We start from the raw sequence: 67,631 nt of genomic DNA on the forward strand, positions 1-67,631 counted from the left end.
GATAAAACTAAACTAACATCACATAATATCATACTATTATAAAGACCGTTATTCCAATTAAGTTAAATTATTTACGGATAAAAACAAAGTTAAACTCACACCAAAAAAAAGTATATAAACACATTAGACGTGCACATGGTCAGCCCATCACGGCCACGAGTGCCAATTTCACCCTATGGATGACACCCCTTTCTACTTCAAGACAAACCTTCCACATGAGAGAGATCACTTTTTTGCTTTGTAGGGTTGTTATTCCAAATTCAATCTCCTTAATATTTTAAATACGTTGCTTGGCCTCTAATTTATTAAAATATATCTTTTTAGTCTATTGATTTTTTAAACATTTAAAACGTCATTTAAATAATTTAAAAATTCTCAATGACTAAATCTATCTATTATTTCTAACTCGATAGGTATAATTTTAAATTATTGAGATCATATTAAAAACACTTATTCTTTAAACTATTAGATTAAAAAAATAATATTTTTTATTTAAAACCTAATAAATTTTAATGTTTTGTCTTTTCAATAAACCTCAAATTTAGTCCCTCCAACCTTATAAATATAACTATGCGGATCACAAAAATTTGTTAATCTCAGTAGTAATAATTTCTAGGTAAGAAAATACACTGCATGCTTTTTTTATTTATATATATATATATAATTTATAGTGCATGCAAAGACCCATGGATAAGAAAAAAGAAAAAAAAAAACTAAATTTAATACTTTTTTAAAATACAATTGCTAATATAATAGATAGCATAAAATGACTAAAATAATAATATAACTAAAAGTAAAGAAAACTTATTATTTAAGTTTTGTGTTTTCACATCTGATGAGCACAGCACACCATATTGTGAGCTCTACATGCATATATATTATCTGAGTATTTAAATTAAAATAATGAGAACGAATGAGCACTTGTTGTGGTCTCTCTTGAGATCTATAAAACCGGCGTTAACCAGCCTGTTTCCACCTCCCCTACTCTCACTCTCATTTACATAACTTATAACTTAGAGCTACATCTCAATTCTCAAGTTTTCTTTTTCTCCTTTATTTCTTGGGTAATTTATTTTTATCATCGATGCTCTAAATTGCCTGTCCATGTCTCCTGTTGTGACCGAAGTTCTTCTTTCTGGGTTTATTGTAAACTCAACTCTTCGCCGTAGAACCCATTTAGTTCAATCTTTCTCCGTTGTCTTCCTTTACTGGTTCTATGTCTTCTCGTAAACACATAATTGATAATCTTCACTACTATTACTTTAATTAATCTCCATCCTCTTCTTATTGTTTATTTTATATCATTATTAATTATCTATCTGTAAACTATTATTATTTGTCCTATATCTTCGAAATGGCATCTTCAAGTGGAGTTTCGTCTGGGTCGACCAATGGCGGCATCCGACCCTCAATAGGGTCGGAAGATGACCTAGAGGTGGAGAGGAAACGTCGGAGGATGCAATCTAATCGAGAAGCGGCTCGACGATCTCGAATCCGCAAGCAAAAACATTTAGATGATCTTACTGATCAGGTAATTTTTATTTGTGCAGCGTTAAATAATTGTAACATTTCAAGTGAGTAAAAAGGCCGTAGTACCTAACAAATAAATAATTGCCCACGTATGAGGTCATTCCATACGTGAGATCTTCAAAGGGATACTAGTTTGTATTTCTTTGCCATACATATTATATATAAAGATGCCTTTTTTTTTCAAACAAAAATTAAAATATTAACAATAATGATGGATTATAGAATGAGAATTTGATGAGTTGCACAAATATAGTTGTATACTTAGATGTCTTTTAGTTATAGTAAAAATGTTTAATTCAATTGTTACAGATTAGTCAACTCAAGAACCACAACAATGAGATGGCAACGAATATGACTCTGATGATGAGTCTATGCATTAGTTTGGAGGCTGAAAACTCGATCCTCCTAGCCCAAACGGCGGAACTGACAAACAGATTAAAGTCTTTAAATAGTATCATAAAATTTATAGAATCTATGGAAGTTTTAGAGAAAACATTTTCGTATGAGATTGAGGATTTCAATAATGGTTTTGAGGAGGAAGATTATTGCAACCCTTGGAGATATCCATTTGCAAATTAGAAATACCAATCGATCATGGGAGACGAATGGGGAACACATATATGAATCATTGTTGATAAAGATTGATGTGAGTGTATGTGACGTGTGTTTGGGAGCCTTAATAACATGCCTCCAAAGTCGAACCAACAAAACAAGTGTTTATTTTCTTTCTTCTTTTTTGGTTCGTAATATCCCTCATTTATATGTATATCAATCTGCAAAAGATCATTACTGTGTTATTTGTTTCAATCCGTTGAGATCAATTATACCTTGAAAAATCTTAAAAACTGCACACTCTTTATAAATAGTAATTGGTGCCTTTTACTAATTAATTAATTTTGAAATGGAAGATGATGTGTATCTAATATAACATGTTTAATTAATTATAATATGTTTAATGCATATTTATGAATGATAAAAGGTATTTTAGATTAATTTTAGAATAATAAAAAATGACTTTTAACTCTTTTTCGAATGACCTCAGACATGTCGTTATTATGGAAAAATAATTAGGTTTTGTTTTATGTACCCTAATTGTATCCATTTTTTGAATGATGACTAATTGGAGAATATAGCAATAATTTTAAAGCTAAACTTATTATAGCCCTAGAAAAGAAATGTAAGAAAATTGGAATTATAAGTCTTTTGGTTACTTAGCCCATGGAATTATGTATTATTTTGGAGTTTTGATGAAGTAAAGTTTCTAAATTATATATATCTACACATTGCTTTAAATTATATATATAAAATTGTTAGAAACTCATTGGTGTACCTCTCACGAAACTGTTATATAATTATTTTCCTATCATCTAATTAATTTGGTATACTTAAAAAAATTCAACACGACGTTCATTGATTTATTTGCACAAATCAAATTAGACACAACCAATGATAATGAATTGCACCACTTTAACCTAAAATATTCATAATTAAGTTAGCGAACAATCTTAGATTTCTTTTAAAGAAATTACACATCCACACTCACCACAAACCATTTATATATACATACTATGGTGGGCTGTCATGCTCTAAGTTTAAAATATTGTTGATATAAAGTAAAGTTTTTTAGAAAAAATAAATATATGTTTAATGAAATTTCTAAAGTTGATAGTGTATTATGAATTGAGAAAGATAATGCTCTTTCTCATTGATAATAATCATAGGTTTTATAGGAGTATATAAGGATCACCATTCACCAATACAACTAATTTAAAAACAACCTAACCACTGAGTTAATAGCTTGAGTAAATTAGAAAATTGTTTCTAATACTATATATATATATATATATATATATATATATATATAGTACAAATACTGTGTTAATTGAATCAGTAGAGGTTGCTTCTTAAGTAAGATTGGAATTAAATATACTTTTAAGCACACATTGGTACATATGTAACAACTTCAAATTGATCACAATCATCTTTAATGTATAGTTTATTAAAGGTAATTAGAGTACCATTGTTTTGGTCCTTAATACTCTAAATTTTATTCCCTATGTATGTTAAATTATCCAAATTTAGTCTATGTACTTTTAACAAAATTTTAAATCTAGTCTTTCAAAATTAACTTTTAGAAAAAAATAAATTTCAAACAAAAATAAAATAAGTTAATCGTGTTTCTAAATTTTATAGAAGAAATAGTATAGATAACAAAAAAAAAAATAAAAAATAAATATAAAGATATTTATTAAATATACACATCTTAAAATTGAAGAATTGAATTTATAAATTAAAATTGAACGAACGAACTTCATAAAACCAGAATAATGTTGAAATATTTAATAAATGTATAAGATTGATATTACATTATAAAAAATGCATTTATAATGCAATCTTTTGCCTCAATACTAAAATCTCTAACAACAACTAAAATATGAGTGCACGTGTTTTTGTATGGATGGGGAGGCCATCACTTACAACGTAATATCTTTGTTTTATGCATATTCACAGATGGGCAAGAAGAATCTTTTATTTTATGAAAAAATAGTGGGCTACATACTACATCAATAATGCATATTAAAATTTGTCATGGGTCGTTTAAAGTTTTAAAGGATTAGTTGTACTAATTGGGTCCTAAAATATTTTAAATATATACACTACAACAACACATTTTTCAAATATCTCTATAATGATAAGCATACACTTTCATGATTTTACTTTTAGTATCATCCTAAAAGGAATCATATCAATGAAGATAGTTGTTTCCACTCATAATCTCTTATCTAACCGAAACTTTAGTCGCATTATAATATATATTTCTTTATCGTATTAAATAAAATATTTTAAAGGATTGGTTGTACTAAAAATTGTTTTAAAGGATTAATTGGGTCCTAAAATATTTTAAGCAAATATATATTTGTTTGTCGTTGATCATTGCTAAGAGTTTAAATATAAAAATAAGGTGGGATGATATCATCAATCAAATAACAAAAAATTTTGTCTTGCTTTCTTAAAAAAAGAAAAATAAATATTATTTTTTAGTATAATAATTGCAAGTAAATATTAAACTTACTTATACAAGTCATATCAATCGCGGTTAAATTAATTTTACCTAAAAACAATTTCTTCTAACCTAGGGTGATACTAAAAAATAAAAATCCGGTAGATTATTTTTTCTTCATTTTCGTTCCAATCTTGTAACCAATATATAAATCATCTGTCATGGGAGTTTTTGGGTTAAAATGACATTTCTTCTTTTATATGTGTTTTATATTTTCCCAAAGTTCAAAGTTACTTGGGAACTTTTTAAGTTTTTTAATTGAATTTAATAAAAAAAATATTCCTTTTTTTTTTCTCTGAATAATTATAAAAATTTGATCTTCTATCCATATGCATGATGTAATCATATATCAACGTGATAATAATAGTACATTTTAGTTTAAATATGCTCCAATACAATTCAAAATAAATTATCACTTATAAATTATATTTCCAACAGTTTTGTCATTTAAAATAATTTTCTAATGTCAAATGATCTATTAGATCGACAAATTGAAAGCTCAACAACTTATTGAAATACTTGAATCAACTTCTCATTTATTGACATTTAAAATAATTCTCTCATGTCAAATGCTCTATCGTGGTTCTTGAACGAATGTTGAATAAGGAAAGGTAATTTCATTTTTATCATCTTGCATGTCAATTAAAAATTTATTCAAACAAGGAGAGATATTGATATGAAAAAGTGGAACACTCACTTTAGAATCAAGAAATGATCTTAAATTGATTGTTTTATTTGAAACGAGAAATATTCTAAATGAATATATTTAAAATTTCATGTACTATAATATAAAAGAAAAAGAAAGTTTGATTTTACTAATACAACATGTTATAGTGTGTTAATTGAAAATTAGAAAATGTCGAAGTCAATTATGTAATTTATTTTAGGCTTTACGAGATTCGAGAGTGTTTTAGTCTAAAAAGTTTTTAAATAAAAACACGATGATAATAAATTTAAATTTAAAAATCATTCACTTTCATATGAAACAAGCAACAAAATTTATTTGGTTTTCAATCCTGAGTAATTATGTCGGGCGAATTCGTTAAAACAAACGGAATTTTCGTAGACGTACAAAGAACAACCGATAAATTTGGTAAATATTTTCAATATTTTATTATTTTTTAAAATGTTATGTTGGTGTTAACTTAATATATTTTGCTGTATTTTAATAAAAATAATTATTAGTACGTTTGTAAAAATAATAAAAAAATTTATAATATTTTTTTAAATTACAAAAGTAGTAAATTTAAAATAGGAAATCTCTGGTTTCATACATCTAATCGTTAGTATGAGTTATTTTTCTCGAAATTTTTTCATTTGCAAATTCTCTTAATTATTTTGTAAATAGGGTTTAGGGATTGAAAAAAGAGGAGGTTTTGTACTAAAGAAACGAAAGAAAGAGAAGGAGACGTTTTCAGTTCGCATGGGCTCTCATCAGCGCGCGATTTCTCTGTATTCAGCTCTAAACGGTGGAGTCTTCGCTGTAATGCGAAAACGAATCAAGAATGTCATCCGAATTCAATACAGTCGAAAACCCTAGTAAATGGCGCTTCACATGGGAAGCGCAATCCCATATACCAATTCTACGTTTATTGCTCTTCGATTCATATACCAATCCTTCTCTTCGATGTCGGAATCTCACGGTTCATCTCAATCTCCAGCAGTCCGTCGTTTGTGTGGCTTGGTTTCAAGACCTCCATATGTCGATTCGAGTTCCCATGCCTCCCGTTTTGGTTGATGCTGAGTCGCCTCTGAGTTTTAGAGCTTTCCAAGATCATATTGAGGTCAAGCTCGTCTTGCTTCTTCCGGTTGATCACCCAATTATTCTCAACTTCGACAATGTGCTGGATTTCTCCCAAGAGCAAGGAAATAGTCACTCCAAGGCTTCGAAGCCACTTTCCATGGACTCTGGTGCGCTCAACTTTTTTAGAAATTTGCTCCATCTCTTTTAATACTCACTGCGTTTTCTCTTATGTTTTCTAAGAAATTTTGGTGAAGTATGATGTTACAGTGGAGACTCTTAACAGTTATGCATTATCATTAGCATTTGCGGAAGGTGCTAAATTTTGGAAGTTCTAGGTTTATGTTTTCTGTCTATTTCTGAAGTATCTGATCATTATCAAGTTTTTAGGAGAATTAATTACGGTGCTAAAATGCCACAAACGTTGGAGTTCTTTATGTTAAAGCTTTACCATCCACTATTTGTACATTAAGTTGTATATGTTTCGCCCTTCTGAAATGCTTGTGTTTCTTAGATCAAATCAGTTTATCCCGCAGTGGTGGCGTCCATTTTTATTGCAGAAACTGTTCTTTCAGGCTGAGTAAATCCCCTCTCAGGTAGCTCATTATTTGGTAGTCCTATTTACAGGATTTAATTTACTAAACTAGTTGATTTGCATTTGACACTAGTTCATACATTTTGGATTTTGTCTCACATTTTTTAATATCTATGCGTGTAGAGATTTTGTTGAAATGCCATCAGTCAACTGGCGAGAGGTGGCTGATAACTGGTTTGGGTCTTGCTGCTGCTCCTTCGGGGGGATAAGCGAGAAGCTGGTTACTAGGTACACAAATTCCTATAGATGTGAAAAGGGTGTCTGCCTACTCACTTTAACGACTATTACTCTTTCCAAGGACGACCTTATTGGCCATGTGTTCCCGGATAATGAAGGAACCCAAGAATTCAAGGATGAATCAGATTTCGCTGATGGTGATTGTTTAACTGAAGCTAAGGAGGAATCACCATGTAATCATACGTCTACAGAAAAGGTAAAATCTAAGCAGATCAACAATAAAAACCTTGTTGCAAACATGGAGGGCAGTGCTGCTAAGAAGGCTAGTGATGAAGTTGATTCACCTTTAGTGACTCCAATTCCTGACTGTTGTCGTCATGAGGAGAGTAATGTACTTCATCATCTTGATACGGATTGCATGCATCACACATGTGGCACAATTAAGTTAGACCCAAAGCCTATTAATGCTGTAGATATTTCGGACGATCAGAGATCCTTTCTTAATGGTTTTCTTGGAAATATTTTTATGGCTAGACTGTCAAATCTTTCAGCAGATTTTGAGTGGGCTGAGTTCTTTTGCCCCCAGTGCTCAACTCTGATTGGAGCTTACCCTTGGAGAAATGGCTGTGGACCTACAGATGGCGGAGTTCGGTTTTTTAAATGTTATGTCTCAACATGTTTAGCAGCTGAATCTGGAAATTTGTTGAGGTTAGCATATTGTTGTGCCTTGCCTTTCTTTGTTGTGATGTCACTTTGAAATATGTATATATATATTTTTTATTTCATTGGGTGCTCAAGATTAGCTGGCTGACTTGTTCACGCAGGGAGTACACGTTGGAAAGAATGTTTGCAAATCAGCTACTGGAAAGTGCACGTGAAGAATCATCATTTCGTACTGTGGTTAAGGAGTTGAAAACCAAGTCTCCCATGCTGCACATTGTTCTCATCAACTCAAATTCTTGGTCTTGTAGTGGTTATTGTTTGGGCATGGAGGATACTGCCGAATTTGTTCCAAAAGTGGACTTGAATCCAATCATCAAGGTGCTATTTTCAGATTGCAACAAGAGTGCAGAATCTCACTTGAGGTTGTATGAAAATTAGTCTCACTTTTCCCTTCTTATTTGAGGACAATGTGATTTAGTATCCTTACATATACAGCTATTTGCCTATTTACTACCGTAGATCACAGGTGTTCTCATATTCTGTAATTAATCTGTTTCCAGCACTTCCTTTCTTATGTGTACATGGTTTTTTTATTTATAGATATTTCTCATAGCTGCATTATATACTCTGTTTTTATATATAAATTGATCCAACTGATGATTGAATTGAAATGCAGGAAACTTGAAGAGTGGGTGACGAAAGATATAGCAGATGAAGTTTTTATGTTAGCCCATCAAGTGGAGAAATTAGTTGAAATTCTAGTTTCAAGAAATGATACACTTCCATCTTCATGTTCTTCCCTTGATGGTTTAACTTTGACATCTATCCTGAGGTAATGTTTATTTCATCTTCTCTGGATTTCGACATGGATAAGTCAAGTTTTTCTAAGATACAACTTTATAAAGATTCTAGCAACATTGAAGAACTATTAATTATATAATGTGCTTCTGTTATTTGGAGGAGCCACCAACTAAATTTGTAAAGCCTGAGATCTGTTTGATTCAAGCCATATTGTGTCACGAGAAACTTCTTAAACGTGCTAGCTTAGTGGAGAGTTTTATTTTACATTTGGAGTTATCCACGTCTTGGAACCTGCTTGGTTACGGCATTCATCGTCAATCAAGATGATCAACTGTAAGATACTTGATAGTTCATGTTAGCATTTTAGTCTGATTAAAGTGACCTTGTTACAGAAGCATCCCCACAGCTATTAGGGGATGCCAACTAATTATGTATGAACATTCAAACCTCTTATTTATAAGCTGATGTAGGCCTTAAGGAACCTGTAGAGAGAATTTTTCAATGCTCTCTGCTTAACCCCTCTGTACTTGGCACCCATTTTTAATCTTCGAGCTTTTAGGATGGTTTTGGTGTTCTTACTTTGGTTTCTCTTTGCTGATCATGAGTTACCAACAAGTTTCGCAAGATCCAGTTTCATTATTACCTTTCTTAGCTTTTTCAACCAACTTCTTGAAGAATGAGGAATGCCCTTTTCCTTAGTTTTGTAATTGTTATATGAAAAACCACTCGATAGAATCGGGGTGCACAACAGAATGGACCAAACCGAAGATGTACATTCGGTCTCTAATTTTTTTTAGTATTGAATAGGTCTTTAAATGTTTAACTTTGTGTCAAAAACTTATGTTTAATATGTTCGTATCAAATTCAAAATTTTTAAACGTTAATTTCTATTGATATAAATTTAGATTGTTTGTCTAAGGGAATTTGAAACTTAAGTGAGAGGGATACAGATATAATCTGCAATTTTAAAAGTTTAGAATCACATAAACAAAAAATTCAATGTTGAGATATTAAACTTTATACATTTTATAGTATAACAATCTATTTTTGTAGATGAAATTGAGAAATTTCATAACTTTAGCCTCTTGATCATTGAATGACAAATAATGCCTCAAATTATTCAAAATCCTCAGCGAGCAAAATAGGGATAAATTCCTTCACAGTAGAACAAAGTAAAAACCAAACACAATTCCCTTCTCAATCTTTGCATATTTAATGATGGCATCAACAAGCAAATCACAAGAGCGATGAACAAAAGTAAATACACAAGAATCAAAACTAGTTTGCAGCGAAAAGAATTCTTCAATCCAGCAGTAGATTTCATCATCAAAAATTGGTTTTCCCAAAAGAAGATTGATCACTTTGATGCAATCAGATTCCACGATGATACGACTGCAGTTCAGAGAAATCGAGAGAACCACTCTCTAATTAGTGTTTCAGAAAATAAAAAACATCCTTACAACTTGCATATATGTTGCCTGATATTCTGTCTTATTTTAATTTTTCGAAGTATAACCTCCTAAAAATGCAAAAACAATTTTTTAAAAGAAAATCATTAAAAAAAATTGACAAAATATTTAGATTACGTGAAAAAATGAATAGTTTTTCTCTCTTTTTTCTTTCCATTTTTTAAAAAACACTTTTTTTAATAGTTTATTCTGAACATAAATTATTACCGGGAAATGCCCGCGTTTCTGGTGTATGTAATGGGCAGAATCCGTGTTTTCGCGAATTCATCCCTCATTCCTCCAAATCCAGTTCTCTGATTCAGTGGAGATCGACAAAGCGGAGCTATTCACTTCAAGGTTTCAGGTTCTTTCTCTTCCTTTTCTTCACCATCTTCTTTGGTTTCAAATTCAGCTCTGACTTCAACATTCATTAAACTTTCCACTTTCTCTCGTAGAAGCTGAAACCGATCCGAATTCGTAAAACGTAATTATTGAATTTAAGTTTTTGTCGATGCCCTCTGGTCTCGTTTCTCGAATTGAATTTTTATTTCAGTCGGTTCTACTTTCCTTTTCGAATCTTGCACCTGTGCTTTTCTCCTGGATAACACGCTACCGTTGTTTGATTCTACTTGACGAACCCTTTAACTTGGACTTGCTTCTGGTTTTTAGTGTTGAGTATTAACCGGTTTTCATGGTATTTATCGTTAAATCGAGCTTACAAATTTTATTTTTAGCCTGCAGGACATGTTCTAAGCGTTGAAAGCAAGATAAAAATATGACTGCAAGATATTGTATTGGTGTTTTTTCCTTACATTTACCACTCTATACTGCACTCATTAGTAAGCTTGCTTCATTCAGCTTTTTTTTTCCCTTTTGCAAAATTTTGTTTATACCTTTTTCTCTTATATGATTTTTCTTTGTTTTAGGTGTCCTTTTACAGGCTGTTGAAATGAATGCTATTGCAGTTCCAACTTCCAATTGCTATGTTTTTGACAATTCTAGTCACATTATTGACTTTGTATCCTACATCATAGTATGGTATATGTTACAGCTTATGGGGACATAGGTTTTGGTAGGACGAATTATCAAATACTCAGTTAATTGGGAGATGGGGAAGGAATTTGCATTTGTAAAACGACCAAGTCTAGGTTGAGCGCTTTCCTGATTGATCTTTCTTGAATTTAACCTTTCCCGAATAGATCCTTCTGGAGGCTTGTGAATTGTGATTAGCAACGGATTCATTTTAGAAAATATTTTCCATAAAGTTTCTTCTGTCTTTTAAGTGAATTTTCTTAATAGACAGTTGTTAATTTTTGTGGATCGGTCAATATTTTAGCATCTTCATCTGTCACATTGAACTTTCTGTATCTGTTTGCTAAACCAAAATTGAAATTAACTTGTCCTTTACATTGCTTGTCCTCATTTATGCTTCTGGTCTTATTCTGTTTTTAGCTATACTTAACTCGACAACTAGAGTAGCTGGGTTGGACAACCATTTGAGTACGATGGGAAGGTGATATTCTTTTTCTTAGTTAAACAATGAAACTTGAGGCATTTTGTTGTATTTTTAAAATCCTATCTATAAATATATGAATTCAGGCAGTATTGAGTCAAGCATATCTTGATATAGGATTCTGACTTGGTGGTTCGGTTTTGCAAAGACGTGGAAAGTAGATCACAAATGGTAATATTTTTCTGCTAGATTACTTTACCATGAGCTTTGATTAATTTGAAGGTATATTTTAGCAAATTAAAATTATATGCGATCTCTTTGTGCCTTATTTGATAAAGAAAGGTTTATATATTCACGTCATTCTTTACTTTAGATCTGCCACTGTTGGTTGCCAACTATTAATGGTTAAGGGTTATAGTGTAGGAGTTTTTGAAAATGGATACATTTTCTTTAGCACAATCGAGGTTGGTTTCTTTTTCATTTTGGGTTAACAATTCTCAAGGAACTATCAAAATTGGCTGAGAAAAATTGGATTGACTTTATGCATTCTATTATACTTCCTGTAGTTAAAAACGTTGTACAATACTTTGTGCCCTTCATTACGTGGTTGGATTCTCACTCTGAGAGGACTAATATAGGTTTATTATGACAAGTAACAAAAGGATATGAGTTGGCATTCTTTTCTTCATATCATTTCATAATATTATTTTTAAAGGACTATTTTGGATTGTAAGAAGTTAATTCTTGATATGTAGTCGGTCCATGACTATGGTAAATCAAGGTTTGAAGGCTATTTCATATTTTCCTCTTCATTGTTTTTAAAAGATTGGGCAGTCTCATTCACGTCTGGTGCATTTGTTCCTGGTTATTCAGGGATATGTAGATTTTGGTCGATTTGACAAATTCAATTCCTTTGTCTCTGGTTCAGGGCATGCCAACTTTGTTCAAGTAAGCTTTGTTTCTAATGTAAATGGATGTTCATTTTATTTTCTTCCTTGCATGGATAAGAGTGTAATCTATCTTATGAAAATGCTATCTATTTAACACAAGCTGAGTTTAGTGAAAATAGACAAACGTGTTTTCTAACGAAAGTCTTGCAAGGGGAAATGGTAAAGAAGGGACAGATTGCCTAATTAAATTGTTGATAATCCAAACCTGCTTCTTGAATACATGATGTGTAATGAAAGCTGTGTACAAATTCCTCTTAAATTTCCAAGTTGGTTGGAATACTTTTTGACCAAATGCTTTTCTTGGAGTGGGAGCAGGATGATATTGAAACTATAAGTTGGCCTTGGAACTTTTAGGATCATGTATAAGTATAATTATTATTGTATTTTTAAAATTTCGTTTATTTAGTTCTTTTACTTCAAGAAGATTCTGAACTGCCCTTAAAGTTTTGTATTTTGCATATGTGTGCATCAGTAATTCCATCAGTATAACGTTTATGTCATCAAACACTTGGAATTGCTTAAAACTAGCTTACCATGTAATCCTTAAGCAATGTAATCCATGTACCACATAACTATTAAGTTGGTGGGGCTAATAGTAAGGATCTTTTAGATGCAATATTTAAAAGTTTAATTTATTTTTTTTCAAGTAAAGATCAAAGAAGCATAATCTTGAAAGTTCAAGGATCTAATAGACAAAATTTTATGGTGTAGGAACTAAAAAGACAACCTAAAAGTTCCTGTACAAGCTTACAGTTTAACCATTTTCTTCTTAATGATGGTGATAATAAAGAAGACTTAAAAGAATTTTAAATTATTGCTTAACCATCTCTGTCTGGGAGACTCTTTATCTCCCCTTATTTATAGTCCTTTTTCTTTCTTTCTTTTTTTAGATAATATAACTTGTTGGATATTATGGACCTTGCTAACTTAATCATTTCAATTTCCATCTGTTCAGGATTATTACTATGGTGACCTGACTTCTTGTGAGCAGAGTTATGACAAATTGGGGAGGACTGCGCTGGTGGGTTTTTATTTCAAAACTCTCTCTCATTCCTTAAGACTTGTATTTAAATTTATGGATTCTCATGAAGTTTCATATTCTCATTTCAGGTAAATGTTATATGTGGAAGTTGTTTAAATGGACAATGTAAAGGTATGGCTTCTCATGAAGTATCAAATTCTTCTTGGTTCTCTCTCTCTCTCTCTCTCTCTAAAAGAAACTTATGCCTCCAAAGAACACATATTGCATCTTCTCATTTGTGAGAGTTGGCAATTGTTTCAACCAACCCTCAAATTTCATCATAAAATTAGGATCCACTCACCATCTTTCGCTCTAGATATCCTCAAACATTTACTATTTCTTTCATAAGCAAGTTCAAGTAAAATGAAAGGCCATCTAACCATGGCCAAAACTAATGGCTAGAACTTAATCATCACCCACAATGAAACCTCTTTTTCTCGTATATACCTTATTTTAGTAGCTATTTTTTTTTCTGCATCCATTATCCTTATTCTTAGTTCTTTGAGCAGTGCTCTATCTTCCTTTCCTGAGTATTTTATAAACATGTTTGATCTTAGTGCTCTTGGAAAATCTTTCAACTAATGCCAATACATATTCATTCGTCTGATTATAGGTGGTCTGGGATGCATCTGCAATATCACTTATGAGTCCAGTTGCAGGTCTTGTGCAGAAACCTAGATTTCTTTAAAAGAGTTAAAATTTTCAATTCACTGAATCTTAGCATGTTCGCAATCCTTGAATGTTGATTTTGAGGTTTTCATGAGTAGCTGCATGGAAACTTTCTTCCTCTTTTTAAAGCATGAGTCACAAATCTTCCTGAAAATCATGCATAGTTGTTTATTTCAAGTGCATATTTTTTTATGGCTGAGTTAACCAATTTTACCAAAGCTAAGAGAATAGTATAGAATATCAAAATAAAGCATCTGTCATCTGAAATTCTTAATCAATTGGAGCCTAGTTGATGGGAGCAATTAGCATTCACTGTTACCTCATTTTCCTGTGGTGTAACATCTAGCCTTATTGTTACTATTATATTACGTGGAAACCTAACGAATCAATGGCCCATTCTTCTAATATTCTCTGCATTCCTAACAACTCCACATCTAACTTAATGGCCCATTCTCATCCAGAAATTCTTATTACACCCCCAGAAATAAAAATACAGAACTGCACCGGTTCATTTAATGTCCATGTTTGTTTACTTTTCTGCAGTTGCACCACCTCCCCTGCACCCCATTCTTTGAATTCGAGAAACATGGACTGGGGGGCTAATCAGCCTGATAGAGAAATTTCTGTATAACAATACGTTATGTGTTAGCATTGTAGTGTTAATCATATCTAAACCAGGCATACAACATCCCCATCCTGCAAAATCCATCTGGTTTCAGCGATTGAAGCATGGAAGCCAGTCTTATTTCATTTATATTCTTAATAAATTGAATGATTGAAGATTTTTTTATGGAAGTAAAAAAAAAAAGAGAAGTTAATATTGACAAGTATAATCCAAAGTTTAGAATGCTGGTTAGGGTCATGGGCGCTTCTTAATCAAGAAAGAGGAAGTTTTCCTGGTGCAGAGAAAGTAACTTATAATTGTCATCTGCCTCAGAGTTATTGTTGATCTTGCCATTCCTTGTGCGAACCAAGGACCACGTGTTTTTAAAGGATTTACTGTTGGTTTTCACCCCCGATCCTGGGAAGTTGTAAGAAACTTATGTCATTTCAAGTTGACATTAAAAGAAATTATATTGAATTCATTCACCAAGAAATTCTTTAATACTCAGGTTTACAATGGTTTGACTCAATTAGGCTTTGAGAAACCAAACCATGCATTCAGGTAAAATTCCTACACCTGATACCCCTCCATTGTATTCTATCACTTTGATAATGATTGAAGATCAATTTATCTCAGTTATTAAATCTCACGTTTACATCTTCAGTTTCAGCACAGAGCAGACTAGTGTGGCTCTTTATATGACTGCCATTGCATCACTTTCCTCTTTGTTACAGAAACCAATCATTCAGGTATAATTTTTCCGGTTAGTCGAATAAAAAATTGAAAAATTGATATGCTTTGTAGCTGATACAGTTTGATTAAAACATTTGCAGGTTAATCCAGAAAATGGACTAGAGGTGAAAGTATCAGGCTCAGGGGCAACTGGGAGCTACCCTACAACTTTATCACCCTCAATGTTGATGATTGACTGGAGATGTAGGATGCTCTTTTACTTTTGTTTTCTCAATAACTTGTCAATATTTATAACTCTCATATTGTCGCGAACAGGTTATGTTGCTAGAGACATTCCATATGAAGTTAATGTTACAATCCCCGTGGCTGATTATGAACCAGTTAGTTTTTTTCTTACCAAAATGTGTGGTGAGAATCTATCTTTTTGAAGAAACATATCACCGAACCAATCTTTAAATTGAAGTTGTTGTAAAAACTGCATTTTTTTTTATCCATGAAATAAAATATTGTTTTTTTAAAGGGTTGAATGTTGAATCTCTAAGCCTAGCTTTATTTTGCAGAAAAAAGGCAGGACGTACAAGGGGATTCTACGAAAGGATGGGCCACATTCGGAATACTCTCTTGCATGTATGTCAAGTTTTTCTTCTTAGTCTTCTTGGTATATATTCTTCTGCACACTGAAATTTCATGCTAATTATAAGTTGGTATATGCATATATCAAGAATCAATATTGCCTGTGAAGTATCTGGATCTTCAGGTGTTAAACAATTTGGATGCTGTATAGTCTGGCCCGGGTCTTCTTCTGCATGTTTTGGTTGGCTTAGAAAATATTACTATCATCTAGATGTCTGGTGGCTTCCTTGAAGTGGCCCGTTCAGCTGCAGTATCTTGCTTTATTTGATCGACTAGGGAAAAAATAATGCATTAACTTTTTAATAGCTGACTAAAAATCCTTATGTTCTTGTTGCCTGAAAAAATTGGAACGAGCAGATTCATAGTCGTAGCATCACTATTTTGCTGTGGAGGATTTGTTTACAAGGCCCGAGTGCAAGGCCAGGTATGCTATTTTCCGGTGCCATTGCGGTCAGATTTTATTTTCCTATGAAATGTACTGCTATCGTTGGATATTTATTTGAGTCAATTGCATCTGATGTAGCGTGGAATTGATGCATTGCCGGGCATGGCACTATTATCTGCTTGCTTGGAAACTGTAAGTTTCCAGCCCCCTTTTTACGTAAAGTCAAGTTACCGAGTTTCTTACTTTTCAATGCAACCACTCTTTCAAGAAACCAAAAAGTTTGTGGGGGTTAAAGAATTTCCTTTGGAGCATCTTGTACTGTTCATCGTAATCCTTATTCAGTACCCGGCCTTGCATGCATGTCATCTCATCTTTGGAGTCTTTTCCCCAATGTTAAAAATGGAATGCCTGAAGTTTATTTTCTTCACATTCTTGACTATATTCGATTTAGCATAATTCACGCAATCTCCAATAATTTTCAAAATGATGCTGGCGTATACTTGTTTTTGATATGTTTGAATTTTTATCCATGAAACTAGGTGACTGGTGCAGGACCGAGCTACCCGAGAGCTGAAGGCATCAATAGCGGGTTGGTCAGCGAAGCCTCGTGGGATCGCCCACCATCCTCTTCCTCTTCTCGACAGACTTGGACACCAACTGAAAAAAATTATGGTTCAATATGATTACCTCCTTGTATCAGTTGTTTACCTCGTGGAGAGTTTATTAAAGGACTTTAGCTGTTTGCCATTGGATCAAGTAAAGTAACATAGGCAATAGGGTTTTAGGTAAAGCTTAGGGACAATTCTATTCGATTTTACGTAAGCTAACAGGTTGAATTATTCAGAGGAAGTATTGTTTTTTTAGAAATGTTATAGACATGTTAACAAAATGTTGAAATTGTCTAATATGTATTAGAAATATTGACATTGAAAGCACTTCTAATGATGAGATGAAATTTGACTTTTTTACCCATTATCTATCTTAGAGAGTTTGTAAAGGTTTAGGATTTATAGCATCCAGCTTCAATGCATTTTTCAGAAGATAAAATGATGTTTTAAATTTTTATTTGATATAGTAAATAAAATAAGTTCCTACTTTTTGTTCCATTCATTGTCAAATATTCTATAGAGGAGAAGCAATATCCCAACCTACTTTGATATAAATTACAACTTCTGTGAAGTTGTCCATCACTTTCTTTGAAATTGCTAACAATGTGTCTGAACAGAACTGTTTAATCAGATTGTACCATTTGACAAGTATGATTCGTGCTCTAAGTCTAGATAAAAATTGGAAGAAAGAGCAACAAAAAAAAAATCAATTGACGTGTTTTTTCACTTCAGTTTAGGATCCCTTGGAAATGAAAAATTATGGTCAAAAGAAGTGGTTGTCCTAACTGCTATACATGTCTTTTCTTTTTTCTTTTTTTACTTAAATAAAAAAATTTTGTTGTATATTGTCTGATTGGTTATGTTGACCTAACTTTCTATGTCCGAAGGGATGTATTTTATCAAAGTTTAGCATAAGAACTAAGATTAAGATTAAAGAGAATAAATTTGTTTTCTTTATTAGAAAATCGACTGTTTAAAATATCACACAAGCGTAGTTCAACGATAATTACCGTAAAATTTATATCTTATAGTCCAAGTTTATTGTACCGTAAAAAAATCTAACCTTTAAAATAATTACTTCAACACTGACCAAATATTAAAATTCTAAACTAAGAAAATGAAATGTAAAGAGTTGGGGTTTTGAAGGAATCCAGACCCTTTTTGGGTTTCTCCCTTTTGAACTTTCAAGCTCTACTTTTACTTTCTAGAAACTTAGAAGCAAACAAAGAGATGACTCAAAGTCCCCCAAAAAAGGTCTCCCAAATATTAATTATGAGAAAAAGAAAATAGTGCAAAAGGAAAACAAAAGAGTCAAAAGAAGAACTATCTTTAACCTCACCTGCTCTGTTGACAAACTCTCCCATGACACTAATTTTTTAACTCAAAGATTGCCACCATTTTGATTGGACCCTGCAGCTAAGTTTGACAATAAATTCAATTAAAATCATTGCCATGAGGTTTACAATGATTTATATAGATTAAATCCTAAGTTGATAAGTTAAAATAAATTTAACTATTTTTTAATAATCTAACACTATTTTTCTTTAAGAAGATCTTAACAAATAAAAATAAATATTACTTAGAAAGAAAAATGAAATTACCAAAGTTTGAATATAAATATTCCTACCATGACATCACGTTAAAATCACTATTAAACCTAAAAATTTACGTTTATATGTTACGATAAAATTTGATCTTTTGTAAAAAAATTAACAAAGAAAGGTTCAGTAGGGTAAATCCTCAAGCATGGTGATAAAGCATAAGACTAATACAAAGCACATTAAAAGCTACACCAACTCTTACCTACACTTCAAGCTAGCTACCAAATCCATAATTTTTTAGTGTTTTCTCCTTTCAACAGAAATGACCATTCTACAAAGTCCCCTCTATAAATAGCCACTACCTATTTCAACTCCTTTCATAGCAACATTCCAACTAAGAATTTTAGTCTTAGAAAAATTCAAAATGGCCAAGCTTGTAAGCTTTGTTTTTGTTCTTTCCCTTCTTGCCTTTGCTCCACTCTGTTTCTGTGGCAGAAATAATGGTGGCTTTGGCTCTCTATACCCACAATATTATGACCATTCGTGCCCCAAAGCTAAAGAAATAGTGAAATCCATTATGGCTAAGGCTTTTGCCAGGGAAGCTCGTATTGCTGCTTCTATCCTTAGACTTCACTTCCACGACTGTTTTGTTCAGGTCAACTTTACTAGTCTTCTTTTGTCCTTTTTGACTTTGTGTTTCATAATTAAATTTATTGTAACTTGTTTGTTGAAGTTATTCAAACGTTTTGAGTGAATGGATGATTTAGGGGTGTGATGCATCTCTACTTTTGGATAGTAGTGGAAACATTAGGACCGAGAAGAATTCAAACCCGAATAGGAACTCAGCTAGAGGATTTGAAGTGATTGATGAGATCAAATCTGCATTGGAGAAAGAGTGCCCACAAACTGTTTCTTGTGCTGATATCTTGGCTTTGGCTGCAAGAGATTCAACCGTCATTGTACGTGTTGTCGTTGTATTTTACTATTTTATATATTTCTGTTGTGTTTTGAAAGGTTAAATCATTCTGAGCTTGAAATTTATTTATATAATGACAGACGGGCGGACCATATTGGGAGGTTCCATTGGGAAGGAAGGACTCAAGAACAGCAAGTTTGAGTGGATCCAACAATAACATTCCAGCTCCAAACAATACTTTCCAAACCATTCTCAATAGATTCCAAAATCAAGGCCTTGACATTGTTGATCTTGTTGCCTTATCGGGTAAAATTTTTAGATTCTTTGACAACTTTTAACGAACAAGTTAGAAGTTTAAGTTTCTCAACGGTGAAACTTGTAACCTTATTGGTTAAAGACGCTCAACTTGATTAATTTCAAACTCGTTGTGAAACCCTTTATTTTTTCATTTTCTACTAGTTGTGTTTAGGATTCAAACTCGTCCTGTTTTGCGTACAGGAGGCCACACCATCGGAAATTCAAGGTGCACCAGCTTCAGGCAGAGGTTATACAACCAAAACGGCAACGGACAACCCGACAAAACCCTTCCTCAGTCCTTAGCGACGGAGCTCCGTAACCGTTGCCCGAGATCCGGCGGCGACAATAACCTCTTTTCCCTCGACTACGTCAGCCCGACCAAATTCGACAACAGCTACTTCAAGAACTTGGTTGGTTTCAAAGGACTTCTCAACTCCGACCAAGTTCTCCTCACCGGAAACGACGCGTCGGCCGCTTTGGTTAAGAAATATGCAGACGACAGCGAGGAGTTCTTCGAGCAATTCGCCAAATCTATGATCAAAATGAGTAATATTTCCCCATTGACGGGTTCAAGTGGAGAGATCAGAAAGACTTGCAGGAAGATCAACACTTAGATAAAATTTTGTTGGGTTTCGTAACTTTCGTTTCCACAACTAAATAAGTTATTGAAAATTGGTGTCTGATTTTATATCAGTTTTTCTTTTTTTTTTTTTTCCCCCCCTTTTTAATTCGTAATATATGTTTTGATTTTGAAGCTTTGTGTGTTTTATTTATCAACTTCACTGTCCATTGCTCACTCTGTAATAGACTATAGTTATTGATTATAATATGTATTTGACAATGCTTATGTTCAAAACTTCAAATACTGTTTTTCTCATCATTTTTATACTTTTTTTTCCCATGTAATTTAGGCAGTGACAATTCCTATTCTTAACGATATCACATTGAGTTTTCGAATTTAAATGTTTACATCTGCATGAACATGAATTAAAAACTATTATGTCATCACATTACTTATTATTAGGTCATGTTGATATTCTTGATACATCACATACCTTTGGCTCATTTTCTTGTTAGTTCGTTTAAAAGAATATAATTAGTTATACTTTTCTATTTTTCATTCCTATTTAACTTTTTATTTTCTTTTATAATCTTTTGAAATTAATTAATAGACATTAATGTCAAATATTGGGAGGGTACATTTGGTAAAGAATTAAGTTAAAAACATTCAACATGAGGTCTAAAATAAAACAAAACTTAATTTTTTTCTCGAATTAAATTAATGTTATTAAACTTTAGAATTAAAAATGTAGTGTTTTAAAATGTAAGGATCAAATTAAAACTAGAGTAACTATAATAGATAAGAATTTAAGAAATAATAACTAAGTATATAGCGATATTTTTAAAGTATTGTGAATATAGCAAAGTTTTTTTGTCGCTAATAGATTCATACGATCTTTCAATACAAACATTTATAAGATGGTCTATTATGAATAAACTTCTATCATCGATATACTTTGACAAATTTTTAAAATGTATTGATTGTTTTAAATTTAACTAGTATATATAGAGGTCTTTTAAAAAATATAACAAACAACAAAATATTTACAGTGTATGCAATAATTCTAAAAACAAAAAAAGCCTATATGCCACACCATGCTCGGTCAACAATGTGGGAAATATATTTGGTACGTTTAAATTTGTTTATTTAGATTTAAAATCGCAACGGAAAAGGAAAAGAAAAAAATGGAAAGTAATGGCAGCCAAAAACTAACAAAAAAAATGAAAGAAAAAATTTGAAATATTTAAAAAATAGAGTTTTGTTACCTGAACCGTAAATATTTTTGTTATATTTATAAAATTTTTCAAAATATATATGTGTGTGTAAATATACCTAAAACTATATCTGCAAAATGAGATGGGCCGTTCCTTTCCTTCCAATATTTGTGGGCCTTACTTTCGTAGCCAACTAAAAAGCCCACCAGCCTATTTACTATTGCTCCCCTCTGAACGGTAGGGTTTATGCCTCTTCTTCCCGGAATCTGAACGACGGCCAAACTCTTTAACCATGAACGCACACAGCTCTCTCTTTATCTCTCTACTTGCTCACTGAACATTCGCCATTTACCATATAATTCAAAGATGAGAAATCTGAGATTTTTTTCTTCTCATTTCTCTAGGATTCGTAGAACCTTCGCTCAAAACCCTTCCTCCGTTTCTCCGTCCACTCGTCACATAAATCTTCCTGGGTTGGAAACTTTTGCATCGTCGTCATCGGTGAACCATCGGAATTACACCACTGCTTCACCCGAATCAAGACCAGCTCCTTCTGAGAGAGTTTCGGCCATTGTGGATGAGATCTCTGGTCTCACGCTACTCGAGGTTGCGGACCTCACGGAGGTTCTTCGGGAAAAATTGGATGTGAAGGAGATGCCGGTAATGACAATAATGATGCCTGGGACTGGGTTCGGTGGCGTTCAAGGTGCCGGTAAAGGTGGTCCTGGAGCGAAAGGCGGTGAGGAGAAAAAGGAGGAGAAGACGGCGTTCGATGTGAAGCTTGAAGCTTTTGATGCTGCGTCCAAGATCAAGATCATTAAGGAAGTGCGGACGTTTACGAGTTTGGGGTTGAAGGAGGCTAAGGATTTGGTGGAGAAAGCGCCTACGCTTTTGAAGAAGGGGGTGACTAAAGAGGAAGCTGAAACCATTATTGCCAAGATGAAGGAGGTTGGCGCCAAAGTTTCAATGGAGTGAGGTATTGTCATCCTACTCTTTTTTAGTGTATTTTGGAACGAGTTACATCTTTATGTAGTATCTAATATGTATAGACTATCTTAGTTCTTGCATATTTCTCCTAGCTATTGGGTATGTTTTGGGGCTATTGTTAGCGTAGAACTCGTAGATACAAATCTTTATTATCTGTAATCCAAGTGTGTTCTCTTCTGTGTCGCTTAGCAGAAGAGTTGGGTCCTTACTTCTGGGAACCGAAACTTGTCTCCAGTGTTACAAATATGATAATGAGTTATATGGAATGTACTATGCACTGCCTCCGGCTTTTCTAAGTCGAGGGATGGATGAATCTGATTTTAAGACGCAGAAGTGTGTAGTTGAGGCATTAGGAAAGGAGATTGTCCGATTGACTACCTTGGAGCTATCCTAGTGGTCTGAGTATTGCTCTGTTCTTCGCTTTCTGGAAAAGGAAGGAATCATACATGCGCCTATGTTTTAGGTGGGAAATAACAAGCATGAGATAATTTGAAAAATGGGTCCTATAGGTTTTCTGACGTAATTGAAGTTGGAGAAATGCTAGTTCTTCGGAAGTAAGAAAGTGTGCAGTCTGGAAGGGAGAAGATTTTTACAGTTATTTTAGTATGTACCTACGCAACGACTTGAGTGTGTGTCCTTTTAGGAAGCAAAAATACAAATGAACTTAGATTTTTGGTAATAAATAGAAGATGACGAACTTTTAAATGCTATTCTTTGTTGAAATCTAATTTGCTGTTGAAATCTTATGAAGCTTTATGACTCATTATGGTGCAATAAGTGTTCTAAATTTTCTGGAACAGAATGAATGTTAGTTGAGATGAATAAGATCATTCAAATTGTCACGTATTCATCTTCTAGTTACCTCATATCTAGACTATCAAAATTGACTGAGAAGTCATTGGCGCTCTTTAATCTTACTCTGATTTTTGGGATCCTCCCCTTATTTCACTCATCCATAAAATGCTTCTGTTACTAAAAAAAATCATAATTGACTGGGAGGTCGTAACATATTTTCCCAAACATGAATAAAGTTAAAAATTAAAAACCTTATTTAACACGAGGCAATGTTATGATCAGTTTCTTTCCCCTTCATAGTTTCATGAACGTCACGAGAGGTTTTAGACCAGGAAAGTGTGTTGGCTGAAAGTTGACTTAGAGAAAGAACTTTGAGACCATCATAGAGTACTTAACTGTTAACACCAATTATGTATCAATATCTCTGAAGCATGTGGCATAAGACACTTTTAAGCTGCAATGGTCTATTCTATTTATTATTCTGCACTCTCTGTTTTTTATGATTATAGCATTGGTTACTTCGTTCGGTGAGTTTTGCCTACCACATCTGTAATTATTCATCACCATTTCTACTACAGCGTTAGCTGGAGACCATTCTTATTCATGCCAACTGCAAAGATGCTTAATACAATTATTCAATTACATTAGGTAAAATCATTGTATCAGTACCTGTCATTGCTTTTTAGTAATTCCGTTCGTTTCATCTATCAACAGGATGCTGCAGAAAATACCAATCTTTTATGGCAATTTTCAAGTCAGGGCAGCAGTTGAAGATATATGGTTGTCTTGAAATTCATGTGGGATGGTTGAGGACATGGGATTGTTTGGTTTCCTTCAAAATATATGGAGCATTCTTTGTCAAAACTTTCCATATTTTTTGCCTCGACATGGAATTGTATTGGTGGATAGATATTTCTTGGTACTTGCCATTTGTATTCATAGGTTTCGAATAACTTAAAACACACCATCCAATGAAGAAGAGAGTTCTCGTCAATGAGTCTTTTTATGTATTCAAAGACACTGGAAGAACAAATCACCAGCTTCAATTCTCCCCTCTTAATGCAAACTATGTAAACTTGAATAGTGGTGATTGAAACCCCTATGTAACATCATGGCTAAACTTCTAATTTGGTCGACCATTTAAGAAGTCAACGAGAAATCATTTATATGTTTTTGAATTTTGGAGATTTCATTTGACGAAACAGTAGCTAGTTTTTAGATCGCAGCTTATTCATTTATTGAGCTACAGGCTGACAGATAAAATAGTAATTGAAATGGTTGCAATAGAATGTGATTAGTAACATAGACATATAGTCACATAAATTTTTCTCATGGAATCCTCTTGTTTTTACAAAAAGATAAAATCTCTAGTACAAGAATTATTGTTTTAGCCGATGTTGTTTATTATTATTATTATTATTAAGAAATGCCAACTTAAATTACTTGAATGAGAGACTTGAAATGAAAACCAGCTTAAATAAGATTAATTATAAAGCATCAAAGTTCAAAGTAGTGGAAATTTCGATGTCATGAGATTAAAAAAGATGGTAAGAATTACTATTTTATTTAAGGGTTTAAGAATTAAATACCGATAAGAATTAAGATAATGGAGAATCAATTTATTTTCAATAAATACTGAATTTTTTCGATCCACATTTTCCTTTTCGATTTCCAAATTTTCATTTTTAATATTTTAGGTAAGATCTCCGAAGGAAATTACCAATCGGGAAGTGCCGAGTTAACTTTCCCGCCGAGACGCCGCCGAAAATTTATGTCTCAGCAACTCATGCCGATGAACTAAAAAGAAACGAAGTCAAAGTGTTGGGTAAGTAATCGAAGTCGCAGCTGGATATGTGGCAGTGGGAGAATGCCACCGCCGGTGCCCTCGCCGGATTTGCCACTGTCGCCGCGATGCATCCTCTAGATGTCGTCCGCACCCGGTTTCAAGGTTGCTTACTTATGGCCTCTCAAAGTTAGCTTGCGTGTGTCAACTAACGATCTAGCGTTTCAAGGCTTATTTCTTTAGCATTCATATTTTCTCCAATTGTATTCAACATGGCAGTTTATGATGGCAGAGGATCGAATCTCCCGACTTACAAGAATACGGTTAATGCAATCTTAACTATTACTCGGATGGAGGTTTGTAGGTTCTATGTTTGCAACTCTTAATTAAGACAATTTGCTGGCTTTAGCATTTTCCCCTTGAATTTCTGTATGGGGTATATTAATTTTGGGTTTTCGGTTATATAAATGGTCGAGTTAGTTTCAAGAACCATGAAATTTGTTTGTTTTACCTTTTAGTCGAAAATTAAGTTATCTTACGGAAAGTTTGTTGCAAATTTTATGATTACCATAGTTGGTCTTCCCTGCAACGGAATCGCTTGTCTTTTATCCTAATGAGTTTGCTTACTAGTTGAAACAAAGCCACGAGGTAATTTACTACTCGTAGTTGATTTCTTTATCCCCATAACGAAATATTCTTATGGTGTGTTTCTTGCCACTAGAAAATAAAGCGGTGCTTATACTTAATATATCGGTGTCTGGTACTTGCACGGAGTGTATGATTCACAACACTTGTTACATTCGACCTTCCAAATTTCTTATTACTTATAATCCTTGTTATGGACTTGTTTTGCCTGAAATTTCTATATCACATTGTACGTTTGGTTTCACTTTTGTTCTCATTTAGATTGTGATGCTTCCTTTATTCCAGGGCTTGAGAGGACTATATGCAGGCTTCTATCCTGCAGTTCTCGGGTCAACTGTTTCTTGGGGTTTATATTTCTTTTTGTAAGTAGATGTGTATTGATTCTTTTTCCTTTTCTCTATGGCATAAAGACATACCAACAATCAGACAATGCATCTAATCACTTGAATATTTTCTCAGTCTTCTATGGTATGAGTTCTTTTGTTATTCTCTTTTATGTGTCAGCAGTGTGAAGTGTTTTAATCATGTAAGGGGCAGAAAAGCATTGCTACATTAGGGAACATTATTGAAATATGTAAGAGAGTCATTGTGCCTATTATACAAACATTTTAATTTTTTCAAAAGTTTTCGTGTTGAATTCTCTCGTCAAAAACAAGATCTAAGCCCAAATTTGAAAACTAAAAAAAAAAAAAGTAGTTCTTGAAATCTTGTTTTTTTATACTTTTCATCAAGTCTTTGGAACTCTATTAAATGTTTTCCCTCAATGTATTGTAGCTATGGCAGAGCCAAACAAAGATATTCTGACAGTGGAAAGAAGGACTTGAGTCCTAGTCTTCATCTTGCTTCAGCAGCGGAAGCAGGAGCTTTGGTGAGTTTAAGACCTTTTTTTCCCCCGATTTTTCCTCTTTCTTTTTGTTGCCTCATTATTGTTTCTTTATCATTTCTAAGTCATGTTTCAAGTCCTTGGTTTTTTTTGTGCTTGTGAACGTCGAACAATTTCCTTATTGCACTAACTAGAAGAATATTTCTATGCCCTCATCATTTTGAACTTCTGATCTTTATTATATTCACAACTGTGATTGTACTACTTCTCAGGTTTGTTTTTGCACAAATCCAGTTTGGCTTGTGAAAACAAGAATGCAGCTTCAGAGTCCTCTTCATCAAGCTCAACCTTATTCTGGGCTATATGGTCTGCCTTCTGTCTTTCATTCAATTAATAATAATGTGTTCTTTGGGATATACCTTATCCTAGTAAGTTATAAGATCATATGATTTGTACTTCAGTTAAATTTCAATATTTTATCCACCCCCATTCCCCCTCTCTCTCTCACACATACACACACACACACTCGAACACACAAACACAGTTGTTTTGTCAGCCTTTTTTACCTTGATATTTAGACTTGTCAAGGATTGAAGGCTTTTATGTAAACATGAAAAAACAAAAATTTATTCATCAACAAGAGAAAAGAATAAAAATAGGGAAACAATAAGAAGGCCAAACCCTCTCATTGAAAGAATTTTACTTCATCTGGAGACGGAGCTTGAAGAATAGATATTTTTTATTTCCAATGTCTTTCAAACATCAATGAAAGTATTTGAAGTTGATGATGTTAACAGACAAATAAGATCAAAATTCTAGTTTTTTTCTCTCGAAGCTTTATTCTGTGACTAATTGGAGCAAGGTCCATTGGTTCTTGAAGAAGCATAGCATTGGAAGTTAAAAGTAATGTAGATAAGCATTTCCAACTGTTCCGAAAAAAGTACCGTTGAAATTATCTGATCTTCAGCACTGTGATATCGGGTAATGGACGCGTAGGTATCTATTTTGTGGGGGTGCACTGTTAGTTCATTTTTAATCTAGAATAGTCTAGGCTTGGAACCTAATGCTAGCTCTTGTTCTATTATTTCCTATTCATGTGATACTATACACATCTATCATGTTTAATTGCAGATGCCTTCAGAACCATTTTGAGAGAGGAAGGTTTTGCTGCTCTTTATAAAGGGATTGTTCCTGGCCTTATGCTTGTAAGCTGTTAGATTTTAGTTTAATTTTCTTTTAACTGTTTGCTGTGTGGATCTTATTGCATTAGTTAGTATTTGATTTTTGTAACCCATTGGTCTTGTTAGGCATCTCATCTCCCATCTTTTGTACTTTGGCCCTGTTAATAATATCTTCTGTTACCTGTAAAAATTTATCTGTATTTGTGTGTCAGTGTGAGAAACACATATATTAGTTTTAAAATTTCATGTCTTCCATTGATTATACTGCAATTTTGTTTAATCAAACATGGGCATTACTCTAAACTTTAACTGAGATTCACCATTATCCCAAACTGAACTACTGTTCATTTGTCCTTTTCTCTCTTTGAGGATTCATTATGGAGTGGGAAAGAGTTTGTACGTTTGTCATAAAAAGACATTCTGTTTACACTATTTCATGGGAACAATTCATAGATGTGTTTTGTTGCTACAGCAGGTTTCTCATGGTGCCATTCAATTTACAGTCTATGAAGAACTCCGTAAAATTATTGCCAACTCAAGGTCTAAAGGGACCAGAGTCGATGCTCAAAGTTCCGGGGAATTACTGGTACAAATTTTTGGCTTGAGTTTACTCCATTAGATCCTTGGAATGTGAAATGGAAACTCTTAGTCTCTTATTGTGAACTGTCTCACACAGAATTCCGGTGATTATGCTGTTCTTGGAGGAACTTCTAAAATTGCTGCCATGCTTTTGACATACCCATTTCAAGTAAATTGAAATTTGCTTTGATGCTGTGAACTGTGGTGTGGTTTTTATAGTCATTTTTCTTAGCTGATTTTTGAGTGACTTGGTTTCAGGTTATTCGAGCTCGGTTGCAGGTGTCCCAATATATATTATCTTTCCAGATTGTTTTTCCTCTTTTTTCTATTTTTGGAATTAAATGAGCGTTCTGTCTGCTTGCAGCAAAGACCAGGCCATGATGGAATCCCAAGATACATGGATAGCTTCCACGTTCTTAAGGAAACTGCACGGTAAGAATTAACCTGTCCAATTAACGTTACACTACCTGGAGAACAAATGTGCCTTTACTCTTTGAATTTTTGTATTGCTCAATGCCTTAAGAATTAACCAGGGGGGCCCTGCAAAGTGAAGTTGGAGCTTTTGTCAGCCCTCACTCCATAACCTACACCATAGTAATAAAATTTCCTCTGCCGTTTGTTTATATATCCTGCAGGTTTGAGGGCATTCGTGGGTTTTACAGGGGAATTACACCAAACCTTCTAAAGAATGTCCCGGCGGCCTCAATCACGTTTATTGTGTATGAAAACGTCTTAAACTTGCTCAAACTAACAAGACAAAAGGAATAAAACCCGTGGACTGAACTACATTGTTATTTCATCATTGCAGAAGCTGGTATTTGTATCAAAAATTTCTCCTTTCTATTGGATTTTTTATATTCTTGCAATTTATTATTCAATCCATCATTTCCCTCTTTGTTCGTGGAAATGAAAATCCATCTGCTTTTGAAATTCCAGGAGGTAAAACGCAGAGCATTTGTTAACCAAGTCACTTATTGCGGATTAGACAAAAAGAAAAAGTTATTTATTGTGGAGAAAATTTACGGATGAAAGAATTTTCTTGAAGACATGCTGAGCTCTCTCCTGTTGGATGACTGGCATCGTCATCCAATATAAAAACTTCAAGGTCGGATACGAAGCTCTTGAATACATCTCCTTGCACATATTTTTTGGTTCCTGCTGATTTGAATCCAGTACTTTCACTTATTAAAATTTTTGTTGGGAACTCTTAGTTCTGTTATCCCTGCCCTGGTGCCAACAGATCCCAGTTCCTGTCACCATAATAAAATGAACGAGCTTCCTTTTCGAAGCAATTTTGAACAAATATGGGTCCACATTGTGATCCCCTTTGTACTCTGTTAGAAAATGACCAAAGAAAGGAAGAAAAGGAAATGTGAATCGTTGTTCGTTATTGTTACATGTCAATAGTCCGGTAGTTAAATGAACAACGGTATTGGAATTGTGGCTTGGCTTGGTGGATTTGTTGGGACAATGACGCGATACCAATGGTTAATTGGAAAGGGAATCTCGGGCCATCACACTAACGAATCTCAGGGAAGCCATGGATCAACAGAATAGAGGTCCTTTGTCTTGACTACATCCCATTGTTTTGGATTTTCTGGTGTATAGCTTTGTCTTTAGGAGTTACTAAAGCTTCCCTAAATTGTTAGCTACATTAGATGGGTACCATATATATATAATAACTACATTAGTTGGGAAAACATGTCAAAGACGACAAGCTTAAACAATACTTGAATATAATTAACTACTCACAGGTGGAGGAAGTCCAAATGTCTACCCAATTAAAAGTTTGAAATTGTTCGTTTTTCATTTCCATTATGCCAAATCTAAGTTGAGAAAAAAAAGAACATTATTAGAATTAGCTTAAACTTTTCCCCATCTCCCCTATCTTTATGTTGGTCCCTGCACTCAATCACTTGGGTTCCAAAGATTATAGAGATTCTTTCCATAAAAAGGAATCCAATGAAAGGTCTATTCCACAAAGTAAATGGGTCCTTTTGAGTTTCAAATGCATGTGAACATTGGATTCTACGTTTGATATGTTTATGATAATGTGATTTTGGTAATTAAAAAGTGATTCGAAAAGGAGTGGGTGGTCCAATATCTTTATTTGAGTGACATTTAGAATTTCTTACAGCTGCAGTTGTCCATGTTAGTACTATAATTATGTTGACTTTTTGATATAAAATGTTCCACTCCAAATTATTTACCTCTCTCTTCAAAGGTAGACAGAGTCTGCATTCTGTGTGTAACAGAGAGAATAAAAATAAAAATAAAAATTTTGGAAGGGGGCATTCTTGTAGAAGCTTCGGTTAGGTTTCATGATTATGGCTTCTATAGCTTAATCTCCTTTCTAAATATCATATTGCAATCTACCTCATCCACCAATTAGCATATTGTTTTGTGACAGGAACATGCTTAACCTACCAATCACTCAACGTTCCAAATGAATATGACAACTTAATATCATTTATATTTTTTAGAGTCTTTGCAAAGTAAGATAATTTAAATTATCAGGGTCTTTAGAAAGTGAGATAATTAAAATTATCAATAACTAGGGAGTTGAAAAACGTAAATAATCTCAGTCAAAGCAAAACTTTAGTTAGAAAATTATTAGAATTGAAATGAAATGAGTTTTATAAAAAAAAACTCTTAATCCAAATGTAGTTTTGAATTACATTAAGTAATAAATTGATTGATAAATTAAATAGCTTCATAAAAGTAAAAATTATCTTGTTGATATGAGGTCCTATATTTCCAATAAACCATTAATAAACGAAACACATTCAATTTTAAAATTTCGATGATGAAACCACCAAATATCATTCTTGATATAAATAATAATTTTTCATTCTTTTAAGAAAGTATATATTTTTTTATGTAATTTCATTCATATTCACTCGTTACAATAGTGTTGCCAGAAAATTACTAGTAGTGGATTAGTATAGAAAAGTTTTCATATTAGCTGCATGCATTCGTAGTATATCACAACACAAGTATTTTAAGAACAACATGAATACACTGCTCTAAAAAGTACGTAGTATTAGAAATCCGTTTTCAAGGGATTGATAGTTTTGTGAATCACAGCAGCAAACACAAAGATGAAGAAGGATGAGAAGAAAGTTAAAACAGCAAAGTTAAGAGAAATGGGTCCACATTCACTGTGTAGATCCATCACTCACTTGTAGTTGCAGAGAGAAAGAGAGAGATATTGAAGACTGTGAAACAGTGTTTAAAGTACTGAAGCATGATGAAGACAAGACGAATGAATTATGGGAAGTAGTGAAAAAGAAAATAAAAAGAAACAGGAATAGGGTTTAGATTAGGGTGAGAGAGGGGAAAGGGATGAGATTTCTTCCGGCGCCCCCCAATCGGCCCAGTGGGCTTTGTTCACGTGCTCAGTTTCTGCACATGCCATTTCCAAGGTGGGTCATCTTCTTTCATTCTACAAATTAAACACTCTCATTCTGGCCCGACCCATGTGATCTCATCCCCCCTCCTTCTTCTTCTTCAACGCTTCAACCTTTTCTCTTCAGACACTTCCATTTTTCTCACATAACCCTAAAGTTAGCCATGGAATCCATCAAACTTTTGGAGTCGGCTATGGGGAAGCGTTTCCAAAAAACCCCATTACCATGTTCTTCGAAAGTTCGGATTTTTATATTCTTATGATTCATACCAATCACATTTTTCTTTCGAAAAACCCGGATCTCTCGGGACCAATTTGCTTTTCTTTTCATTTATATGTCTGAGTTTTACGTAATCCCCGCATTATAAACGTAAACAAATGAGAAAGCTATCGTTATTAGTCATATAGTATAACTATTTAAGTCAAATATCAGAACTTTTTATACCATAATCGTGTAAGTTGACTTTTTTTTTTTTTAACAACAGTAATCATTAATTTAAGCACAAATTAAATGTTACTTATTTAATAAAATAACAATAAAGAATAAGGTATGAGTAGATTGACCTTTTAACATAACTTAAAAGATTGTAGATTCGAATTTCGACAATGAATTTATAAAAAGAGGTTGGGAAGTGATATTTGTAGGACAAATATATCAATTTTTTTATCGAAGGGTTTGTGAGGGAGAGAGAGAGAGGAAGAGCATTGATGAGGTGAAATGGGTAAGGTACAATTTTAGAACATTTTTGGTGGAACAACTTTGGTGGGGTTAGAGAGAATTGAAAAAAATGGGATTTTTGGTGGAACAATTAAAATGGATTAGAATAGAGAAATCCAAGTAACAATAACATCTATACCTAATGAAATAAAGACAAAAAAAAAAAAAAAAAAAAAGGAGAGAAAGGGTGTCAATATTAGGCCATCAAATATGGTGTCACACACTTCATTCATTTTGATTGTTATAAGGGCATGGTATAGATCTTCCAAATCTCAACACCCAAAAAAGATTTTCATTCCTCTTCTCTCCCTTCACTTCCCAAATCCCATCCCCTTCTCTAATTCCCACAAAGGACAAAGCTATATACCTAATTTCCTAAATAGACACTCTCCTATACTCCTATTTATATTCCTCTTTTCTCATTTCTCTCTCTTTTTTTCTCTTTGAGAGACACATAAAAACTGGGTCTTTGGCTGCATGAATTGATTTGATAGCCAAGTAAAAGTCTTCTTCTCTCTCTCTCTCTCTCTCTCTCTTTTTTTTTTTTTTTGCCTTGGTTGACTCAAGAAAAAGAAAAAGTCGCAATCTTTTTTTGTTTAATAGGGTGTTTGTAGGGTTTAGAGAGAATTGAAAAAAATGGGATTTTGGGTATGGTTTGTGTGTGTTATTTTAGGTTGGTTTTTGTTCAAGAAGAAGAAGAAGATTATTGAGAACAAAGATGGAATTCCTAAAGGGAATTTGGGTTGGCCTTTCTTTGGTGAAACTCTTCAATTCATTTCTTCTGGCTATTCTTCTCGTCCTGTCACCTTCATGGACAAACGCAAATCTCTGTAAGTCAATCTCCCTTTTCTTTTTTCTTTTTTCTTTTTTCTTTTTTTTTTCTTTTTCTTTTTTTGTTCTGTCTTCTTAAAAATAAAAAATAATATTAAAAAAGTTTTTTTTTAATTAGTTTTTCAATTATTTCTGATATTTTTCCTTTGGTAGGAAACACCCAGTTACCTATCAAACATATTCATAACCTTACCAAGCATTGCATACCCAGCTTTTTTCCTTTTTCTTTTTTTCCTTCTCATTCTCTAAGAAAATATTCTTCTTTTTTTCCCTCCCTTTTATTGTTACCATAAATAGAGGATCATATATTTATTTATTTTCTTTCTACATTACTGCATTACAAGAAAGTACACAAAACCCAGCACAAAAATGATGAGTGCCACCATCATTCATTAGCTGGACGTGTTACCTAACTATTTTCACCATAATTAAAGTTGTGGTGGTAATTATGTTTTTTTTCAATTTTTTTATGGTTGTTGTTATGATTAATCCAAGTTAGCAATTAGTTGGATTGATTTTCTATTCAATTGTTTTGGAGAGGCCAGAAGAGAATAAGGAAATGATGATGAGGATTGATAATTGATAATTGATAATTTAATTTAATTTCAAAAAAAAAAAAAAAAAAAAAAAAACACTGAAGGTCACACATGCAAAGAGAGAAAAAAAGTTTGAATTTTAAACCATAGGAAATATTATTGTTTTATTTGTGTTTTTCTTCTCCTGTTTGTTGTAATGAAATGAGGCAATTCTCAATAAGGGATCAGAATTGAAAGCCTAAAAGAACCAAGCATGTACTTTTGAAGAAATTTCCATGTGGGTGAAAATCTTTGGTTGCAATTTTGATCCAAAAAAGTACTAAAAGTGCAGACGTCTGACTCTAGCTGCAGTAACCATAGTCTACTTACTTAGATTGATGAAAAATATATATATATATATATATATAATTAAAGGATTTAATTTTTGTTTGTTATTTATTTTGCAGGTATGGGAATGTGTTTAAAACCAACATTTTGGGGACACCCATAATAGTATCAACTGATTCAGAGGTGAACAAGGTTATTTTACAAAACCATGGGAATATATTTACCCCAGCTTACCCAAAATCAATAACAGAATTACTTGGTACATATTCAATTCTAAGAATGAAAGGGAACGTTCAAAGAAGACTTCATACAATCATTGGAGCCTTCCTTAGGTCTCCTCAACTCAAAGCCCAAATCACTAAAGATATTCAAAATACTGTTCAACTTAGACTTGCTAATTGGAACAATAACTCTCCATTGCATTTTCAAACTGAAGCCAAACAGGTCTCAATAATCTCCCCCTTTTTTCTTCTTACTTTAAAATATTGTATTATATATATAATATGGGTCATGCATGAAAATTTATATAATTTTATATTTTTTTCAGATCACATTTGAAGTATTGGTGAAGGTGTTGATGAGTGTGGGACCTGGTAAAGAATTGGAGACTTTAAAAAGGGAATTTGAAGAGTTTATTAAAGCTTTGATTTGTATACCTATTAAATTACCTGGAACTAGGCTATATAAATCTTTGAAGGTTTACCTTTTCTTTATTATAATTTGATCAATAAATTAATAGTTTATATTTAATCAATTAACTTGATCTTGTTGTTGGGGTTATGTATACTACAGGCCAGAGAGAAGTTGTTGAAAATTGTGGGGAAGATTGTGGAAGAAAGGAAATCGAGGGTGGGGGAGAAGGGTGCACCGAGGGATGCGGTGGACGTGCTCTTACAGGATCACAGTGAGAACCAAGGGCTACCCCTCGATTTCATCAGCAGTCACATCATAGAGCTGATGATTCCCGGGGAGGAGACGGTACCGACGGCCATGACTCTCGCCGTTAAATTTCTCGGTGATTGTCCCCGCGCTCTTGCCCAATTAATGGTACGTTTTCTTTTCTCAGTTTTTTTTTATTTCCTTTTTGTGATCCAATGGTTAGGATTTGAATCATGAGGTGGGATGGTGGGTGGAGCCCGTGGGCAAAAACCGTCGGTTTCAAGAGTGTGCTTTCCGATAACCACCATGTTCCAATTAAATAATTATCATGTTACTCACTTAAATATATATTCTCCTTCAAAACATTATACATTTGAATATTGACACTCACATGTCAAACCCAAATAACAATTATAATGATAATAGGTATATCTATGTTTATAAAATGCCAATTTTATTTATAGTGTCTCTTCTAAAATATTAAGGTCAATTAGGGGCAAGCAGTAGAGTTGTTTTGGTTTAGAGAATTGGTGAATCTAGGAAATTATTATGGCTTGGGATGGAATTAATAATCTTTTAGAACTCTTTGGCCTAACATTAATTAATACCAGCTCACTTCGACATTTTCTTTCTAAACAGTAGAATTATTAGGCAATCTTGTATCGAAGATTTACCCTTGTTTGAGTGCCCAACTTCAAATGGGGTGTCTAGTTCTTCTCCATGTTTGGGGTTTCAAAGTATAATAGGTGGTACTTTTCATGTTTGGTTTTATATTATTATTTTAAATTTCCCTTTCTGTTATCGTGTTTGGTATTTTTTTTTTTATTCTAAAATAGTTTGTATTGTATTGAAGTATTTTACACCTCAAAGGCAAATTGTTGTGACTTAATAGACTATTATAACACATGGATCAACTATAATTATAATCGAGTAAACACTGCAAACACTCTATTATTAATCTTTAAAACTGGGGTATAATGGATGTAAAAGTTGTCGAATTAAGTATAATATGTGAGATCACGCAGGATATAGCATCATTGAAGTTTAAAATAGGTTGGTTAGACTGGAAATAAAAAGTGAAAAAATGTATTTAATTAGATATAAATTTGAGAAGGTAAATATTGATTAGAGACAATCATGATTTGAAAGTTGATTGATTGAATTTGAAGAAGGGAAAAAAAGGGGGGATGGTGTGGGGTTAGAATTAGAAGTAGTATTGACTTTTGTAAAAAGTCGTTATCGGAAGGGTTATAGGGAGGGAAGGGATATTATAATTATTATCCGTATGAAGAAAGAAGGAAAGAAAAGAAGAGTATAAGTGGAGGTAGACGCACGAGCGGGGGAGCGCACGTGTGAGTGAGTGAGAGAGACAGAGAAAATGAGGCGATGATGTGGAGGTTTCGTGGCCGTACGATATTAAGATTGAGGCGTGTTTGTCAGATAAAAAGGGACCACCAATTAACTCCTTGGCTGCGCGTGTAGAGACCATTACCTGTCTCATTGTCCCCTTTTTCATTTTCCTTTTCTATTCTTAAAATTATCTCTCTTTTTCTTTTTCAACTCTCACTTCTTTCTTTTTCTTCTTCTTCTTCTAATTCCCCCTTTTTCTTTAATTCATAACTTATAACATTATATATCCATTTAAATTCCATCTTGTCATTAAAATCCTTTAATTTGGATTCACATCTTTGGATTGGATCGGAAATACCGTAACATTACGAACTTCTTTGTAAATTATAATTATTTGAACTTGGTGGGGTTTCTCAAATTCTCTCCTTTTGTTTGGTTGATGAAATTAGGAAGAGAATATGAAACTGAAGAAGGAGAAGGATGGATCTGGGGAGGAGTATACGTGGACAGATTACATGTCTTTGCAATTTACTCAAAATGTAAGCATAATTAACACTTCAATTCTCACACCAAAAAGTACTGAAAATTTTCTTCTTTATGCTGATTGATTTTGTTTACTCTTCCATTTTCATTTAGGTGATTAGTGAAACATTAAGAATGGCTAATATCGTCAATGGGGTTTGGAGAAAAGCTCAAAAAGATGTGAAAATCAAAGGTATGGTAAGGGAATCTATACCTTTTTTTATTACAACAATTACAAGGATAATTGACTTTTTAAGTGATATTGGTGTCTTATTCATCTAGTTATGCTCTAACAAGTGTGTTTCTCATTTTTTTTATTGGGGTTTCATCGTTGTATATGATGGCAGACTATTTAATACCGCAAGGATGGTGCGTCCTGGCTTCCTTTATTTCAGTTCATATGGATGAAAAGAACTATGCAAACCCACATGAGTTTGATCCATGGAGATGGGAGGTACGATAAAAGAGTGGAAAATGTATTTGCAAGTTTGTGACTTTATTAATCATATCTTGTTTCGTTTTAATCTTTATGAATGATTGAAGTATGGCTGCAACTGTAAAAAATATAAACAGGAAAATTTGTCTGCTACAAACAACCATAACTTTACACCTTTTGGAGGGGGACAGAGGCTATGTCCTGGAGTCGAACTCACCAGGCTCGAAATCTCAATTTTCCTTCATCATCTTGTCACGACCTACAGGTACTCTCTCTGTCTTGCATTTAAGAAAAAAATATCTACAAAGAGAGACTGGTTTTAATTGAAACCAATCAGAAGTTGTGGGGGAAAATGTCATTATGATAATAGTAACATTACATAACTGCAAATGAAAGCAGATGGGAAGCTGAAAAGGATGAAATCGTCCATTTTCCGACAGTCAAGATGAGAAGGAAGCTGCCAATCACAGTCACAACCTTAAGTTCTTGACTGGATTCAATCATCTCAACAACTTTGATACCAAGCTGTCGAGGAAATAAGGCGAAAAAAATTTGCCACACACAGATGTAAATGTATTAAATGACCGTAACTGTACTAATACAGGAATTCTAGTTTTACTTTACATGGAGCTCTACTCTTACCATTCTGAATTATGATTCTTGTTCGTGCGTCGCCATCTTTTTGACAGTTCAAAGGGGTCCTTTTTTGTCCATTTCCTCCATTGAATAGCATTCATTGTACCCAACTCCATGTTTAAAGTTTATTTGTTTCCTTTCCTTTCTCTCCCCCCCCCCCCCCCCCCCCCCCCCCCACATTATATGGTGAGGAGCTTGCTGGAGATTGTGTCTTTTGGTTGAACAGAGAGAACGAGAAGTTCATCTTTAGGCATCCATTTTCCTCCTAAAACCAAGCATGCGTGTTCGAATTTGCCTTCAATTTCTACCACATCAGCTTATGATAGAGCACATCCAAAGTTCAACATCACATGCTGTGGAAGTAATCAAAAGAAGATAATAATAGTGGATATAGATTCTTAATCATTTCAATTTCAATTCTGTCAATCAAATAGTACAAATTTGAGAGAGAGAGAGGGAGTTGTGGATGATGCGTTTATTAAAGGCCATGCCAATCACAAGACTAGGTGGGTCAATGATATGAAGTCTGGTAGAGCCCACCAGCGGCCGTCCTCTTCCATGACAATCACAGTTCACATGATTCAAACCATCCACCATATTGCTGTCTCCCCTTTTTTTGGTGTTGGTAAATATCCAAAAATTCAGTTCCTGTGTCGGTGCCCATTAATTTATACATCCTAATCTGATCATCCTTCGGCTACAAGTACCGTTTGCTGAACCAGGCGCATCAGAGATGACATTAGGAACCCAGTTCCTGTGCCATTTGATGAAAATGTGGCTTTCCTTAAATGCTGAAGCCCGTTTCTATCGCACTCGGCTCAAATCTTTCCTGCAATCTTGATTTGTGTCTTTACTAGCGAAAGAAGCTACTGGAAAAATAAGACTATCCATAGTATACATGAAAGAACAAGCCATTGCCTCACAGTTTATTCCATAGATTCTATTGAATCTAAATATAAAAAACTCGTGACTACAGCTAGTTGAGAAGTAGCCAATCTAAAAGTCGTAGGATTAACACAATTTGCAATCTAATCAAAACAGGCTCCATTTTTTAACTTTAAGTTATACAAACTACCAATTCGTGAGGCAAATTCCCCGAGTTAACTTTAAAAAATGATATTTCTTTCCTGAGAAGACTATGAACTACAATTCAAGTGATAAATAAGAAAGTACAGTGAAACGCCAAAAGGAAGACTATTATCTAGTTCTCAGAGGCTACTGCCCTGACCATTGAGAATGAAGCAGGAAAATTACTCTTGTTCTGAACTATAGGCATCAGCTAAGACACTTCTTTCAGCATCTTGAAGCTCCGATCTATTGTCAAAATAAATTCCAGATTGATTAAACAATGCTAGCAAATGTAGTAATTTTTCGTTACACAACTTCACAGGCCTTTTATCTTCAAAGTCCCCAGATTTTAGAACCTGTATGACCGTCTCCCGGAAGGAATTAAACCCCTCCTCTGAATTTGAGTGCATAAGGTCCATCAGCTTCCTCTTCTGCTTGAATGTTGCCCCAAGTGTCTTATTCTTCTTGCCAAAGCAAGTTCTAGTGAACGCCCGCCACTCTTCCAGGTTCACTTCTGGAACTTCCTTCTTGGGCCGGATTAACACCACAGATGAGTCGACTTTAGGACAAGGAACAAAGTCCCTCTTGCTTACATCCATGACATGCTCCACATCAGCCACCAGTTTCACATTAACAGCCAAACGATTATACTCAGAATCACCAGGATCCGCCAACAACCGCCGTGCAAACTCCTTCTGAAGTAGAAGCGTGGCACTCCGGAATGGAATTGTCCCGTATACCAACTTGGCCACAAGCGGGGAAGATATACCATAAGGGATGTTGGCCACAACGAGGTCGAAATGAGGTAACTCGCATTTCAAAGCATCTTGACATATGACCTACAAAACCCCACCGCCAGCAGTTTATCCTCTGTCAGACATTTCATCGAACAAGTTGATAGCAATTTTAACTTACACAAATGCGGTCTTCAAGTTGGTGCTCCGCCACGCGTCTGTGAAGAACCTCGACCATTCTTTTATCGATTTCAACGGCTATGACCTTTTGAGAGGCTTCCAAAAGCTTCAATGTCAAATTTCCAGTGCCGGGTCCGATCTCCAAGACCGTATCGGTCGGAAGTATTGCAGATTTTCGAACAATAGAGTCCAGAATTCGTTGGTTTGTAAGAATGTGCTGGCCTCTGCTCTTGTAGAAATACAAATGGGCTTCTTCGTTCTCATCTTTCTTTGGAAGATTTCCATGTGGGCCATTGTTTCTGTGGTTGTGTTGATAAGTGGATGCTGAACGTATACAGTGAAGGAATTGATGGTGGTTCAGGCCATAGATGAACCTGCATAGATTCTTGTGGGGACGAAGCATTTGGGTCTTCACAAGCCGAAACAGAAGCAGAAGAACATGAAGATTGCGAATAAGAGAGAAAGACTCATCGATTCAATCGGCAGATTGCTATGCAGTCGGCGCTTTTTAATTGTAGGCCCAAATTCACAAATCTATTCCGAAATCTTTTTCCTTTTTAATTTTCAGATTTTTCCTTCCTTTCCTTTTTTTGGAATTTTTTCTTCTTCTTCGTCTTCTTCTTCTTCTTCTTCTTCTTCTTCTTCTTCTTTTCCCTTTTAATTCAAACAATGTTTTGAAATAGTTACGGCCATACTTGAATGTTTTAATTTTCAGATAATACGACTTCAATGACTTTTTTTTATAGTCACTTAAAGACCATATCTTGGCAACCCAACACATATAAGTGATTATGAAATAGCTGGGGTCATATTTGAATGTTTCATTTTATACTTGATTTTGAATTAATGATTTTGGTAAAATAACAAATGTAAACTAGAGATCGTGGGAGAATCGAACAAGTGCTTATCATGACGATTTTTTAAAAATAAATTCTTTTTCATAATTACAACAGCCTTGATGAATTAAGAATAGTTTACCCATTATTCTTGACACTCAAACTTTTCATGGTCAAGTAAATTGATCCGTAATCCTAGTTGAAATGCACGTAAGATATATGTATGTTCTCGAATGTCAAAAAAATTAAAATAAGAAAAAATATCAATATGAATACAAAAAGTTAGAGCGTAAAAAAAATAAAATCAAACATATAAAAGAAAATATCAAATTTGATTTCAGAAAATAGCAAAATGACTATAAACACGTATAAAATGTTGTAAGGTAGTATTATTTTGGTTGAAGTAGAAGCATCACTAACTATACGTACTAGAGGATGTTTGAAGCATTTACATAAAAAGTTTTTAAGTATAAACATCGGTTCTTTCTAGGTTTATATAGAATTGTGTTGAAGTATGTAAATAAATATCTAAAAGAAAAAAAACCTAAAAATACCCTATATTTTATTTAGATTATGAATTCTAAATAGATCTTTTTACTTGGACTCCAAAGATCTTACATTTATAAACAGAGAATGTATCTTTATTTATGAACCAAACTAAACATGTAAGTCTAAGCTAAACAAGCATAAAGTAATCAAAAAGTTGAATAAGAAAAGTTAGAGAGGTAGAAAGAAAATTTGAGTATCTCGATAGAGTAAAAGAGTACTCTCCAAAGTGTCTATCTTTGTTTTTAATCAAATTTTCTTTCTTCAAATAATTTGTCTATCTTTTGTACCAAGAAACGTTTGCAAGCTCTCAATAATTGACATAAAAAAAAAAAAACGGTCACGTCTAGTAAGCCTTTTTTTGGTTGTAATTAAGATGACACCTCAAAGTTACGAAAAATAAGAATAATAAGTATAATAAATCGATGTTAATTGATTAAAAATGTTATTTAAAATTTTGTATTTTACTAAACAAATTTTTGCTCTTACTATTTTTCAAATAAAAAAGGAATAATAATTATATATGTAACAATAATTTTAAGTAAAACCGATCGATGATAATAGAATTTTATTATTGATAAACTCTCACGATCTATTAATGTTAGACAGATAAATTTTATAATACTTACAATTTTTGTTTAAATGTTACTATATACTATCTAATTACTATATTTACTATATTTGTTACTCTTTCTTTTCCCAAGAAGAAAAAAGGCCATGTGATTGACGGGCTCAAAATGAGTGGGTCGATATTGTGTGTAGTCCTTAAAGAGACCCAATCCCAAAAATTGGCTTCTGGGCTATCTGTTTTCACATATTAAATGGGCTCAAAGCATGGGCCATCTCTAACCCCTAGTTCTGCTTTTTTCTTTTTCTTTTTACTGCAGTTTGGGTTAGTGGATTCAAATCTCTCACGTTTACCATGAAAGCAGATGCCAACTATTGCTGATGAGCTTCCTTTCATTGTTCTACTTTTTCTTTTTGTGCATATATATTTAATAGGGATTTCTTTTGGTGTTTTTTTTTTTTTCACAGTTTTACCATGTTTCCAATTTATCAAAAAAAGGGTGAAAAATGACAGGATCAATATTTTGTTTTTTAGGATATGATATTCAATTACATTACTTGTTTCAATTTATCATTATCACTCTTTCAAATTTGATTCTTACTCCAGCTTATATATTTATAGTAAAAAAAAAAAAAAAAAAAAAAAAAAAAGAGAAAAGAAGTAATTATTTTGAAGAGGAACTTTGAGTATTAAGAGAACTTGTGTGTGAAGTAATATGGGGGTGGGGGAATGATAAGCAGTGGCATAAGTAAATGATTGGGTGTATATATATATAGTCTTTTTGTGTAAGCAAATGTTGTACATTCACATGTACATGCTAACATTATGGTGTCTGTGCTTCAAACACTACATTCTTATACATATCTTTGGTTGTTTCTAACATTACCTACTAACTACTTTTACTTTCTTTCCACCTTTTTCTCCAAACAGTGTGTACTTAATTGTTCAAATATATACATTTTGAGAATCCTTATTTATCTTTTCATCATATATATATATATATATGATTTTGAACTTCTATTTTATTCCTAATAATTACTGATTACTTTAGGATTAAATTAAGACAACATTTATGTTCTACGGAACTCTGATTTCAAATTTTCTTTTTTTAAAAAAAATGAATGAAAGAAAGAAAATAAATTCACAAAGATATCTAATTTCCACGATCTATTTTAACAACTCAATCAAATATTTTAAATATTAACTTAAGAAAAAAATATTTTTCAAGAAATGTATAAAAATTATTTTCAACGGTAACCAAACCCTATAGTCTTTTTTATCATTAATTGTTTCATTATAGGACGGTTGTAATAACAACAAGTGATATTGGAAAGCATTCTATACGTTTGAGGGCTACACACTTCATAATGGTGCCACCACTTTTCCCAAAATCATCAATCAATTTGTATATGTTGTCTCCTTAATTAACCTACAAGAAATTCAATCACTATCTAATTTTGTCGCTAAATCAGAATCTCGTTCACTTTTAAGTTTAATTAATTCGTTTACATTTTCCAAAAGTTAACTTAGATAGCCAAATACGCAAATCTTTTGGAGCGGTTAATAACTCCTTTAAATATTGGTTCAATAATTATGTTTTGGGACACCTCAAAGAATAATAAAAATAACATTTTCAAATACAACAAATAAACACACTAACAAATCTTACTATGATCAAAATAAAAAGTGTTTGTATGAGAAACTGAAATTACTTAAAATTATTTGTCTAATAGATGTTGTTTGGTTGAACAAAAAAATACTTCATTTTTATACCGATTATGTGTTGTAAATAAAACTTAAAACAAATTTTGAAAAGTGCATTAAATATAAACTGTAAAGAAACCCATCTCTCTGTAGAAAGACAGTCGGGTCTTTAGAAAGTTGTCTCTTTAATAATGCTATGCTTTATCTTTATTCAATAAATCTTTTTGAATATTTTTTTCTTAACTTTTGGAAAGCAGTTCCTCAATGAGTCATTATGTATTATAATCTAAAATTTGAAATTAAGCTACGCTAACATTAATTAAGTTATTTAGTTTTTTATACCTTTGAAAATCATAAAAATCAATTATTAAAAAAGATCTGAAATGTTAATTAAGTAGGAAATAATTTGTTTATTTTTTTTGTGACCAGACCAACTTCGTTTATTTATTTATAGGAATTATTAGCAATTATTGAAAAGGTGAGATCCACCGATGAAGGTTTGGGCAGAGGATGGAAATTTCCCACCGTCAAAACGAAAGAAAAGAAAAACAAGTCAATTTTGATGGGATCATTGGCATCAGCCGTACATATTCAAACCTCATAGGATTCCCATCCAAAATACTTTCTCCAGGGAAACCAATTTGAAACCGATCTTAAATCTATTTCTTAAATGCTCTATAATTTTCCTCAAAAGATTAAGTGTGGTAATTTTCCTAAGGAATCTGTTGTAATAAATATAAAACAAGAATTTAGAAAAGGGGAAGGAAAGGGAATCCGATAGAAAAGCGTATGAGATGTATGCCCTAATTTGTGATTTGATATTATCCGCTCCTCGTTCTCCTCCTCATCATGTGCTTCTTAATCATTTTTGTTTCACTCTCACTGCCTGTGGAGTGCGTAATTAAAGATATGGTACTGTGTTGTTAATTATTAAATTATGGCATATAGTCATGTTGGTAATTAAACAAATAGACAAAGTGAAATTAATTTGAGATTTGCATATTTATTACGGATGGTGTGGCCTGGCGTGGGGGGGTGGTTTCACCGATGAGATTGGTGTTATGCCAAACCGCCGAAACTTTCCCTTCAAATCTAAAACCGGTTTCTGTGTTTTGTCTATACGCCACGTCCTCCCACGCTTTTACTTTTTATTTTTCACATACCTTACTTGAATTAGTTTAAGTAGCATGAGTTTTCTTGTTTAAATCTATGGAGTGAAACAATTGTATAGAAGGTCCATTTTAAAGATGTAAAATATGAAATGGTCCAATTTTTTTTTTTAAGAAAATGTCAATACCCTGTTGCTGATGCATGACTTCACGTAAAATTACACTATTCTCCTTCGTTATTAAGTTAGGTTTTCTTTTCTTTCTTTTTTTCCACCATCGTCTTCTCTGGCTTCTAGCTCTACTTCTTCCACATTATCCATGCTATCTAGCAACTCCAACCACATTAACATCGAGCAAGGGACCCAGATTGAGTGAAAGTGCAGATGAATTTTAGGTAGAAAAAGAAGTGGTTTTTTTTTTTTTTTTTTTTTTTTTTTTTTTTTTGATAATTTCACTCAGAATTTGATTTAGTAAAAGGTCATCAATATTTCTTTCAAAATTGAGTCATTTGATATTTTCTCCCTTTTAACTTTTTAGTGACCCATGCAATAATTTTAAATTCTAGATTAATATTAGTTATTTTGCCCAAGTGAGCCTAACTTATTTATGTATGTTTAAGGACAAGAGATTTGGGATTTATATTTTCTCATCTCTAGTGGTACTTGAAAACCATTTTATAAAAAAATTATTATTTAGAATTAGTAAGAAATTATTATTTTTTCAATTCAAGTGGTAAATAACAAAGGGGCGATATCTGCGGGGAAAAGTGGCGAACCATTGCCCTCCATTTAGGCTCGTGTCGTGGGGCCATAAAGCGGTCGTGTATTAGGGTTCTCCATCCTCTTATTCCAGCCTTTTCCACCATTGAAGGCCATCTCAAGAAGAAAAACAAAAAAAAAAAAAAAAAAAAAAAAAAAAAAAAAATTGACGAAGGAACAAAGATAATGGAAATTGAATAACTCTGCTTTTTAGTTCTTTTTGCCAACTCCACCACCCACGACACATGGGTCACTTAGATTCGTCACACCCATTATTTAATTAATCTCCCATTAAAATATCCCTTCGACCCATTTTTTTCTTTTTAGTTCTTAATGGGTCCAAGGAACCGTCATCAAGAGTTCAGTAACAAACAGAAAGATTCGAGAATGGAAGACATGGGGGACTGGACAAACAGCAAGATCGCATAATAAGAATTAAAATTTGAAAGAAATTCCATTGGAAAGACATTAAAATTAGAAGATATCTGTGGGAGTGACAAGTATGTAATAACAGTACCAAGATCGCATATTTAATATACTGTTTGTAGGTTTCAATTGCCAGCTGGTTTCTGACATAAATTTCAGATCTACCTAAGAAGAAGAAGAGGGACAAAAACAAGCTTGGAGACTGTGTCACTTGAGAACAAGAAAACAGAACAATTGATTTGGGCATAAACGAAAATCATGTAATAATGTATTTTCCTATGATTTTGTACCATGGAAGGAAGATGTACCAGAAAAATCATGTCTTGGATTTTATTTACAGGTTGATTGATAAATAATGTTCTTCACTTCAACTATGTTTAAGTGTGCCAAACTCATTTAATAATGTAAAAAGTCCATGTACGAAAGATTAAAACTTGAAACTTGGGTTGTTTAGAATGAAATTAAAACGAATTTGATGAGTAAAATTGAGGAGGAATTAATGAGGATGTTGGTTTTCCTTAGGGTTTCACATGACCCATTAAAACCCAGGAAAAGTTTGGGGTTCACATGGTGTTTGGTAGAGTGGGGCATACCACACAAAGACCCAGACAAAAGTGGCATATGGGGACATAACGACCTGTCGTTTATCTTTCCGTTTCCTTACGAAAACGGACCACAATTTGCCCTTTTGGTTTGCTTTGGCTACAATTCCATTATTCAGTCAAAATCCCTGCTCTGTTCTTCTAATTCTAAATTATAATGAAGTTAAACGTAAGAACTTTAATAAAATATTGAGGCATTTGTTTTGTTAATCAGGAGGGTACAAATTAGACACTTCATCAAAAAGTTTTTACCAAATTCTGTTAAGAAACATGCTTCAAGGACATATTAATTTAAGCACTTAATGAAAGCCGTTTATTTATTGCTGTTTATTAACATAATTCCAGCTTTGGTAGGTCATTAGAGGTACGGCATTTTCACTTTTTGTGTATTGTAGTTCACATTTACGGTCCTTAGTGAACTGTGGTGGATTTCGACACTTGTGACTGTCGGTGAGTGGAGGCTGTATATAAAGACAAGTATATGGCTTCCATTAATTTGCAGTCATCGGAAGCTCGGATCTAAGAGTGCCGTGTTCATACTGGGAATGTGCTAAGGTCTGTTGGTTTGTTTGTGGTGGCAGATGCTCGGAATAAACTAGAACTAAAAGCATTCCTTGCTCTTGGTGGGTTTTAGGTCTCTGCATTTTAACTTTCCCTTCAACCCAAAGAAAGTTTTGGGTCTTTTTTAGCTCAGAATGGCAACCAACTCGGTTTCCAAGCTTTCGATGTTGGTTTTGGGACTATTTTGGCTTTTGGGTGTTCAGTTTGTTCAATGTAGTGTGACATATGATAGAAAGGCTATTTTGATTAATGGGCAGAGGAGAGTTCTCTTCTCTGGTTCCATACATTATCCAAGAAGCACTCCTGAGGTACACATTTCTCCTTCATTTTTTGTTTTTTTGGTGGGAATGTTTGAAGTTTTGTTGCTGATTTATGGAGAAATGAAATGTGTGTAGATGTGGGAAGGTCTGATACAGAAAGCAAAAGAAGGTGGTCTTGATGTCGTTGAAACCTATGTGTTTTGGAATGTTCATGAACCTTCCCCTGGCAATGTACTGTAACTACTCCATCTAAACTCCATCTCTTTGCATTTCTTTGTTTGTTTTGCTTCTCATGCTGCTTCTGCTCATTTTGCTTGTATTCTATGCTTTCAGTACAATTTTGAAGGGAGATATGATCTGGTGAGGTTCATAAAGACCATTCAGAAAGCTGGATTATATGCAAATCTACGCATTGGACCTTATGTTTGTGCGGAGTGGAACTTTGGGTACCCCCTCCTTACTTATGATCTCCATATCTCTCTCTCTCTCTTTCCACAATAAAAATGAATGGTTTCTTTAGCTTCTCATCTTGCATTTTCTGTTTCTTCACAACGAGAAGCTTGATTTTGCTGCAACATTTTCCTTTGTTCTAATCTCTAACGTTTCCTGCAGAGGATTTCCTGTTTGGCTGAAGTATGTCCCAGGCATTAGCTTCAGAACAGATAACGAACCTTTCAAGGTATTTTCATATGCATGCCTCTTTAATCTATATGCGAAAGCTAAAGTAAAGTGAAGGAGAAAAGCAGAATTTCTAATAGCCATGGGACTGTTTTGTTTAGTTTGCTCAAATTTTATGAAAAAACCCATTAAGTCGTATTCTTGCTGTTTCAGAGAGCAATGCAGGGATTTACAGAAAAAATTGTGGGGTTGATGAAAAGTGAAAACTTGTTTGAGTCCCAAGGTGGCCCCATCATTCTTTCTCAGGTACTAACATCTAGCTTTCATTTTTTACTTGGTAATCTTATCTAATGGACATAAACAATTATAGTTTCTTCTTCTGAAGTGTAGCTCTCATTCAAGCGAATAATTGAAGTTATATGTTATTGTAGATTGAGAATGAATATGGAGTACAGAGCAAGTTATTTGGGGCTGCTGGGCAAAATTATATGACATGGGCGGCAAAGATGGCTGTAGGACTAGGAACTGGTGTCCCATGGGTGATGTGCAAGGAAGAGGATGCCCCCGATCCAGTGGTCAGCACTTCTCTTCTCCATGTTACTTTAATTTTGAAATGGTACTCAAGTCTCAAACCAAACAAAAGCTTACCTGAAAAACTCTAATTTTTTCTGTCACAGATTAATACATGCAATGGCTTTTATTGTGATGCATTTTCTCCAAATAGACCCTACAAACCTGCAATGTGGACAGAGGCTTGGAGTGGCTGGTTTGTAACAGCCTTATTCTTGTCTCATTATAGTCATTCAACTTTTTGCTTGTCTGATATGTTCTATTTTCTCTTACTTCCTTTGGCAAACCTGAAGGTTTAATGAGTTTGGGGGTCCAATTCACCAGAGACCCGTTCAAGATTTGGCATTTGCAGTTGCTCGGTTCATTCAGAAAGGAGGATCGTTTATTAACTATTACATGGTTGGTTTTCTGTGAAACAAGTATTACTTTGTTGTAAACTCCTATCCTATTAGATTTTCATCTCTTTGTGTGACAGTACCATGGAGGGACGAACTTTGGACGCACAGCAGGAGGACCTTTCATTACTACCAGTTATGACTATGATGCTCCAATAGATGAATATGGTGAGAATTGAATCTCACTTGTGCTAAATAGTTTTCCAAACGATTTCCAATAAAAAATACAGTCTGGTACAAGATGCAAGAACTAAAAGGAACATACTCATGGCTGTAAAAAGCCACCTTATTGTTTCACACATTAGACCTTGTGGATGCACGTGGCTGTTTAAAGGAAGTAGAAAGTGTACAAAAATGACTAAAATTATGTTCCCATGTTTTTGATAATTGAATCCATATACATTGACGTAAAAAATTATGATAGGATTGATCAGGCAACCAAAGTACGGTCATTTGAAGGAGCTTCATAGGGCAGTGAAGATGTGCGAGAAAGCATTAGTTTCAGCAGAACCAATTGTGACTTCATTAGGGAGCTCTCAACAGGTTCTTCTATTCATAGTCCATAATTTCCATCTCTCACTATTTGAACTTAATCAGAGTTACTGAGGCTCGACCTCCAACGTTTCCAGGCTTACGTTTACACATCAGAATCAGGAAATTGTGCTGCCTTTCTTTCAAATTATGACACAGATTCAGCTGCAAGAGTGATGTTCAATAACATGCACTATAATTTGCCTCCATGGTCCATCAGTATCCTTCCTGATTGCAGAAACGTAGTTTTCAATACTGCTAAGGTCTGAAACTTTTTCCTTGCATTCTAGTTTATTAACAAGTGTCAAAGACTTCTATGGACTCTGGTTCACCTTGATTTTGTTTTTCACTTCTTTTTCAGGTTGGAGTTCAAACATCACAATTTGAAATGCTACCAACAAACTCTCCAATGCTCTTATGGGAAAGCTACAATGAAGACATTTCTGCTGAGGATGATAGCACAACAATGACTGCTTCTGGTTTACTAGAGCAGATTAATGTTACCAAAGACACTAGTGACTACCTGTGGTATATTACTAGGTGAGACAGATTCTTCCTTGACCAATGGTACTGGTTGGCTCTTGCTTGTTTTCAATGATTTTAGATATGTCTTGAGTATAGATTAGAAACTGGACCTAGACACCTACACAATTGTTCAAAATGTGTTGAACGTAGTTGTAATTACAGCTAAATATTAAGTTGAATCTCAACCATTAGTAAGTAGTCTTTGAACATGTTTTATGTTATAAATTATGTACAATATCATATAATTTAGATTATATTATACCAAAAAATGAAATGTTTTTATAACATGAAATACTATATTTGTCGAAGTTTTCATATTTTTAACGTGATTATGCACTGGGAACATAAAATTGTTGTTTCAAGAATTTCCATTATTTGGATCAAGTAATCTGAAAAAAAAATTTTAAAAAACAAAAATTTCCAAATGGGTATCTACCCAATCCATTTGACTCAAAATTTGAAAACGTAAAACGGAATTCAGCTTTGCATACTAAACAGGCCATATATTCTCTGTTCATCCCTTCAGTGTAGATATTGGCTCAACTGAATCCTTCCTGCATGGTGGAGAACTCCCCACGCTGATTGTTCAGTCAACTGGCCATGCTGTGCATATCTTTATTAATGGGAGGCTTTCAGGTGCAATACTATCGCATTCTTCTTTGATGTCTCTTCTCATAAACATAAAGCAATAAGTTCAATTTATTTTGATTGGTTATCAGGTTCTGCCTTTGGGTCAAGAGAAAATAGAAGATTCACTTATACTGGCAAAGTCAATTTTCGTGCTGGACGAAACACAATTGCACTCCTGAGTGTTGCCGTGGGACTGCCAGTGAGTTTTGTTCTCTTCTTTTACATATATTTCTTCATTACAATAGATCCTGAATCAAGTCTCGAACAGAGTTGAACCTGTAACGTTTTTATCTTTTTTCTAAATGGTAAAAAGCATTACTCCTCTTCATCACTCCCCCAAGATGAAGGGGGGGGGGGGGGGGGGGGTTAAATCAAGCTTCAGGAACTTGTAGAACTTGAGCAATTTTTACCATCACAAATTTCATGATTTTGAAAACAGAAGTTGAAAATGGCCATCAAAGAAATTTTCCAAATGGCCTGTTAGCATCTAGTATGTTTTTTTTTTGGTTTTCCCCCATATTATTTGCTAATTTCACATTTTGAATTGTTGTCATTGAAGAATGTTGGGGGCCACTTTGAGACATGGAACACCGGAATATTAGGTCCAGTTGCTCTTCATGGACTTGATCACGGAAAATTGGACTTATCCTGGGCGAAATGGACTTACAAGGTTTGATCATTTGACTCCAGTTTCTTGAATGTTATGATTTCATATCCGACAAACTTTTCCTCACATGTAACTCCTTTAAAATAGGTTGGGCTGAAAGGAGAAGCCATGAATCTCGTATCTCCAAATGGTATATCTTCAGTCGAATGGATGGAAGGATCGTTGGCTGCACAAGCACCACAACCACTGACTTGGCACAAGGTACCTATTGACCCCAAATTAAACTTGATTTTGCAATGAAAAATGAGATGACCCTTGGAAGTATGAACCTTATCTTTTACTTGCAGAGCAACTTTGATGCACCTGAAGGAGATGAGCCATTGGCTATAGACATGCGAGGAATGGGGAAGGGCCAAATATGGATTAATGGAGTGAGTATTGGTAGATACTGGACTGCTTATGCTACTAGTAATTGTGATAAATGCAATTATGCTGGAACCTTTAGACCTCCCAAGTGTCAGCAAGGCTGTGGCCAGCCAACACAAAGATGGTAACTTCTTCACACTAAGGGAGCTCATCAATACTAAAGAATAAGTTTCTTTTGCATAACCTTACTATATTTCTTTTTCAGGTACCATGTCCCTCGTGCTTGGTTGAAGCCAAAAGACAATCTGTTAGTAGTTTTTGAGGAACTTGCAGGGAATCCCACAAGCATCAGCTTGGTGAAGAGATCAGTGACTAGTGTTTGTGCCGATGTCTCGGAATACCATCCAACTCTTAAGAACTGGCACATTGAAAGCTACGGAAAGTCGGAGGATTTACATAGACCCAAAGTTCATCTCAAGTGTTCTGCAGGTTATTCCATAACATCCATCAAATTTGCAAGCTTCGGAACTCCACTAGGAACCTGCGGAAGCTACCAACAAGGAACTTGCCATGCTCCGATGTCATACGACATTCTAGAGAAGGTGCGAAAAATATAAAATAATAATAAAAAAAGATAAATATTTGTTTTTCTTCGTTCGCTATATGTATATAAATCCCCACTCATGTTATAATCTCTTTCTACAGAGGTGCATAGGGAAGCAAAGATGTGCTGTTACCATATCCAATACTAACTTCGGGCAAGATCCATGTCCAAATGTGTTGAAGCGACTATCAGTTGAAGTTGTATGTGCTCCGGCGACTACTGCCGCAGAACCCAACTGGAGGGGTTGATTGCGTTGGTTGAAAAGAGAAGATTTAGCTGCCTATGAAGAGTTGCATGACTCAAGGACTTGAACTACCAACTATCAGCAATCATAGGTACATAAGAAGTGCTTTTTCAAGTTGTATCTGATGATTTGATTTTCATATTGAGTGAGTTCTAAGTTAAGGGTGTGTGTGGTGCCAAAGGCAATAGATTCCTAGAGGTATAGATGGTAGAGTTTGTAAATCCCGGGGTTCTGCAATCTAGGCCCTGAGGTGAATTTCAATTCCCATTCCTGGCATTTTAACTGGAAATGGGTTTTGGGAGAAATAGTTAATTTATCTTGTAATTTATTTCAGTTTGTTATATTGGGGGAAAAGTCAAACCCCATTTAGGATGTTGTGAGACCTGGTGTGACAAGTGCCTTCTGCAATACAAAGGCCAGTTTGAAGGAAAAAAATTGTTTTGACATTCTGCATTCTAAATGCCCCTTTATCTAGATCTCTATTTCCTTTTTGATTGTGTTGAACGGAACTTTTATGAATAGAATATGAAATTCCTTTCTTGTGGTAAAGCAGTTGTCATTGTACTCATATGATAAGATCCAATACTTCAGATTCCTTCAGTTATGGAATTGGGTATAATTTCATTCCAAAATGAAGACTCTAGTCTAATTAAGGGTGCAAGTTCAGAATTATGTATAACATACATCAAGCAAATCTTCCTCCTAAAGAATCGGTTTCTTTTCCTTATGGAGGAAATCAAATATCAGATTCCCAAATCCCAATTCTACTAATACAACAATAACATTGTTTTTCCAACTCAAAAGAAAGAAGAAAAGACAAACAATATAAACCACTTCAGAAGGGAGAATATACCATGTTCTAGCAACAAAACGAGCGGATATAAGTTGGTAATCAAGTATAGAAGAAAATTATAGCATTTCCAGTGTAATAAAGGTTATTTTTAATCTCTCTACTTCAGAGCCCAATTTGTTGTGGAAAATCAGGCAGAAGCAGTAGCCAAGTGCTTCAATACAGTCTGTTGCAGTTCTTCCTTCTTAGCTCCAACTACTTTGTCCACAATTCTTCCCTCTTTCAGGAACATAAAAGTAGGCATTGCCTCCACCCCCCAATCTTTAGCCACCGACTGCATCATTCCCAGATGATATATAAACTAGTTGAGCTATATTTAGATTAGTAAAATCAAAGACTTATAAACAATAATTTATAATACCTCCAGTTCATCTACATCAACCTTCAGAAATGTGACATTGGGAAATTTTTTAGCAAGCTCGTCTAGGAAAGGTGCAATGAACCGACATGGACCGCACCATGATGCAGTGAAATCCACAACTATCTGCATCAGTATTAGGACTCATGAACAAGATATATTGTAAGTTAAAATGTCAATAACTCAATAATTGTTGGTCCTTACTACATGAAGAAAATCGGTTGTATTCTAAGTGAGAAAAAGGTTGGTGGTGACATTTAGTCAAGGACATAATCGGGATAAAGCTTCATATAATCATATCAATGTACTAATATAATATAATATAATATAATATAATATATATATGGTATCCAATTTGTTTTCACCGGAAAGCCAATTAAGTGGGAGACAAAAATAGTATTGATTGTTGAATAAAAAAAGGGAAAACACAAAAGATTCGAAACATTTCATACTTTGATTACTACTTTTTCTACCATACCACAAAAAAAAAAAAAAAAAAAGCAAAAGTTTTTTGAGCATATCAAATATCATTTTGAAATAAAACAAAAGGGTGGTGAGGATGATGATCATTGATGAAATCAAGTAATGGCGATTACATTGAAATCAATAAACATATTGCAGAGGATGAAATCAAGTAATGGCGAAAACACAAAGCGATTAAAGGGGGAAAGAAAAAGAATCGTGAAAGATAATGGAAATTGAAAAAGGTTATAATATACCAATTGTTGAGAGGCATTGCCCTTCTGAATTTGGTGCTCCCATGAATCAATAGTGGTACAATGGATGACTCGTCCCTCTGTTATTGCTTCTGCAGCTGCTGCCATTTGCTCGTTTCTGTCTCCACAAAATTCTTTACGATTCTTTGAAAAAAAAAAAAAAAAACAAACAAAAAGAACGACAACCCCAACTGATTATTTTCTGCTTTAAATAAGCCGAGAGAAATGCTTTTATATATATATATATATAGATAGATAGATATTTACACATTTGGAGCTTGTCTTTTCATTAATCACGAATCTGCCACCCCAATTAATGGACCGCTGATCTCCAAATCAATTTCCATGCAACGGTTTCTCTTCCCGACGAGAGTTGTGTGTTTTCACTTTTCTTTCCGTTTCGTTTCGAGTACGCGTGAATGTTTCATTCTCCCTTGTTCCACGGTTTGTAAATTACAGTCCACAAACCCCTTCAGTTTGCTTTTAATTAACAACCTTCTATGTTTATAAATAAATCCAACCCTTTTATTTTCTTTTTATATTTTTCTTTTTTTTTTTTTTCTTTTTCAACCATTCTTTCGCTTCAACTCCTAATATGTTGATATAGTTAACCTAAGTAAAAGTACTTATTAACACTAATGCAAATTAGTACAAGGGAGTTTCTTAAGCTCAACTAAGCATGAGATGGGATTAGAGTCTCTCAATTTGTGTCACTTGCTTGCCTCTAATTGGTGTGTCAAATTGAGGCTATTTGTACGGCTCTTCCTCTTGGAGTTATTATGTGTACGTCGACGAAGTTTTATGATGAATGTGGCCCTCAAGGTTATTGTTAGTTCGAGCTCGGTTCGATCATTTTCCTTTTGGTGAAATTACTTAAAACTCAAAGCTCTAATTTTTCTCTTTTTGGGATGTTTGATCCCTTACCAACTCCTTATTAATTTTCTTGAGCTTTCAACCTTGCTTGGTATAACCCTTAAACAATATAAATATAAAAGAATATTTAAATTAAGAAAAAGACATCTCTTTTTTATATATAACATAGTTAGCTTATGACCTTCTGACTTGAGGCTCACTATTAATTGAAATAGAGAAATTACAAACAATATAATAATGTCAATGTGATTTGAGATATTGAGAACCCAAAATAAACCTCCAAATAACTCAAAGTCGTTTTTTTTTTTTTTTTTTCTTTTTGTGTGTATTTATAAAATTGGAAACTTTATTAAAGTTTGGTTCCATAAGCTGAGGACTTGATTATTCAAGCTGCTTTGTCATAAACCAGATTCCTTCCTTTTATAGCCAAAGCTTCAAGATGTGGTCGGTTGAACAATATCTTCCAAAATAATTTTGTGGTATCTACCTCTATTTTCTTTCTTTCTTTTTAGTTTTTAGCACAACAAAATTAATCAAGGGAAAACTGTGTATTCGAACTTTAGAGTTTTAATCTTTTACATATATCTAAAGTTCTAAACAGTTGTATTTATACTTACATTTTAATGTCAAGTCATGAATCTTATTACTACATCCGATATAAACTTTTAATTAAACCATCAAAATCAGTCTGTACATAAACAAATAAAAGCTTAATACCGAATGTTTTTGATTTTTTAAATAGTTATTAAACCCTTTCCAAAAGTTCAATTATGTGATATTTTTCCAATGGTAATTAATGGTTCATTGTTGAAAATTATTTATTATTATTATTATTAAAATTTCAATTTATGATATTTTTCAAAACTAAGTTAACTATTGTTGTTTGACAATTATTTATTGCTATTAAAAGTTTCCATTGTGACAATGGTAATTCCCAATTGATGGCGATAGGTGGTCTAGATCTATTGAAATATATGTGGATTGACAAATAAAAATTAAAATTTTACTAGTTTTTAAGATAGTATTATTAGTTCATTTTGGTTTATCACCTACATAAATTTAGAATCAGAATACAATTGGTCAAGTAGGTAAAGTGAAGAAAAGTCGATTGAGAGATCATTTACCCATATAATAAAGACACATTAACCTTACTCGTAAATATTGTGATGATGAGTTGAGTATGAAGTATATGTCTTTCAACTTACTTCATATATTTAACTTTCTTTCTTTACAAAGTTCAACAAACATGTCTACTCAAACTATTTAATTTTCATTTTATTATAAATATATAATAGATTTCTGTTTTCTTTATTTGGTATTACAATAATATATTTTATTCTTTTACAGGTCATTTTTTATATCAGTTTTCATTATAACACAAAGATCTAAGCTTATGTTTTTCTTTTACTTGTATTTCATTTTATTATAACCATTTTTATTTTTACTTTTATATATGAAATTATTGAAACATAATGCTTGTGATTAATAATAACATCGTTAATTTGAAGTTTCTTTAGTTCTAACAACAATTTAGCTCCACCAGCGCCAGCCTCAACTAAAGATTAATGGTGTGTTTATATTATATTTTCAAGTGTTTAGTCTAAAATACAAGTTATTTCGAAAAAAATTAGAATGTTTGGAAGCTACTCAAAACCGTTTTTTAAGTGTTTTAAATAATTTTCTCAGAAATGAGTTTTTAACTTTTGTTTTCTTAAGTTAATTCAAACTGATCTTAAAAAAGTTTGTGATTCGAATATTTCACATACACTTCTACTAATATATTTATATAGATGACTTTTCTAAGAAATTTATCATGCTATTAAATTGAAAGTCATACTAAAAATAGTTTGATTTCATTCTTTTATTCAGCTTATAAAAGGTATAAAGCTAGAAAAACCATTCAAACTTATTTTAGAAAAGGAAAACTAAAAACATGTGCCATACTCCCTACATTTTTTAATTTCAAATTGGAATCCATAAATATGTGGACAAAATAAAACATTATTCAAAGAAAAAAAACGCAAAGAAGCATTTTCTAAATATGGGAAAATATATTAAAATATTTATAAAATATAGCAAATATTGATCGACACCGTGTTAATAAAATATGAAATTTTGTTATGTTTTGTAAATTTTCAACAATTCTATCATTTACTATTACTCAAAAAAAATGAATGACAATCTTTTTCTACTTTTTCTTTTGATGGTTATGACTACTCTAACTACTTACTGATCTCTTATGATATTTGCATCATAATGAATCTGATTATCATTTTTCTTCAACTTTTCATAGATATTTTATTGAAAACCTTTTTTTTTTTTTTTTTATCGAAACACTTATATATTTTTATTTTATTTTATATAATATGGATCTCATATAAAATATCATATCTTAAAATAAAGTGTAACTAACGATAAATTTGTTCTTTATTCTAATTAAAGAAGACGACAAATATAAGAAAAGTTAAAATAATACTTTCAACTTAAATATAATTACACTAGAGAATAAAAGAAGAATCTAATATTCGCCGTCGAGTCCAACACCTTAAAAACAAAAAAAAAATTAAAATATATATGGTATTCAACCATAGAGTAAATAAACAAAACACTTTAATGATATAGAGGGCCACTTTGGATGGCTTATCAAGAGTGACCATTATTAGCCTCACAAATGGGACTTCTTCTAATGGACCATGCCACTGTGGGATCACACTTTTTCATTAGTCAATTTGACCAATTTTTGTCAAAAGCTACTTTAATTCTCACTACATACTTAATTGGCATATATGCCTTTTTAACCAAACTCTTTCAACCAAAAACACACATTTTCTTTCAATGCATTAAAAAATAAGTTAAAACTGTTTTTAATGTCTCTATATTATATTATGTGGTTTTTATTAATTGAACTTTGTCTCGGCTTGGTTTTCTTTAAATGCCATGTTATAATACAAATTCTGCTTTTCTATTTTCACGTGTGTTTTCGATTAATAAATTGAATATATGCAATAAAATGCTGTTGTTTGATTGGTTCGGATTGATGGCCTATGTGTTCGATTTTGACCCATCACTTCGTTGACTCTCTCTCTCTATATATATATATATATATTAATAAAAGATTTCCTAACTTTTCCTAAATATTTATTATTATAGTATATAGTGATTTTTTTAATATAGTGAAGTTAACGGTTAACTTTTCAAATAATTTGTATTTTCCCTAATTGTTAAGTATGTGCCAATTTTTTGCATTTGAACTTTCTCTATTTTTAATTGTAGTAAAAAAAGAAATTATTAAGTAGGGAGGTGTTTTAGAAAATCCGTAGATATAATCTCAATTAGAAAAATCATCAAAGGTCGGTCTATATAGTTAAAAGTAATGAAATAATAGTAGATGAATTATGGATATAATATTAAAAAGATTATTGTAAATGGTAAAATTGTTAGAAAAATATTTACAAAACATAGCAATTTTTTTATTCTATTGGGTGATAAGTATTGATAAAATCTAAAATTTTACTTTAATTTATAAATATTTTTTTCATTATACTATATTTAAAAATATATCTCTATAATATTTGGAGATAATATGAAAATCCTAAATTCAATTGGAAACCAAATAATTGAAAGAAAATACATATAAATTTAAAAACTCCATAAATCTAGTAGACTTTTTTATTTTATTTTGTTTATTATTTATCTTTAACGATGATAATAATATTGATGGGTTGTTTTTTAATTGAGAAAATGTTCTCATAATTTGTATTACGGAATTGGAATAATCAAGTGAATGCTTTTCAAATGGTATTGTAATCCAAACTATATATTCTTCTTCCTTCTATTTTATGTCTTTACAGCCTTCACCTGCTTATTATTTAAATGTTTGACACAAAACGTAGAAATTTGAGTGTAGAATTATTAGAGTTTATAAGGTAGAATTTTTAAAAATAAAACAGTTATAATCAAGATGAGCATAAATTATATAAATATAGTATAAATATTACTCTCACTATAATCTAATTATTCTCCTCACCAGTAAACTTCCACCATTCAATATAACCTCTCTTAGATTTGAACAATAATGACACGAAAAAAATGTAATTAGCCATCAACAATACTTGGAATAAAATAACTTATTCGTCCAAATAGAAAAAGAGACGGATTTGATGCTCAAATTCGTCTACTAAAGTTCTAGTCTATATTTAATATTTTATTTTTTTTATTTATTTTGTCAATAGTTTTAATTTATTTATTTTTGTAATACATAAGATTTTTTTTTTAAAAAAAATAAACTTATATTAATAAACATTAAATAAGTCTAGGATAAATTTTTATTGAGTATAAATAGTCAATAAAAAGATAATAGAAAATTTATTTATAGTTTAAATATTGTTTAGACGTTGAAAATGTATGCATGTGTTTTAAGTTTGCATTTGATTTCACTTTTTCATGTTCAATATTGAAAATATGTTTCAAACCACTCTAAAATAGTTTAAGAAAACAAAGGAAGAAAAATCCATAGATATTCTAAATTATTTAAATAATAAAAAAGAACAGTTATTAAGTAAATGAAGGTAATATATTGAAATCCAAAAAGATAGATAAAATATTGATTGAAAAAATCTAAACATGACTCGTGAACGATCCGGATGATCATTCGAGATATCTATGTCTACGGGTTTACACTAAAATACAAATGTTTTTTTGTCCTTAACGTTCATAAGTCTGTGGAAGATCGTTTTCTGTGATAACGCCGAAAAAAAAGGGCTTAAAAAGATGGGAGGAAAATTGAATATTTAATCCAACTACAAAATTTAAACTTTTGGTTGGATTTCTTTATTTGAATTTCAATCAAATTAAAGGAATTCAAATCGAATACAAAATCCAGCCAGTAATTTAATTGCTTTTTTTTTTTTTTTTTTCCAAAATTTCTTTTATTTGAATTTTCATGGTTTGATAATTGATTGATATCCAAACAGAAAACGAATATTCCTTATTACACGGATATAAAAGCGTCCGTCCACCGTCGTTTAGGGATTGCAACCAAAACCAAAGTTATTAATTTTTACTTACTTATTTTATTATAATTTTCGTGTGTAACACAATACAAACACCAACCCTTCTTCAAGTAGTTATTTAATCTGCCTCTCAAAATTCAAAATCCCTTCATTCTTCAGTGTTCCATTCTTCGAAATTCCCTGCCATGGCTGCGATTGCGCAGTCCATAGCTCTGCTTCTATTCCTCTCTCTCGCCTATCTCAGCCATGGAGGTATTACCAGTAGGTTCATGAGGAAACTTGAAGCTTCCGTTGATATGCCCGCCGAAGCTTTCCCTCCACCCTCCGGTCACAACGCTCCCGAACAGGTCTCTCCCAGATCTTCAAGATTTTCTGCTACAATCATTTTTCGATTTGGTTCTTCTTTTTTATTGTTTCGGTGATTTTGCAGGTCCATATAACACAGGGAGATCGTAATGGCAGGGGCGTTATAATTTCTTGGGTTACGCCATTGTCGCCTAAACCTAATGTTGTCAGATATTGGGCTGCGGATAGTGATGAGGATCATGACCACACAGTACGCTCTAGAATCACCACTTACAAATATTATAATTACACTTCCGGATTCATTCACCACGCTACCATTAGCGATCTCGAGGTTCGCTCTCTTCTTTCTCTGTTCTGTATTAAACCCTATATTTTTTTTCTCTCTCTTTTTCCAGTTTGTTTCTGAAAAATTGTATTGCAGTATGACACAAAATACTTCTACGAGATTGGGAGTGGCGATGCGAAACGTCGGTTTTTCTTCACAACGCCTCCCATGGTCGGTCCTGATGTTCCTTACACATTCGGCATTATTGGTAACTGTTTCATCGCTTTCTTTCTTGCACATGATTCGATAGCATTCTCTGTTTTTATAAATCAGCATTCAGTAATTCCATTATCTCCGCAGGCGATCTTGGACAGACTTATGATTCGAATCAAACGTTTGAGCATTACTATTCAAATTCGAAGGGACAAGCGGTGCTGTTCGTCGGAGATCTTTCTTACGCGGACAATCATCCGTTTCACGATAACAGGAAGTGGGATACATGGGGTCGATTTGTTGAGAAGAGCACTGCGTATCAGCCATGGATTTGGACTGCCGGTAACCACGAGATGGATTTTGCTCCAGAACTTGTAAGAACAGAACAAGAACAAGAACTTTATGTCTTCTAATTCTGAAATTTTAAGCTAATTTGATTCATTGTTTCAGGGAGAAAACACCCCATTTAAGCCTTTTACACATCGGTATCATGTCCCTTACAAATCAGCTCAAAGCTCATCGCCGCTCTGGTATTCCATCAAGCGTGCTTCTGCCTACATCATAGTTCTTTCTTCTTATTCTGCTTATGGTATGTGTTGTTTAATTATTGTGATCTGCGTATATAATTACTGTCAAACAATAAAAAAGAGCTCAGAATCGTGCTTTTTGCTTATCTTTCAGGAACCTATACTCCACAATATCAGTGGCTAAAGAATGAGTTTACTAAGGTGAAGAGAGAGGAGACTCCATGGTTAATTGTTATGCTTCATTCACCTTGGTATAATAGTTACGACTATCATTATATGGAAGGGGAGAGCATGAGGGTCATGTTTGAACCCTGGTTTGTTGAAAACAAAGTCGATCTTGTTCTTTCTGGCCATGTTCATGCTTATGAGCGTTCGGTATATGAGCTTCTTCCTTCATTTGTTTTGACAACTCCTTTTGAGATGGGGATTTGATAAAATCAATTGTTTGTTTCCTTTGTGATAGGAACGAGTATCGAATGTGAGATACAATATAACGAATCGATTAAGCACTCCAATTAGAGACATTAATGCACCAATGTACGTAACAATTGGCGATGGCGGCAATATTGAAGGCCTGGCTAACCAGTGAGTATCCTTCTTTGAGTTTTGTAATATTAAATTTGAAATCTTTATAAAAGGCTGAAATAAAAAAAGAAACAATTCTTTATCAGTCTCTGCTTTTTTGAGATTTTGTGGGGCTAGGGGTAATCTAATGGGTTACGGTTTATGCAGGTTCACAGAACCACAACCAAATTACTCGGCATTTAGGGAAGCAAGCTTCGGACATGCATTGCTTGAAATAAAGAATAGAACTCATGCATATTATACATGGCACCGCAACCATGACAACGAGCCTGTTGCTGCTGATTCGCTTTGGATATACAACAGATATTGGTACCCTGAAGATGAGAGTTCTCAATAGGTAGCTTTTGAGTTTTGAGTAATCTAACCATTCAAAACAAAAATATTTCCCTTTTCGTGTCCTGTAGGCCGTTGGTAGTGCCTTTCATTTTCAATTTTTTTTTTTTTTTTTTTTTTTTATAAATTAAAATGTTCTTTTTTATGGTCTGCTAATTAATAATATATTAATTCCTGTTGCCCACAAACGTGAATAAAATTGACAATGGTTTGTATTTATTTTATATTCATATTCCTTTTTCGTGAAAGGAACCAATCATTAAATGTTAGTGTAGTCAAAATTCCACTCTCTGGCCAAAGGAACAAATTGAATGGAAGAAAATGGCAGAATAACTGCAAGTTGAGTTTCTATAATAGATGCTGATATAAGGAATCTCTAATTTTAACCATACAGTATGCAATTTCACTGACTAAAATTCTATTGTTAGTACAATTTCTGTTGTAGCAAAGCATAATGTAATTAGTCTTTGTTTTGTTGATTGGTTCGTTGGTTGTTATCAGAGAAATAAACGATCTTTATGACTATTTATTTTGTCTGTGTGAAAGCATGATGCGGTTTTTGTTTCCGATTTTATTTATTTATTTATTTTATTATATTTTGTATCTAAATCATATGTTCGGTAAAAAACCTTATCTATTCATACAATTTTAAAAAATGTTTAAATGTGTCAATACTTATATTTATAAATAAGTCAAAATTTAGAAGTTTGTTCACAGCCAAACCGTACTTCTGTCTCAACAATACCAACTTCTAATCGATTCGGATGGTCGGTTTCTCGTCGGAGCAAAGTTTTCTTTGTTGGATTATTTTTAAAAATTCTTACGAATTTTTTTGTTAGTTTTTTCTAATTAGAATTAGACTACAACCTCCTACATAGGAACTACCCTGCACCTGGATGATTGATCTTTAGTTTCCTGCATCATTTAACAAAATACTTCCATACTCTATGATAGATAACGATTTTTTAAATTATATATATATATATATATATATATATATATATATATATATATATATTAAAAAGAGAGAACAAATTATTAATTGGTTCCAACCACCTATGCCATTCCTTCAATCGACTTTGTTGTGGTTTTTCAGCTTACCATTGATAAATCTTTTTTTTTTTTTTGACAATTTTCTTATTTGTTATGTTTTATAATATATTATATAAGTTTACAAACTGAATTTATAACATGATATGTTTTATTTCTAAATGTTTTATTTTCAAAGTGCAAGTCAGATTTTTGATATAATGAAAACATAAAAATTTGCAAAACAATTTTTAAAAATAAATTCTGTGATGTCTCCAAGCCACATAATTGGATAAAAATAATTGAAATAAAAGTTAAAGTGTCAAAACATATTAGAAAAACAATCTAAATGCTCTACCAAAACAAGTTCTTATATGAATCTTTTTTCTAATAATGTATTTTTTTTAAATAATGTAAAAAATAAGATAAAAGCAAACTATTGGGCGAAATCGTGTACCTTATACCCCATTTTGCTTGGAAGTGGATCACAACTTTAATACATGGGAGTCCACATTTTCTTTTTTCCCGTTATTCAATATATATACAAAATTTAATATTTAATATATTGTAAACTCCACTTTTTTTAGATAATTAATATATATGTTTTGTAATTAATATCTATTAAATATTCAAATTATCAAATTTCAATTTTCAAAAATATCTTTCTTATTAAATATTTTTTTAAATTCTTATTTCCAATTTTCAAAAATACATTTTCTTGTTGAATATTTTTCTAAATTTCAAATTCCAATCTTCAATTTTTAAAGATTGATATATATTAACAAAATATGTTATTAAATCTCCAAATTTTAAATTCTAATATCTTTCCAAATTTCAAATTTCAATGCCTACATATTTATGTTTGAGTAGGTTTGGAAGTTCAGAGTCCTAACCTTTGTATCCTGTCTCGCTATTTTAGTGGATAAAAGAGGTTCGCGACCTCGTGTACGCGGAAGTTTCCCACCCTAGATCTTGAAAAAGAGAAAAGGAATCAAGACCGGCAGAGGGTCAAAGAATATTGACAGGACCACCAGTTCCTGGAAAAGAGGAAGTTTCAGTTCTTCTTTCTGCATAAGTTGAAGAAGCTAGGAGAGGTTCATTCTGTTGCAGATCATTTAGTAGGTCAACTCGCTTCGCTTCGCGCCTTAGGGAGCCTTGTTCATCGCTCTTCGTCTAGTTTTGATCCATATTCATGGAGCGGAGTAGCTTAATTAGTCTGAAAGGAGTCCAAGATTCAAGCTTCATCAATGAACAAAGGCGCAAAGAATTTGCGAATTTGCAAAAGAGATTTTTCATTTTGATGGGTCTCGCCTAAATATTCTTTGAGCCTTGATTAGTGTATAAGGGTGTGTGTGTTTGGTTAGCATTTCTATCATCCATGTTGTAGGGTGAGTTTTGAGATAGGGAAAGAGGGGGCTTATGCTTTAGCAAAGGAAAACCGTTAGGTGATCCGGTGGGCGAGGAGATAGAAGAAGGCACTGATCGCAGGCTTGTAATTCTACCGGGTGGCTTATAAGGTAGTGGCTCGCTCGAGAGATGTCCCATCTTTTATGGTTCCTATCACCTACTAAAAAGAGGAAAGCCTACCGTCCGGAGCAAAGAAGCAGAGCCTAAAAAAAGTTCAGACTCGACTGCTACGGTCCTTTTGACCTCCGAAACCTCTTTGAAATATTCCATTTCTGTACTTGCGCTCCTAAAAAGGAGCAAAGAATCAATCTCCTACTCCGCCTTCCTAACCTCACTCGCAAATTCTTTGCTCCTAACCGCTCCTCTCCTTATATATATATTAGAATTTAGGGAGATTGGAATTTAAAATTTGGGAAGATATTTTTTAAAATTTAGAATTTTGAAATGTATTTAATAAAGAAAGATATTTTTGAAAATTAAAATTTGAAGATTTAAATATTTAATAATATATTTTGTTAATATATATATTTTTAATTGAATATTAAAATTTTAAATTTGGAAATATTTTAAATGAAAAATATATTTTTAAAAATTGGAAATCATAATTTTAAAAAATATTTAGTAAAAAAATATTTTTGAAAATTAAAATTTATATATATACACCCAATATATCAAATATTAAATATTTTTAAAGAGGATTGGATTTATTGAAGACTGATTCAAATTACGTGATTATTTAAATTAATGTTTTTTAATTTATTCTCTGTTAATAAGTTAATTAGTGGGTAAGTGTTAAAGTTAGTGGGTAAGTGGTGTAAGAACGTGTTTTTATTTTTAGTAAGTGTCAGTTCTTTGTAACCCTTTAATAAGGCATTTTAATTTATTATTCATATATGAATTTTTTGTTTTTGTATCCATAAGTCTAAAATTTCTCCAACAATTTTGGTATCAGACCAAGGTTCGAGAGAGTGAGTTGAGTATAAAATACAGTGAGAAAAGATGGGTAGCAATGACAATGCTATGGGTACAACACAACCACTCATTCCAATCTTCAAAGGAGAAGGCTACGAGTTTTGGAGTATTCGTATGAAGACTCTTCTCAGATCTAAGACTTATGGGACTTAGTAGAACAAGGCTATGCAGATCCTGGCGGCGAAGGCAAGTTGCGGGAGAATAGGAAGAAAGACTCGAAGGCGTTGGTGATGTTGGTGATTATTCAACAAGCAGTCCATGATAGTGTTTTTTCGCAGTTTGCTGCAGCAACAACGTCAAAACAAGCGTGGCTGATTTTGCAAAAGGCATTTCAAGGAGATTCAAGAGTACTTGTGGTTAAATTGCAATAACTTAGACGAGACTTTGAGACCTTGATGATGAAAAATGGAGAATCAATTGCTGATTTTTTGTCGCGGGCAACGACAATTATTAGTCCGATGCAAACATACGGCGAGACGATTAAGGATCAGACTATAGTGGAGAAAGTATAGAGAAGTTCGACTCCAAAGTTTGATCACGTTGTGGTTGCAATAGAAGAATCAAAAAACCTGTCCACTTTCACATTTATTGAATTAATGGGATCTCTTGAAGCACATAGTCGAGAATCAATAGATCGATGGAAAGAAACGAAGAAAAAGCGTTTCAGGTAAAGGATGCAGTTCCAAAGTATAATGACAATGATTGTGTGATGACTCGAGGCCGAGGAAGAGGAGGATATCGTGGTCGAGGTCGTGATACCGGAAAAAGGTATAACCGAAATGAAGAACAAAGGCAGTTCGGAGTGCAATCAAGCAACAAAGCTAATATTCAATGCTACCATTGCAAGAAGTTTGGTCATGTAAAGGCACTCTGTTGGTACAAAAATCAGAGAGCCAATTTCGCAGCAAAGAATGAAGCATCTGACAATAATGGAAAGGGTGAAAATAAGCTTTTTATGACAAACATACCCAGTGATCAAAAGACAGCAGAGGCGTGGTTCATTGATAGCGGTTGTTTGAATCACATGACAGGTTTAAAGCCTGTATTCAAGGAGCTAAACGAAGGAGAAAAGTTGAACGTAGAGCTCGAAAACGGTAAGGAGCTACAAGTAGAAGGCAAAGGAACGATGGGAATTGAAACTCACCATGGAAATAGAATTCTCACAAATGTTCAGTATGTGCCCAATATAATTTGCCGAGTGTTGGACAACTAATGGAGAGTGAATATTCTATCTTGTTTGATGATGGTGCGTGCTTGATAAAAAATAAGCAAACATGACAAGTTTTGGCGAAAGTAAAGATGACCCAAAGCAAAATGTTTCCACTGGAAGTTTCAAAGGTGGAAAGTTTTGCTCTTACTGCAACAAATACAACAAAAAACAACTCGGAGTTATGGCATTTAAGGTATGGACATCTTAATATTAAAGGGCTTTCTTTGCTAAATCAAAGAGATATGGTTATTGGGTTACCGAAAATCAGTGCTATTAATATTTGTGAAGGATGTGTATGTGGAAAACAAACTCGAAAATCTTTTCCTATTGGGAAAGCTTGGAGAGCCTCCAAGTGTCTCGAGCTAATTCAGATCTGTGTGGGCCAATGCAAACAAAGTCTCTTGGTGGGAGCTTTTATTTCTTGATTTTTATAGATGATTATAGTCGTATGAGTTGGATATATTTTCTAGAAAGCAAATCAGAAACATTTGAGAAGTTCAAGCATTTCAAGGCAAAGGTAGAAAAGTAGAGTGA

The 67,631-nt window shown here is 33.2% G+C and overlaps 11 protein-coding genes and 1 long non-coding RNA gene across 26 annotated transcripts; 9 read left to right on the forward strand and 3 right to left on the reverse strand.

The window, feature by feature from the left end:
* Positions 1-853: 853 nt before the first annotated feature.
* On the forward strand, positions 854-2,375 carry LOC103485085 (bZIP transcription factor 11-like). Its single transcript, XM_008442546.3, has 2 exons — positions 854-1,531; positions 1,840-2,375. Exons 1-2 carry the CDS (start codon positions 1,355-1,357, stop codon positions 2,107-2,109), a joined length of 447 nt encoding a protein of 148 aa, XP_008440768.1. The 5' UTR covers positions 854-1,354; the 3' UTR covers positions 2,110-2,375.
* A 3,572-nt stretch (positions 2,376-5,947) lies between these two features.
* On the forward strand, positions 5,948-9,129 carry LOC103485086 (uncharacterized). Of its 2 annotated transcripts, XM_051088911.1 has the most exons (6): positions 5,948-6,502; positions 6,847-6,928; positions 7,051-7,360; positions 7,691-7,812; positions 7,929-8,189; positions 8,444-9,129. In XM_051088911.1, exons 1-6 carry the CDS (start codon positions 6,097-6,099, stop codon positions 8,601-8,603), a joined length of 1,341 nt encoding a protein of 446 aa, XP_050944868.1. In that variant the 5' UTR covers positions 5,948-6,096; the 3' UTR covers positions 8,604-9,129. The 2 variants fall into 2 exon arrangements, with proteins under 2 accessions (XP_050944868.1, XP_008440769.1); XM_008442547.3 differs by having other exon boundaries at positions 5,951-6,502; positions 7,051-7,812.
* Positions 9,130-10,226: 1,097 nt separating this feature from the next.
* On the forward strand, positions 10,227-17,392 carry LOC103485092 (uncharacterized). Of its 10 annotated transcripts, none has more exons than XM_051088913.1 (18): positions 10,227-10,373; positions 10,758-10,855; positions 10,943-11,034; positions 11,491-11,529; positions 11,647-11,700; positions 12,343-12,417; positions 13,375-13,440; positions 13,530-13,572; positions 14,054-14,099; positions 15,047-15,140; positions 15,222-15,274; positions 15,378-15,462; positions 15,547-15,649; positions 15,722-15,814; positions 15,967-16,033; positions 16,397-16,463; positions 16,563-16,616; positions 16,964-17,392. In XM_051088913.1, the coding sequence occupies exons 2-18, from the start codon at positions 10,792-10,794 to the stop codon at positions 17,105-17,107; spliced, it is 1,239 nt and encodes a 412-aa protein (XP_050944870.1). In that variant the 5' UTR covers positions 10,227-10,373; positions 10,758-10,791; the 3' UTR covers positions 17,108-17,392. The 10 variants fall into 10 exon arrangements, with proteins under 10 accessions (XP_050944870.1, XP_050944872.1, XP_050944869.1 ...); XM_051088915.1 differs by having other exon boundaries at positions 10,231-10,373; positions 10,751-10,855; XM_051088912.1 differs by having other exon boundaries at positions 10,237-10,380; positions 10,751-10,855.
* Positions 17,393-18,947: 1,555 nt separating this feature from the next.
* On the forward strand, positions 18,948-20,649 carry LOC103485091 (peroxidase 49). Its single transcript, XM_008442552.3, has 4 exons — positions 18,948-19,228; positions 19,341-19,532; positions 19,630-19,795; positions 19,988-20,649. Exons 1-4 carry the CDS (start codon positions 18,998-19,000, stop codon positions 20,398-20,400), a joined length of 1,002 nt encoding a protein of 333 aa, XP_008440774.3. The 5' UTR covers positions 18,948-18,997; the 3' UTR covers positions 20,401-20,649.
* Positions 20,650-21,786: 1,137 nt separating this feature from the next.
* On the forward strand, positions 21,787-24,522 carry LOC103485090 (uncharacterized). Its single transcript, XM_008442551.3, has 2 exons — positions 21,787-22,538; positions 24,059-24,522. Exon 1 carries the CDS (start codon positions 21,929-21,931, stop codon positions 22,535-22,537), a length of 609 nt encoding a protein of 202 aa, XP_008440773.1. The 5' UTR covers positions 21,787-21,928; the 3' UTR covers position 22,538; positions 24,059-24,522.
* A 464-nt stretch (positions 24,523-24,986) lies between these two features.
* LOC103485089 (folate transporter 1, chloroplastic) lies at positions 24,987-29,751 on the forward strand. 4 transcript variants are annotated; one of them, XR_001762004.2, is made up of 13 exons: positions 24,988-25,292; positions 25,407-25,483; positions 26,058-26,134; positions 26,547-26,640; positions 26,868-26,961; positions 27,727-27,800; positions 28,249-28,362; positions 28,453-28,524; positions 28,614-28,634; positions 28,720-28,787; positions 28,991-29,169; positions 29,292-29,460; positions 29,596-29,751. XR_001762004.2 is itself a non-coding variant. In XM_051088922.1 (12 exons), exons 2-11 carry the CDS (start codon positions 25,478-25,480, stop codon positions 29,121-29,123), a joined length of 753 nt encoding a protein of 250 aa, XP_050944879.1. In that variant the 5' UTR covers positions 24,987-25,292; positions 25,420-25,477; the 3' UTR covers positions 29,124-29,169; positions 29,292-29,751. The 4 variants fall into 4 exon arrangements, 3 of the variants coding, with proteins under 3 accessions (XP_050944879.1, XP_008440771.1, XP_008440772.1); XM_051088922.1 differs by having other exon boundaries at positions 24,987-25,292; positions 25,420-25,483; positions 29,292-29,751; XM_008442549.3 differs by having other exon boundaries at positions 29,292-29,751.
* Positions 29,752-32,679: 2,928 nt separating this feature from the next.
* Positions 32,680-38,135, forward strand: LOC103485087 (3-epi-6-deoxocathasterone 23-monooxygenase CYP90C1). Of its 2 annotated transcripts, XM_051088923.1 has the most exons (10): positions 32,698-32,980; positions 33,156-33,312; positions 34,296-34,620; positions 34,724-34,873; positions 34,969-35,223; positions 36,855-36,944; positions 37,042-37,120; positions 37,275-37,381; positions 37,501-37,628; positions 37,763-38,135. In XM_051088923.1, the coding sequence occupies exons 2-10, from the start codon at positions 33,293-33,295 to the stop codon at positions 37,851-37,853; spliced, it is 1,245 nt and encodes a 414-aa protein (XP_050944880.1). In that variant the 5' UTR covers positions 32,698-32,980; positions 33,156-33,292; the 3' UTR covers positions 37,854-38,135. The 2 variants fall into 2 exon arrangements, with proteins under 2 accessions (XP_008440770.1, XP_050944880.1); XM_008442548.3 differs by having other exon boundaries at positions 32,680-33,312.
* LOC127150617 (uncharacterized) lies at positions 37,405-38,151 on the reverse strand. Its single transcript, XR_007823156.1, has 2 exons — positions 38,006-38,151; positions 37,405-37,888 (listed from the first exon to the last, which is right to left on the reverse strand). It is a non-coding gene; the product is annotated as an uncharacterized LOC127150617 (long non-coding RNA).
* Positions 38,152-39,028: 877 nt separating this feature from the next.
* Positions 39,029-40,759, reverse strand: LOC103485093 (ribosomal RNA small subunit methyltransferase, mitochondrial). The gene is made up of 2 exons (XM_017043669.2): positions 39,983-40,759; positions 39,029-39,906 (listed from the first exon to the last, which is right to left on the reverse strand). The coding sequence occupies exons 1-2, from the start codon at positions 40,382-40,384 to the stop codon at positions 39,250-39,252; spliced, it is 1,059 nt and encodes a 352-aa protein (XP_016899158.2). The 5' UTR covers positions 40,385-40,759; the 3' UTR covers positions 39,029-39,249.
* A 6,215-nt stretch (positions 40,760-46,974) lies between these two features.
* LOC103485094 (beta-galactosidase 3) lies at positions 46,975-52,887 on the forward strand. Its single transcript, XM_008442556.3, has 19 exons — positions 46,975-47,399; positions 47,487-47,582; positions 47,685-47,797; positions 47,964-48,030; positions 48,183-48,275; positions 48,401-48,544; positions 48,647-48,735; positions 48,833-48,938; positions 49,015-49,102; positions 49,359-49,477; positions 49,564-49,728; positions 49,827-50,005; positions 50,517-50,626; positions 50,710-50,819; positions 51,180-51,290; positions 51,375-51,488; positions 51,575-51,777; positions 51,859-52,195; positions 52,299-52,887. Exons 1-19 carry the CDS (start codon positions 47,226-47,228, stop codon positions 52,443-52,445), a joined length of 2,565 nt encoding a protein of 854 aa, XP_008440778.2. The 5' UTR covers positions 46,975-47,225; the 3' UTR covers positions 52,446-52,887.
* A 257-nt stretch (positions 52,888-53,144) lies between these two features.
* LOC103485095 (thioredoxin H-type) lies at positions 53,145-54,556 on the reverse strand. The gene is made up of 3 exons (XM_008442557.3): positions 54,369-54,556; positions 53,653-53,775; positions 53,145-53,565 (listed from the first exon to the last, which is right to left on the reverse strand). The coding sequence occupies exons 1-3, from the start codon at positions 54,471-54,473 to the stop codon at positions 53,422-53,424; spliced, it is 372 nt and encodes a 123-aa protein (XP_008440779.2). The 5' UTR covers positions 54,474-54,556; the 3' UTR covers positions 53,145-53,421.
* A 5,711-nt stretch (positions 54,557-60,267) lies between these two features.
* LOC103485096 (purple acid phosphatase 5) lies at positions 60,268-62,698 on the forward strand. Its single transcript, XM_008442558.3, has 8 exons — positions 60,268-60,597; positions 60,681-60,887; positions 60,978-61,089; positions 61,182-61,408; positions 61,485-61,623; positions 61,716-61,936; positions 62,025-62,146; positions 62,294-62,698. The coding sequence occupies exons 1-8, from the start codon at positions 60,436-60,438 to the stop codon at positions 62,481-62,483; spliced, it is 1,380 nt and encodes a 459-aa protein (XP_008440780.1). The 5' UTR covers positions 60,268-60,435; the 3' UTR covers positions 62,484-62,698.
* The last annotated feature ends 4,933 nt before the right edge of the window (positions 62,699-67,631 follow it).

Source organism: Cucumis melo, chromosome 8 (genome assembly GCF_025177605.1).
Source record: "Cucumis melo cultivar AY chromosome 8, USDA_Cmelo_AY_1.0, whole genome shotgun sequence".
Taxonomy (NCBI): Eukaryota; Viridiplantae; Streptophyta; class Magnoliopsida; order Cucurbitales; family Cucurbitaceae; genus Cucumis; species Cucumis melo.

Bases quoted from the DNA above. Each gene is read 5' to 3' on its own strand.
- LOC103485085 (XM_008442546.3), top strand. From the start codon at position 1,355: ATGGCATCTTCAAGTGGAGTTTCGTCTGGGTCGACCAATGGCGGCATC. The intron at 1,532-1,839 runs GTAATTTTTATT...CAATTGTTACAG, and splicing joins TAGATGATCTTACTGATCAG to ATTAGTCAACTCAAGAACCA.
- LOC103485086 (XM_008442547.3), top strand. From the start codon at position 6,097: ATGTCATCCGAATTCAATACAGTCGAAAACCCTAGTAAATGGCGCTTC. The intron at 6,503-6,846 runs GTGCGCTCAACT...TGTGTTTCTTAG, and splicing joins GCCACTTTCCATGGACTCTG to ATCAAATCAGTTTATCCCGC. The intron at 7,813-7,928 runs GTTAGCATATTG...TTGTTCACGCAG, and splicing joins GAATCTGGAAATTTGTTGAG to GGAGTACACGTTGGAAAGAA.
- LOC103485092 (XM_051088913.1), top strand. From the start codon at position 10,792: ATGACTGCAAGATATTGTATTGGTGTTTTTTCCTTACATTTACCACTC. The intron at 11,035-11,490 runs GTATCCTACATC...CTCGACAACTAG, and splicing joins CTAGTCACATTATTGACTTT to AGTAGCTGGGTTGGACAACC. The intron at 13,441-13,529 runs GTGGGTTTTTAT...TTCTCATTTCAG, and splicing joins AATTGGGGAGGACTGCGCTG to GTAAATGTTATATGTGGAAG.
- LOC103485091 (XM_008442552.3), top strand. From the start codon at position 18,998: ATGGCCAAGCTTGTAAGCTTTGTTTTTGTTCTTTCCCTTCTTGCCTTT. The intron at 19,533-19,629 runs GTACGTGTTGTC...ATATAATGACAG, and splicing joins CAAGAGATTCAACCGTCATT to ACGGGCGGACCATATTGGGA. The intron at 19,796-19,987 runs GTAAAATTTTTA...TTTTGCGTACAG, and splicing joins TGATCTTGTTGCCTTATCGG to GAGGCCACACCATCGGAAAT.
- LOC103485090 (XM_008442551.3), top strand. From the start codon at position 21,929: ATGAGAAATCTGAGATTTTTTTCTTCTCATTTCTCTAGGATTCGTAGA.
- LOC103485089 (XM_008442549.3), top strand. From the start codon at position 25,196: ATGTGGCAGTGGGAGAATGCCACCGCCGGTGCCCTCGCCGGATTTGCC. The intron at 28,635-28,719 runs GTGTCCCAATAT...GTCTGCTTGCAG, and splicing joins TTATTCGAGCTCGGTTGCAG to CAAAGACCAGGCCATGATGG. The intron at 28,788-28,990 runs GTAAGAATTAAC...TATATCCTGCAG, and splicing joins GTTCTTAAGGAAACTGCACG to GTTTGAGGGCATTCGTGGGT.
- LOC103485087 (XM_008442548.3), top strand. From the start codon at position 33,119: ATGGGATTTTGGGTATGGTTTGTGTGTGTTATTTTAGGTTGGTTTTTG. The intron at 35,224-36,854 runs GTACGTTTTCTT...TGATGAAATTAG, and splicing joins GCGCTCTTGCCCAATTAATG to GAAGAGAATATGAAACTGAA. The intron at 37,382-37,500 runs GTACGATAAAAG...AAATATAAACAG, and splicing joins TTGATCCATGGAGATGGGAG to GAAAATTTGTCTGCTACAAA.
- LOC103485093 (XM_017043669.2), bottom strand. From the start codon at position 40,384: ATGCTTCGTCCCCACAAGAATCTATGCAGGTTCATCTATGGCCTGAAC. The intron at 39,907-39,982 runs GTAAGTTAAAAT...GGGGTTTTGTAG, and splicing joins AACTTGAAGACCGCATTTGT to GTCATATGTCAAGATGCTTT.
- LOC103485094 (XM_008442556.3), top strand. From the start codon at position 47,226: ATGGCAACCAACTCGGTTTCCAAGCTTTCGATGTTGGTTTTGGGACTA. The intron at 48,031-48,182 runs GTATTTTCATAT...TTGCTGTTTCAG, and splicing joins CAGATAACGAACCTTTCAAG to AGAGCAATGCAGGGATTTAC. The intron at 51,778-51,858 runs GTAACTTCTTCA...TTTCTTTTTCAG, and splicing joins GGCCAGCCAACACAAAGATG to GTACCATGTCCCTCGTGCTT.
- LOC103485095 (XM_008442557.3), bottom strand. From the start codon at position 54,473: ATGGCAGCAGCTGCAGAAGCAATAACAGAGGGACGAGTCATCCATTGT. The intron at 53,776-54,368 runs GTATATTATAAC...ATACTGATGCAG, and splicing joins GCAATGCCTCTCAACAATTG to ATAGTTGTGGATTTCACTGC. The intron at 53,566-53,652 runs GTATTATAAATT...GGAATGATGCAG, and splicing joins TTGATGTAGATGAACTGGAG to TCGGTGGCTAAAGATTGGGG.
- LOC103485096 (XM_008442558.3), top strand. From the start codon at position 60,436: ATGGCTGCGATTGCGCAGTCCATAGCTCTGCTTCTATTCCTCTCTCTC. The intron at 60,888-60,977 runs GTTCGCTCTCTT...ATTGTATTGCAG, and splicing joins CTACCATTAGCGATCTCGAG to TATGACACAAAATACTTCTA. The intron at 61,624-61,715 runs GTATGTGTTGTT...CTTATCTTTCAG, and splicing joins TTCTTCTTATTCTGCTTATG to GAACCTATACTCCACAATAT.